Genomic DNA, 72,089 nt, shown 5'->3' on the forward strand with positions numbered 1-72,089 from the left:
GTTATAAACCTTAACCATACACCTAAAGTTTTTATTAAAGGAACTTAGTAAAGTGTTATAAAACACTAATCCATAAACAACAAAACCTCAAACCCTAAACAACAAAACATAAACCCTAAACCCCAAAACCCAAACCCTAAAACCTAAACCCCAAACCCCAAAACACTAACCCTAAACTGTAAATTGTAAACCCCTAACCATTTATAACATTTTAAAAATTCTTCTGTAACCTTTATTTAAGTGTTTATTAAAAGCATTTCCCAAAATTTTGTAGACCCTAAACACTAAACCCTAAACCCAAACCCAAACCCCATACCTTAAACACTAAAACCTGAACCCTAAATCCCAAACCCTAAACCCTAAACCCTTATCATTTTATTAGCATTTAAGAAAGTATTTTAAGACTTTTGTTTAAGTGTTATTAAAAGAATTTAATAAAGTCTTATAAACCCTAAACCTTAACCTCTAAACCCAAACACTAAACCCCTAAATCATAAACCCTAAACCCTAAACCTAAACCATAAACCCAATGAGTGAACATTAAACCCTAAACCCTAAGCATTTTATAACATTTTAAAAGCATTTTGTAATCTTTTTTAAGTGTTTATTAAAAGAAATTACTAAAGTGTTATAAACCCTAAACCCTAAATCTAAACACCAAACCCCAAACCATAACCCTAAACCCTAAACCCTAAGCATTTTATAACATCTTAAAAAAAATATAACGTTTATTTAAAGTCTTATATTAAGAGGAATTACTAAATTCTTATAAACCCTATACTCTTAACCTGAAACCCTAAGCAATTTATAACATTTTAAAAAAGTGTTTTTTAACTTTTATTTAAGTGACAACCCTAAACCCTAAGCATTTATAGCATTCTTAAAAGATTTTTGTAACTTTTACTAAAGTTCTTATCAAAATAGTTTACTAAGGTGTTATAAACCCTAAACCATAAAAACTAAACCCTAAACTATAAACCCTAAACTGAAAACCTAAACCCCTAAATGCTAAACCTAAGATTTTTAAAACATTTCAAAAAGAATTTTGTAACTTTATTTAAGTGTTTATTAAAAAACAAATAACTAAAGTGCTATAAACCCTAAACCCTAAACCATAAACCCTAAACCCTACACCTTATAACCCTAAACCTAAACCCTAATATTTCACAACATTTTTAAAAGTTTTTTGTAATTTTTTTTATGTGTTTACTAAAATAATTTACTAAAGTGTTATAAACTTTAAACCCTAATCCCTAAAACTTAAACCCTAATTAATTTATAACATTTTAAGAGTGTTTTGTAACTTTTATTTAAGTGTATATAAAAAACATTTAGTATTGCTATAAACCCTAAACCCTAAATTCTAAAGCCTAAGAATTTTATAACCATTTAAAAACTATTTGTAACTTTATTTAAGTGCTTATTAAAATAATTTACTAAAATTTTAAAAACCCCTAAATCCTAAACCCTAAACCGCAAACCATAAACCCTAAGAATTTTATGAGTATCTATAATAAGGTAAGACCACACCTAGATATGTGAGAGTAGGAGGGAGAAAATTGTGGTACATGATATACCCCGACCACTGTTTTTCCACCCTTCTTCATAAAACTTTATTGTTTTATTTATTTTTCTTCATAACTCCTAGAGACTCCACAGGATGAATGCATTATGTGTAATATGTAGTAGCCGATACCCCCTTAAGGTGGGGTGGTTCATCACTACACCCTATACCCTTAACCCTAAACCTTTAACCCTAAACCCCAAACCCTAAACCATAAACCATGAACCCCAAATCCTAAACATTAAACCCTAAGCATTCTATAACATTTTAAAAAGTGTTTTGTAACTTTTATTTAAGTGTTTATTAAAACAATTACTAAGGTGTTATAAACACGAAACCATGAACCTTAAACCCCAAACCCTAAACTCTAGACCCTAACCCCCAAACCCTAGACCCTAAACCCCAAACCCTAAACCCTAAGCATTATATAACAATTCTAAAAGCATTTTGTAACCTTTATTTAAGTGTTTAGTAAAAATTTTTACTAAAGTTCTATAAACCCTTAACCTTAAACTCTAAAACATAAACCCCTAACCCTAAACACTAAACTGTAAACCCTAAACGTAAGTATTTTATAACATTTGAAAAAGTGTTGAGTAAATTTTATTTAAATGCTTATTAAAAGAATTTACTAAAGTGTTATAATCTCTAAACCATAAACTCTAAACCCTAAACCCTAAAACACAAACCCTAAACCCTCAACATTTTATAGCATTTAAAAAATAGTTTTGTAACTAAACCCTAAGAATTTTATGAGTATCTATAATAAGGGAAGACCACACCTAGATATTTGAGAGTAGGAGGGAGAAAATTGTGGTACATGACATACCCCGACCTTTGTTTTTCCACCCTTCTTCATAAACCTTTATTGTTTTATTTATTTTTCTTCATAACTCCTAGAGACTCCACAGGACAAATGCATTATGTGTAATATGCAGTAGCCGATACCCCCTTAAGGTGGGGTGGTTCATCACTACACCCTAAACCCTTAACCCTAAACCTTTAACCCTAAACCCCAAACCCTAAACCCTAAACCATAAACCCCACCCCCTAAACATTAAACCCTAAGCATTCTATAACATTTTAAAAAGTGTTTTGTAACTTTTATTTAAGTGTTTATTAAAACAATTACTAAGGTGTTATAAACACGAAACCATGAACCCTAAACCCCAAACCCTAAACCCTAAACCCTAAATCAAAAATCTTAAAACTTAAATCTTAAACATGTTATAATGTGTTATAAACCCTAAACCCTAAACCATAATCCCTAAAGCCTAAACTACAAATTCTTAACCCTAAACCCTAGACCCTAAACCCCAAACCATAAATCCTAAAGCCTAAATTCTAAACCCTAAGAATTATATAACAATTCTAAAAACATTTTGTAACCTTTATTTAAGTGTTTACTAAAAACATTTACTAAAGTTCTATAAACCCTTAACCCTAAACTCTAAACCATAAACCCCTAACCCTAAACACTAAACTGTAGACCCTAAACTGTAAGTATTTTTTAACATTTGCAAAAGTGTTGAGTAAATTTTATTAAATGTTTTATTAAAAGCATTACTAAAGTGTTATAATCCCTATAAAACCCTAAACCCTAGATTTAAAACAATAAACCCTAAACCCTCAACATTTTATAGCATTTTAAAAAATGGTTTTGTAACTTAAATTTATTTAAGTGTTTATTAAAATAATTTACTAAAGTGTTATAAACCATAAACCCTAAACACTAAACCATAAACCCTAAACCCTAAACATTATAGCCTAAACACTATGCCCTAATCATTTTATAACATTTTAAAAATTGTTTCGTAACTTTTATTTAAGTGTTTATTAAAGAATTTACTAAAGTGTAATAAAGCTTAAACCCTAAACCCAAAACACAAACCCTAAACCTAAGCATTTTATAAACCTTAAACATTGTACCCTAAACCCTAAACCCTAAACCCTACACCCTAAACCCCAAACCCTAAACCCTAAACCCTAGACCATAAATGCTAAGCATTTCATAACATTTTAAAAAGTGTTTTGTAAATTTTATTTTAGTGTTTACTAAAAGATTTTACGAAAGTGTTATAAACCATAAATTCAAAACCCTAAATCCTAAACCTTAAACCCCAAACAATAAACCTCAAACCCTTAACACTAAACCATAAACACTAGGAATTTTATAACATTTCAAAAAGCAATCCATAAGTTTTATTTAAGTATTTATTAAAAGCATTTTCTCAAGTGTTATAAACCCTAAACCCTAAACTCTGAACCCGAAATGTGAAACCCTAAACCTTAAAGCCTAAACCCTAAATCCTAATCATTTATAAAATTTTGTTTTGTAACTTTTATTTAAGTGTTTATTAAAAGAATTTACTAAACTATTGTAAACACTAAAACTTAACCCTGAACCCTAAACCTAAAAGCCAAAATCAAAACTAAAAACCCTAAACCCTATGCATTGTATAACAGTTTAGAAAGCGTTTTGGAACTTTTATTGAATCCTTTAAGAAAGATTTACTATGGTGTTAAAACCCTAAACCCTAAATCCCAAAGGCCAAACCATAAACACTAAACCCTAAGCATTTATATAATTTTAAAAGAAATTTTCTAACTTTTATTTAAGCCTTGCTTAAAACCATTTACCATAAGTCTTATAAACCATAGACCCTAAACATTAAACTACCATAAACCCTAAACCCCAAACCCTAAATGATAAACCCTAAACCCTAATCATTTTATAACATTTTAAAAATCATTTTGTAACTTTTATTGCAACATTTATTAAAATAATTTACTAAAGTGTTATAAACCCTAAACACTAACCCGTAAAATCTAAACCACAAACCTGAAACTCTAATCCCTAAACCTTAAATCCTAAACTCTAAGCATTTTTTAACATTTTAAAAGTGTATTGTAACTTTTATTCAAGTGTTTATAAAATCATTTATTGAACCCTTATAAACCCTAAACCCTGAGCATTTTATAACATTTTAAAAAGAGTTTTTAACCTTTATTTAAGTGTTTATTAAAAGAATTTACTAAATACTTATAAACCCTAAATCCTAAACATGAACCCTAAACCCCAAACCCCAAACACTGAACACTAAATACTAATCATTTTATAACATTTAAAAAAACATTTTGTAACTTTCATTTAAGTGTTTATTAAAAGAATTTTCTAAAGTCTTATAAACCCTAAACCCTAAACCCTAAAACCTAAATCCAAACCCACAAACCTAAACCCTAAGTATTTTATAACATTTTGAAAAGTGTTTTGTAACATTTATTTAACTTTTTATTAAAATATTTACTAAATTTTTATAAACCCTAAAACCTAAGCACTAAACAGTAAAACCCAAACCCTAAACCCTATGCCCTAAAACTTAGTCATTTTATAACATTTTAAAAATCGCTTTGTACCTTTTATTTAAGTGTTTATTAAAATAATTTACTAAAGTGTTATAAAACCTAAACTTGATGTATTTTATAACATTTTAAAAAGCATTTTCTAAATTTTATTTATGTGTTTATTAAAAGCATTTACTAAAGTGGTGTAAACCCTAAAACCTAAACCCTAAGAATTTTACAACATTTTTAAAAGTGTTTTGAAACTTTTATTTAAGTGTTTATTAAGAGCATTTACTAAATTGTTATGAACCTTAAACCATAAACCCAAAATCCTAAATTGTAAACCCCCAAACCCTAAAACCTAATCCCTAATCATTTTATAACATTGTAAAAAGCATTTTCAGACTTTTATTTAAGTGTTTATTAAAATAATTTAAGTGTTATAAATCCTAAACCCTAAACCATAAACCATAAACCCTAAACCCTAAATGCTAATTTTCTTTTCTAATATTTTAAAAAGCATTTTGTAACTTTAGAATTATAAATCCTAAACCATAAACCCTGAACCATAAACCCTAAAACCTAAATCCTAAACCCGAAACCCTAAATCCCAAACCATAAACCCCAAACAGTAAACCCTAAACACTAAGAATATTATAACATTTTAGAAAGTGTTTTGTAATTTTTATTTAATGGTTTATTAAAAGAATTTACTAGAGTGTTAGAAAACCTAAACACTAAACCCCAAACACGAAATCCTATATCCTAATGCATAAAGCCTAAAGGATAAACCCTAAAATCATTTACTGAGGTCTTATAAACCCTAAACCCCAAAGCCTAAATCTTGAAAGTGTTTACTAAGGTCTTATAAACTCTAAACCCTAAACTCCAAAACCTAAACCCTAAACCTTAACCCCTAAACCCCAAACCCTAAAAAATAAATATTTTATAACATTTTAAGAAGTGTTTTGTAGGTTTTATATAAGTGTATACTAAAACCATTTACTAAAGTGCTATAAACCCTAAACCCTTAACCTTAATCCCCAAACCCTAAACCCTAAAAAAACGTAAACCCTAAAAGCCCTAAAAAAACCATCAACCATAAAAAACCCCTAAAGCCTAAAAAAACAGAAACCATAAACCCGAAATAGCCCTAAACCCTGAAAAGCCCAAAAAACCCTAAACCCTAAAAACCATTTTCAACTCGTTTAGAAGTGTTTATTAAAATAATTTATTAAAGCATTATAAACCATAAAACGTAAACACTAATACCAACACCCCCAACCTAAATGCTAAACCCTATACCAGAAGCACTTTATAACATTTTAATCCCCAAACCCTAAACCCTAAGTATTTTATAACATTTTAACAAGTGTTTGTAACTTTTTTAAGCGTATATTTAAAGAATTTAATAAATTTTTATAAACCCTAAACCCTAAGCATTTTAGGGTTTAATGCTTTTAATAAACCCCAAACCCTAAAACCTAAAACCTAAATCCCAAACCCTAAACCCTAAACCCTAATGATTTTATAACATTTTAAAAAGTATTTTGAAACTTTTATTTAAGTGTTTACTAAAAGAATTTACTAAAGTCATCTAAACCCTAAACCCTATCCTCTACACCCCAAACCCTAAATTCTAAATCATAAATCGTGAACCCTAAACCCCAAACCGTGAACATGAAATCGTAAACTGTAAGCATTTTATAACATTGTAAAAAGCGTTTTGTAAGTTTTATTTAAGTGTTTATTAGAAGAATTTACTAAAGTGTTATAAACACTCAACCCTAAACTGTAAACCACAAACCCTAAACCTTAAACCCTAAACCATAAATGCTAAACCAATATTTTTATAAAATTTTAAAAAACATATTGTAACTTCTATTTAAGTGTTTATTAGAATCATTTACTAAAGTGTTATAAACCATAAACCCTAAACTCTAAACACGAAACCCCAATCATAAACCCTAAACCCTAAACATTTTATAACATCCTAACAAAAATTCTAACTTTTATTTAACAATTTATTAAGAGGATTTGCTAAAGTCTTATAAACCCTAAAATCTTAACCATAAACCATAAGCAAATTATAACATTTTAAAATTTGTTTTTTAACTTTTATTTAAGTGTTTATTATAAGAATTTACTAAAGTCTTATAAATCCTAAACCCTAAGCATTTTATGGCATTCCAAAAAGAGTTTTGTAACTTTTACTTAAGTTTTTATCAAAATAATCTAGTAAGGTGTTATAAACCCTAAACCATAAAAACTAAACCCTAAACTATAAACCCTAAACTGAAAAACCTAAACCCTAGACGCTAAGCCCTAAGCCTTTTATAACATTTCAAAAAGCATTTTGTAACTTTTATTTAAGTGTTTATTAAAATAATTTACTAAAGTGTTATAAACCTTAAACCCTAAACCCTAAACCCAAAATCATAAACCCTATACCTTATACTCTAAAACCTAAACCCTAAGCATTTCATAACATTTTAAAAAGTGTTTTGTAACATTTTTTACGTGTTTATTAAAAGAATTTACTAAAGTATTATAAACTTTAAACCCTAATCCCCAAAACCTAAACCCTAATTAATTTATAACATTTTAAAGAGTGTTTTCTAACTTTTATTAAACTGTATATTAAAAAAATTTCCTAAAGTGTTATAAGCCCTAAACCCTAAACGCTAAAGCCTAGGAATTTTATAACATTTTAAAAACTCTTTGTAACTTTTATTTAAGTGCTTATTAAAAGAATTTACTAAAATGTTATAAACCCTAAATACTTAACCCTAAAAGCCAAACCCTAATCCCTAAACCATAAACCCTTGAGTATCAATAATAAGGGAAGACCACACTTCGGTATTTGAGTGTAGGAGGGAGAAATTGTGGTACATGAGATACCTCAACCTTTGTTTTTCTCTGCCCTTCTTCATAAAGTTGTTTCCTTTTATTTATTTTTCTTGATAACTCCTCGAGGCTCAATGGGATGAATGCATTATGTGTAATATGTAGTAGCAAATACCCTCTTAACGTGGGGTGGTTCATCTCTACACCCTAAACCCTAAACCCTAAACCCTTAACCCTAAACCTAAAACCCTAAGCCATAAACCCTAAACCCCAAATCCTAAACACTAAACCCTAAGCGTTTTATAACATTTTAGAAAGTGTTTTGTAACCTTTATTTAATTGTTTATTAAAACTATTACTAAGTTGTTATAAACCCAAAACCATGAACCCAAAACCCCAAAACCTAAACCCAAACTGAAAAATCTTAAAACTTAAACCCTAAGCATTTTATAAAGCGTTATAAAACCTGAACCATATACCCTAATCCATAATGCGTAAGCTTCAAATGCTTTACCTTAAACCCCAAACCTTAAAAATTTTATAGCAATTTAAAAAACATTTTGTAACTTTTATTTAGGTGTTTACTAAAAAACTTTAACTAAGTGCTATAAACCCTAAACCCTAAACTCTAAACCCTAAAATGTAAACCCTACATTCTAAGTATTTGATAACATTTTTGAAAGTGTTTTGTAACTTTTATTTAAATTCTTATTAAAATAATTTACTAAAGTGTTATAATCCCTAAACCCTAAACCCTATACTTAAAACCTTAAACCCTAAAACCCAAACCCTAAACCCTCAACATTTTATAGCATTTTAAAAATGGTTTTGTAACTTTTATTTAAGTGTTTATTAAAATAATTTAATAAAGTGTTATTAACCATAAACCCTAAACCCTAAACCCTATAGCCTAAACCCCATACCCTATTCATCTTAAAACATTTTAAAAAGTTTTATGAACCTTAAAACCAAAACCTTAAACCCTAAACCCTAAACCAAAAAACCTTAAACCCTAAGCATTATATAAACCTAAAAACTCTACCCTGAACCGTAATCCCCAAACCCTAAACCCTACACCCTAAACTGCAAACCCCAAACCCTAAACCCTAAACCCTAAGCCATAAATGCTAAGAATTTTATAACATTTTAAAAAGTGTTTTGTAAATTTTATTTAAGTGTTTATTAAAAGCCTTTACATAAGTGTTATAAACCCTAAATTCAACACCCTAAACCCTAAACCCTTAACCCCAAACAATAAACCTCAAACCCTTAACTCTAAGCCATAAACACTAAGCATTTTATAAGATTTTAGAGAGCAGTCCATAACTTATATTTAAGTATTTATTAAAATAATTTTTTCAAGTGTTATAAACCCTAAACCCTAAACTCTAAACCCAAAACCCTAAATCCTAAACCCTAGAGCCTAAACTCTAAATCCTAAGTGTTTTATAACATTTTAAAGACCGTTTGTAACGTTTATTTAATTGTTTATTGAAAGAATATACTAAAGTGTTATAAACCTTAAAACCTAAACCCTAAACGTAAAACCTAAAATCCAAATGCAAAACCCTAAACCCTAAGCATTTTATAACAGTTTAAAAAGTGTTTTGGAACTTTTATCTAAGTGTTTATTAGAAGCATTTACTAAGGTCTTCTAAGCCCCAAACCCTAAATCCCAAAGGCTAAACCGTAAAAACTAAACCCTATGAATTTATATCAATTTAAAAAGAATTTTATAACATTTATTTAAGCTTTGATTAAAACCATTTACTAAAGTCTTATAAACCATAAACCCTAAATGCTAAACCACCGCAAACCCTAAACCCCAAACCCTAAATGCTAAACCCTAAACCCTAATCATTTTATAACATTTTAAAAATGATTTTGTAACTTTTATTATGGTTTTTATTAAAATAATTTACTAAAACATTATAAACCATAGACACTAAACCCTAAACTCTAAACTCCAAACCTGAGACCCTAAAACCTAAACCTTAAATCCTAAACTCTAATAATTTTATAAAATTTTAAAAAGTGTTTTGTAACTTTTATCTAAGTGTTTGTTAAAATCATTTACTGAACCCTTATAAACCCTAAACCCCAAACCCTAAAACCTAAGCATTTTATAACATTTTAAAAAAAGTTTTCTAACTTTTATTTAAGCGTTTTTTAAAAAGATTTTACTAAATCCTTATAAACCCAAAATCCTAAAACATGAACCTAAACATGAAACCCCAACCCCCAAACCCCAAACCCTAAATACTAATCATTTTATAACATTTGAAAAATCATTTTGTAACTTTCATTTAAGTGTTTATTAAAATAATTTTCTAAACTCTTATAAACCCTAAACCCTAAACCCCAAAACCCTAAACCCTAAACACTAAGTATTTTATAACATTTTGAAAAGTGTTTTGTAACTTTTATTTAACTTTTTATTACAATAATTTACTAAATTTTTATAAACCCTAAAACCTAAGCCATGAACCGTAAACCCCAAACTCTAAACCCTAAACCCTAAACCTTAACCATTTTATACCATTTTAAAAATCGTTTTGTAGCTTTTATTTAAGTTTTTATTAAAATAATTTACTAAATTGTTATAAAACCTAAACCATAAGCCCCAAACACTACACCTTAAATCCTAAAACCGAAACCCTATGTATTTTATAACATTTTAAAAAGCGTTTTCTAAATTTTCTTTAGGTGTTGATTAAAAGCATTTACTAAAGTGTTATAAACCTTAAAACCTAAACCCTAAGAATTTTACAACATTTTAAAAAGTGTTTCGTAACTTTTATTTGAGTGTTTATTAAAAGAATTTACTAAAGTGTTATAAACCACAAACCATAAACCTGAAATTCTAATCCTAAACACCCAAACCCTAGAAACTAAACAGTAATTATTTTATAACATTTTAAAAAGAATTTTAAAATTTTATTTAAGTGTTTATTAAAATAATTTACTATAGTGTTATAAATCTTAAACCCTAAACCCTAAACTCTAAACCCTAATTTTTTTTTAATATTTAAAAAGGGTTTTTTAACTTTAGTGTTATAAATCCTAAACCATAAGCCCTAAAACCTAAACTGTAAACTCAAAACCCTAAATCCCAAACTGTAAACCCCAAATGGTAAATCCTAAACACTACAAAATTTTAAAACATTTTACAAAGTATTTTGTAACTTTTATTAAAGTATTTATTAAAAGAATTTAATGAAGTATTATAAAACCTAAACCCTAAACCCCAAACCCCAAAGCCTATATCCTAATGCTAAAAGCCTAAACGATAAACCCTAAAATTTTTTGCAAACATCTTATAAACACTAAACCCTAAAACCTAAAGCATGAAAGCCCTTACTAAGGTCTTATAAACTCTATACCCTAAACTCCAAAACGTAAACCCTAAACCCTAAACCCCAAACTCTAAAACCTAAGCATTTTGTAACATTTTAAAAAGTGTTTTGTAACTTTTATTTGAGTGTTTACTAAAACCATTTACTAAAGTGTTATAAACACTAAACTCCTAATCCCTAAACCCTTAACCTTAAACCTGAAGCCGTAAACCCTAAAAAACCTTAAAAAACCGTAAGCCCTAAAAAACCATAAACCATAAAAAACCTTAAACCCTAAAAAACCATAAAACCTAAACCCTAAGAACCCTAAACCTAAAAAAACCCTAATCGTGAAAACCCAAAAACCGCTAAACCCTAAAAACCATTTTTAACTTTTTTATATGTGTTTATTAACAGAATTTAATAATCATTATAAGCCATAACATAAATCAATAATAATAATAATAATTAATATCCACACCCCCAACCTAAAGCCTAAACCCTAATCTATAATCACTTTATAACATTTTAAACCCAAACCCTCAACCCTAAGAATTTACTAAATTGTTATAAACCTTAAACCCCAAGCATTCTACTACAATTTAGCAAGAATTTTGTAACATTTTAAAGCCTAAACCCTAAATATTTTATAATGTTTTAATAAGCTTTTTGTAACTTTTTTAAGTGTTTATTAAAAGAATTTACTAAGGTGTTATAAACCCTAAAGCATAAAACCTACACCCTAAGAATTTTATAAAATTTAACAAGAGTTTTGTAACTATTGTTAAAGTTTTTATTAAAAGAAACTACTAAAGTGTCCCCTCAAACCTAAACTCTAAGCATTTTATAACTTTTTAGAAAGTCTTTTGTAACATTTTCTAAGTGTTTATTAAAAGAATATACTAAAGTTTTATAAACCTAAACTCAAAATGCTAAGCATTTTATAACATTTTAAACCCTAAATCGTGAGCATTTTATAACATTTAAAAAGTGTTTTGTAACTTTTTTTAAGTTTTTATAAAAAAATTTACTAAATTCTTGTGAACCATAAACCCTAAACCTTAAGCATTTTATAACATTTTAAACCCTAAACCTAAACCCTAAGCATTCAATAACATTTTAACTGTCTTTTTGTAACTTTTCTTGAAGTGTTTATTAAAAGCATTTACTAAAATGATATAAACCCTAAATCCTAAGCTGTAAGCATTTTATAACATTCTAAACCCAAAACACTTAACCCTAAAGCCTAAACTCTAAAACCTAACAAGCGTTTTCTTATTTTTTTAAGTGTTTATTAAAATCATTTACAAAAGTGTTATAAACCCTAAAATGCTAAAGCATGACCATTTTATAGAATTTTAAATCCTAAACCCTCAAGCCTAAGCATATTATAACATTTTAACAAGTGTTTTGTAACTTTTTTTATTTTATTATTAAAAGAATTTATCAAAGTGTTATAAATCCCAAACCCTAAACCCCAAACCCTATCCCTAAACACTAAGAATTTTATAACATTTTAAAATACATTTTGGTAACTTTTTTAAGTGTTTATTTAAGAGCATTTAACAGTGTTATAACCCTAAACCCTAACCTTTTTATAACATTTAACAAGAGTTTTGTTTTTATTTAAGTTTTTTTTTAGTTTTTATTAAAATAATTTACTAAAGTGTTATAAACCCAAACGCTAAACCCTAAACACTAAACCCTAAACCCCAAACCCAAAACCCTAAACCCTATAACCTAAGCATTTTATGATCTATTAAAAATAATTTTGTAGCTTTTATTTAAGTGTTTATTAAAAGAATTTAAAAAGGTGCTATAAAACATAAACACTAAATTCTAAACCATAAACCCCAAACCAAACCATAACCCCTAAACCCTAAACAATAAACCCTAAACCCTATAAAGTAAATGCTAAACCCTAAGCATTTTATAACATTTTTAAAAGTGTTTGGTAACTTTTATTTAAGTTTTTATTAAAATAATTTACTAAATTGTTATAAACCTTAAACCATACACCTCGAAACCTAAACCCCAAGCCCTAAACGTAAACCATAAAACCTAAGAATTTTATAACAGTTTAAGAAGAATTTTGTAACTTTTATTTATGTGTTTATTAAAATAATTTACTAAAGCATTATAAAACCCTAACCATAAACACAAAACCCTAAACCGTAAACAGAAAACCATAAACCCTAAGCCCCAAAATGTAAACCCTAAACCCTAAACCCCAAACTCCAAACCCTAAACCCTAAACAGTAAACCCTAGACCCTTACCATTTTATGTCATTTTAAAAATTGTTTTGTAACTTTTATTTAAGTGCTTATTAAAATCATTTACCAAAACGTTGTAGAACCTAAACACTAAACCCTAAACCTGAACCCAAACCCCAAACCTTAAACCCTAAACCCTAAAGCCTAAAATTTAAATCCCAAACCCTAAACCCTAATCATTTTATAACATTTTAAAAAGTATTTTGAAACTTTTATTTTTAATTGTTTATTAAAATCATTTACTAAAGTCTTATAAACCTTAAACCCTAACCTCTAAACCCAAAACCCTAAACCCTAAATCATAAACCCTAAACCCTAAACCCTAAACATTTCACCCTAAACCCCAAACCGTGAACATTAAACCCTAGACCCTAAGTATTTTATAACATTTTAAAAAGTGTTTTATTATTCTTATTTAAGTGTTTATTAAAAGAATTTACTAAAGTGTTATAAACCCTCAACCCTAAACTATAAACCATAAACCATAAACCATAAACCCTAAACCCTAAACCCTCAATGCTAAACCCTAATTATTTTATAATATTTTAAAAATATATTGTAACTTATATTTAAGTGTTTATTAAAATCACTTACTAAGGTGTTATAAACCCTAAACCCTAAACTCTCAACACCAAACCCCAAACCATAAACCATAAACACTAAACCCTAAGAATTTTATAACATCTTAAAAAAAATTGTAACTTTTATTTAAGTGTTTATTAAGAGGATTTACTAAGGTCTTATGAACCCTAGAATCTCAACCAAAAACACTAAGCAATTTATAACATTAAAAAAATGTTTTTTAACTTTTATTTAAGTGTTTGTTATAAGAATTTACTAAAGTCTTATAAACCCTAAAACCTAAGCATTTTATAGCATTCTAAAAAGAGTTTTGTAACTTTTACTTAAGTTTTTATCAAATTAATTTACTAAGGTGTTATAAACCCTAAACCATAAAAATTAAACCCTAAACCGAAAAACCTAAACACTAAATGCTAAACCGTAAGCCTTTTATAACATTTCAAAAAGCGTTTTGTAACTTTTATTTGAGTTTTTATTAAAACAATTTACTAAAGTGTTATAAACCCTAAACCCTAAACCCCAAACTGTAAACCCTATACCTTATACCCTAAAACCTAAACGCTAAGCATTTCATAACATTTTAAAAAGTGTTTTGTAACTTTTTTTGCATGTTTACTAAAATAATTTACTAAAGTCTTATAAACTTTAAACCATAATCCCTAAAACCTAAACCCTAATTAATTTATAACATTTTAAAGAGTGTTTTTTAACTTTTATTTAAGTGTATATTAAAAACATTTGTTAAAGTGTTATAAACCCTAAACCCTAAACACTAAAGGCTAAGAATTTTATAACATTTTAAAAACTATTTGTAACTTTTTATTTAAGTGCTTATTTAAAGAAATTACTAAAAAGTTATAAACCCTAAATCTGAAACCCTAAACCCTAATCCCTAAACCATAAACCTTAAGAATTTTATCAGTATCTATAATAAGGGAAGAGCACACCTGGGTATGTGAGTGTAGGAGGGAGAAAATTGTGGTACATGAGATACCCCAACCTTTGTTTTTCCACCCTTCTTCATAAACCTTTTTCCTTTTATTTATTTCTCTTCATAACTCCTCGACACTCCATGGGATGAATGCATTATGTGTAATATGTAGCGGCGGACACATCCTTAATGTTGGGAGGTTCATCCCTAGACCCTAAACCCTAAACCCTTAACGCTAAACCCCAAACCCTAAACCCTTAACGCTAAACCCCAAACCCTAAACCATAAATTCTAAACCCCGAATCCTAAACACTAAACCCTACACATTTTATAACATTTTAAAAAGTGTTTTGTAACTTTTATTTAGGTGTTTATTACAACTATTCAAAAGGTGTTATAAACCTGAAACCATGAACCCTAAACCCCAAACCCTAAACACTAAACCAAAAATCTTAAAACTTAAACCCTAAGAATTTTACAAAGTGTTATAAACTCTAATCCCTAAACCGTAATCCTTAAAGCTTAAACCGCAAATACTTAACCCTCAACTCTAAACCCTATACCCCAAACCCTAAATCCTAAACCATAAATTACAAACCCTAAAACCTAAGAATTTTATAAAAAAATTTAAAATGTTTTGTAACTTTTATTTAAGTGTTTATTAAATTTTTTTACTAAAGTGCTATAAGCCCTAAATCCTAAACTCTAAACCATAAACACCTAACCGTAAACCGTAAAATGTAAACCTTAAACCCTAAACCCTAGAATTAAAACCCTAAATCCTAAACACTAAAACCTAAACCCTAGACCCTAAGCCCAAACCGTAAAGTGTTATAAACCGTAAAACCTAAAACCTAAACCTTAAACCCTAAACCACAAAACCTTAAACCCTAAACCCTAAGAACCTAATAAACGTTAAACACTCTACCCTAAACCCTAAACCCGAAACCCAAAACCCTAAACCCTAAACCCTATAGCCTAAACCCTAAACCCCAAACCCTAAACCCTAAACCGTAAATGCTAAGCATTTCATAACATTTTAAAAAGTGTTTTGTGAATTTTATTTAAGTATTTATTAAAAGATTTTATGAAAGTGTTACAAACCCTAAATTCAAAACCCTAAACCCTAAACCCTAAACCCCAAACAATAAACCTCAAACCCTTAACTCTAAACCATAAACACTAATATTTTTCTAACATTTTAAAAAGGAGTCTGTAACTTTTATTTAAGTGTTTATTAAAAGAATTTACTCAAATGTTGTAAACCCTAAACCTTAAACTCTAAACCTGAAACCCCAAACCCTAAACCCTAAAGCCTAAACTCTAAATCGTAAGAATTTTATATCTTTTTAAAAACTATTTTGTAACCTTTCTTTAAGTGTTTATTAAAGAATTTACTAGAGTGTTATAAACCCTAAAAAGTAAGCCCTAAACCCTAAACCTAAAACCCAAAATCAAAACCCAAAATCCTAAAACCTAAGAATTTTATAATAGTTTAAAAAGAATTTTGGAACTTTTATTTAAGTCTTTATTAAAGGCATTCACTAAGGCCTTATAAACCCTAAACCCTAAATACCAATGTCCAAACCATAAACACTAAAACCTAATCATTTTATATCATTTTAAAAAGAATTTTGTAACTTTTATTTAAGTCTAACCATTTACTAAAGTCTTATAAACCATAAACCCTAAACGCTAAACCACCCTAAACCCTAAACCTCAAACCTGAAATGGTAAACCCTAAACCGCAATCATTATATAACATTTTAAAAATCATTTTGCAACTTTTATTACAGTGCTTATAAAGATAATTTACTAAAGTGTTATAAACCCTAAACACTAAACCCTAAACTCGAAAATCTAAACCCCAAACTTGTATTTAAGTGTTTACTAAAACTTAAACACTAAACTTGTATTTAAGAGATTTTTAAATTTTATTTAAGTGTTTATTAAAATAATTTACTAATATAAACCCTAAACCCCAAACCCCAAACCCCAAACCCTAAATACTAATCATTTTACAACATTTTAAAAAGTGTTTTGTAACTTTAATTTAAGTGTTTATTAAAAGAATTTTCTAAAGTGTTATAAACCCTAAACCCTAAAACCTTAAACCTAAACTCAAAAACCTAAACGCTAAACCCTAAGTTTTTTATAACATTTTGAAAAGTGTTTTGTAACTTCTATTTAACTTTTTATTAAAGTAATTTACTAAATTATTATAAACCCTAAAACCCAAGCCCTGAACCGTAAACCCCAAACCCTAAACCCTATACCCTAAACCCTATACCATAAACCTTAATCATTTTATAATATTTTAAAAAACGTTTTGTAGCTTTTATTTAAGTTTTTATTAAAATAATTTAATGAAGTGTTATAAAACCTTAACCATAACCCCTGAACACTACACCTGAAAACCTAAAACCTAAACCCGATGTATTTTATAACATTTTAAAAAGTGTTTTCTAAATTTTCTTTAGGTGTTTATTAAAATCATTTACTAAAGCGTTATAAATCCTAGAACCTAAACCCTAAGCATTTTACAACATTTTCAAAAAGTGTTTTGTAACTTTTATTTAAGTGTTTATTAAAAGAATTTACTAATGTGTTATAAACCTTAAACCATAAACACAAAACCCTAAACCCTAAATGCCCAAACCATAAAAACTAAACCCTAATCATTTTATAGCATTTTAAAAAGAATTTTAAACATTTATTTTAGTGTTTATTAAAATAATTTACTAAAGCGTTATAAATCCTAAACCATAAACACTAAACCCTAAATTGTAAAACCTAAACCCTAAATCCCAAACCATAAACCCTAAACACTAAGAATTTTATAACAATTTAGAAAGTGTTCTGTAACTTTTATTTAAGTGTTTATTAAAAGAATTTACTAAAGTGTTAAAAGACCAACCCCAAACCCTAAACCCTAAGAAATTTATAACATTTTAAAAAGTCTTTTTTAACTTTTATTTAAGTGTTTATTATAAGAATTTACTAAAGTATTATAAGCCCTAAACCCTAAGCATTTTATAGAATTCTCAAAATAATTTTGTAACTTTTACTTAAGTTTTTATCAAAGTAATCTACTAAGGTGTTATAAACCCTAAACCATAAAAACTAAACCATAAACTATAAACCTTAAACTGAAAAACGTAAACCCTAAACGCTAAACCCTAAGCCTTTTATAACATTTCAATAAGTGTTTTGTATCTTTTATTTTAGTGATTATTAAAAAAATTTACTAAAGTGTTATAAACCCTAAACCCTAAACGCCAAACCCTAAATCCTATACCTTATACCTGAAAACCTAAACCCTAAGCATTTGATAACATTTTCAAAAGTGTTTTGTGCAGAATTCTCTACCATATCAAATTGATCGCACTTCTTGGTGAGAACTTTGCGAGCTCTTCTTCACCCCCTCGCGAAGGTGAAATCAAGGGGCTAGTTTCTAGTTCTGTATTGCCTTCATTTTTGTATATTCTCCCTCTTCACGTAGCCCAGAACATTATTTTATTTGCATAACTCATTTTTCACATAGTAGCATTTTAATCCAAGTGTTCAAAGTTTTAACGTACTTACCTCACGACACTTTGAGGAAACATCGTTCTTCCTAGCTATAGCTGATTGAAGTATTACCGTGAAATCAATGATGAATCCCCCTATGATTTGATCAAGCCAATGATCAACAACATATATGATTTTATCCTCTGATGCTTCCAATATGCGCACCAATTCTCGAGTCCATACAATAGGTCTGTCGAGCTTACACCTTCCTTGGTTGCATGCTATCTTCGCAATCCACTTGTATAACTCAGTAGGAAAGTATGTGAAGAAAATTTTAGGGATCTTTATATATAAGTAGTAGTCTAACCACTCTTCCTTTGAGAGTCACAGATTCCTATTTTCCTCCACCGCAAACTCGTGAATCTTTCTGTCCAACAAATCTTAAATTCCTTTCTTTGTCGGACTCGAGTGATACAACATCAGACATCTCTATGCAAAGCCTGGTCCCACTAATAGAACCATTTGTTGGCTTGTTGGGGCCTAATGGAACTTCAACGTTAATTAGCCAAGAAAATACCTATACTACTGGACCTTTTGATAACAGTCCGTGAAGCGCGAACTAAGGTCTCACGCAAAGTAGAATGGGAGCATGCTGGAACTAGGTTTCTGCACCATTGAGATGTCTGAGAGGTTGAGTTGGCCAACTATTTGTCCCTTCGTGCAGGTTTCTCTGTGCACTTCCTAGGCCTTCACACCCTGATCTACTTGCCTTCATGCAGCCCTAACCAGGGGCTATGCAGCTTTCGTGTTACTGGAGTAGCGCTCTGCGCTATTCCCCTAAGTCGCACCTAAGATCTCACTTATCTTCCTACACCTAGTCAATTATCTTTGCGTAACTAGATTTCTTATGTTATATTTATTTATACAATAGATTCATAAGAGTTCACGTAGAAAATAAACAATACACTTGTAATTTCTACCCAATCATAAATTAAAACATGAAAGATAAATAGAAATATGGTAAACTTCTCTTCATTAATTCTTCCAACGGTTACAGACTCGACCTGCCCTGTGCACTCAGCTGCAGGGGTCCGTGCACTCAGCTGCAGACTACTAGGCCTCTGCACACTCAGCTGCAAAGCCTTCTCCTACTCTACCACCCAAAGACACACTTTACACTTCGATTCAGTCTCTTAGAATCCTCATGCTTTCATTCTTTTAGATTTTTTTTGGCATATTCTACCCTTAGAGCCTTGCTTTATTTATACAATCCCATGGTTCGTGGACCATGGGTAGGTCTATCAAGCCAACATTACATTACAAAAAAAGGGCAGAGAACTTTGTGACTCTATTATGGCTTCGCGCTCCATGCCCACAATTCGTGGAGCCTTTACAAATGACTTGGTTAATGTTGGAAATAATACTGAGAGGGGGGGTGAATCAGTATTATCAAGCAATTTAATAAATCTTCCTTATTTGATCTTTGAATTATTTTTGCATATCAGTACCATAAAATAATGAGCATGAAAAATCAGATAGTCACACCAAAGAACACAAGATGTAAGGTGGAAACCCAATGTGGGTGAAAACCACCTGCTGCAATATGTCTCTATCTTCTTTCAAATTAGAAACTTCTTTTACAATGATTTTGTACTGGTGCAGTCCTTTACCAGTACGCAGGCTGCAACCTGCAGAGAGCTACAACTCTCTCTCTTTCTCGTTTTCCAGTCTACTCCTGGAAGGGAGCTACAACCCCCTACTTCTTTTCATAAAGCATCAGATGATCAACAAGTACATAACAGATATAGATCACTACAGATATCAGATCAGCAATAACAGAACTAACCCAGAACACCTTATCAACAGAGAAATTCAATCAACAGAACATCTTAAAACAGAGACGCAGTTTTCCTTTCTGTGGCCTGCGACCAGACGCTGTTAACCTTCTGCTACTCTGCGTCCACACGCAGATATCCTTCTGCTTTGCTGCGTGCCCACGCACTGTTCCTTTGACTGCACTGCGTTCTGTTGCTTCAGGGACGCACCCAAAGATACTATCGCGCCGCGTCTTTCGCTACAGAGACGCACCTGAAAACACTATCGCGCCGCGTCCTTCTGCTTCAGAGACGCACCTGAACCTTGATCGCCCTGCGTCCCCACGCAGGTCTCTCTCTACTGTACTGCGTCTCGGCGCACTTGCCCTTTACAGTACCTGCGTCCCGGCGCACTTTTCCTTCACTGAACCTGCGACCCTTCAGATATAAATGATATGAAGACTTCAGAACAAACCCAAACAGTCAGATCTACAGATCTGATCATGCGCCATAGAGATCACAGTCCATTAGAAGATTCGCCTTCTTAGATCTGGACTAGATCTCACCAAATAAGATATTCAACCCAAGACATTGCACAATCCAAATGAACTCCTTTGCTTTATATAGGCAAGCTCCTCCCCAAAACATGGAACAATACCACGAGCCGACACCATAGAAACACAAAACCGTCGGCTAGATACCACACAAGAAACCCCCACGTGCTTTTCTCTGCCTTGAAATGTGTGCACTGGGTGGACGCACCCCCTGAACGGCTGGCCGGCGTCCCTGGACGCGGGTTCTGCATGGTATACCTGCGGGGACGCACTTTCTGAACCGATTGCCTGCGTCCTTCTTAATTTTCAACAAACTGAGAGCCTTACCACTGGAGTTGCCATCAAGTACAACATCTGTAACATACAGTCATACCAAAAAACATAATGCCAACAATCTCCCCCTTTGGACTTGATGGCAACCTCACAAACTTCAGCTTCATTCTCCCCCTTTGACATCAAGGGCAAAGGGTATGCTCCCCCTAAGCTCATGCTCCCCCTGAATATGAACCAGATCTGCAGCAACGCACCACCATGAAAGAGATAGAGACATATTGCAGCTATTTCCAAGATCTCCTTCTCCATAATGCCAACAATGCATTATGTGCTCCCCCTGAGCCTGTACCACCAATAAGAAGAGGTTCAACAAGATGATGCATCAACAACCCCCAGCTTTTGCCTGAGGTATTCAAACGTGTCCCTGGGCAATGGTTTGGTAAGAATATCAGCAACTTGTTCCTTGGAAGGAACATACTCCAACTTGACTTTCTGTTCAAGCACTTGTTCCCGGAGAAAATGGTACTTGATTGGTATGTGCTTGGTTTTTGAATGCATAACCGGATTCTTTGAGATGCTGATTGCACTTGTGTTATCACATAAGATGGGGATAGGTGGTGTACAAGTGATTTGAAAATCCTGCAAAGTCTGCATCATCCAAAGGAGTTGAGTGCAACAAGATGCAGCAGCAACATATTCCGCTTCAGCTGTAGACAAGGCAATCGAACTCTGTTTCTTGCTGAACCAAGATACCAGTCTGGAACCCATAAAGAACGCACCACCACTTGTGCTTTTCCTGTCATCCACGCTTCCGGCCCAATCTGCATCTGTATAAGCATGAAGAGTAAGATCTGTATCTCTAGGATACCATAAGCCATAATTTTGAGTCCCTTGAAGATATTTGAAAATTCTCTTTACTGCCTGAAGATGAGTCTCCTTCGGATTTGCCTGAAATCTTCCAACTATTCCAACTGCATGCATGATGTCCGGTCGGGTACCTGTCAAATATAGTAAACTTCCAATCATAGATCTGTAGGTTGGTTGATGTACTGCTGCAGATTCATCATTTGCACTGAGACTACATCCTGTGACCATGGGTGTACATACTGGTTTTGCATCTTCCATGCCATATTTCTTCAAAATCTGCTTGAGATACTTGGTTTGAGATAAAAAGATTCCTCCTTCTTTTTGTTGGATTTGCAAACCAAGGAAATATGTCAGTTCTCCTAGCAAGGACATTTCAAATTCTTTCTGCATGACCGAGGCAAAGCTTTGACTCATAGCTTCTTCATTGCTGCCAAAAATAATGTCATCTACATACACAACAAGTATTAGCAATTTGTCATTTTCAACTTTTATATACAGATTGCTATCTGCTGAACCTTTTGAGAAACCTTGTTGATGAAGATATTTGTCCAACCGGTAGTACCAAGCCCTTGGAGCTTGTTTGAGACCATAGAGAGCCTTTTTCAATCGGCATACAAGATTTGGATCATTTCCAAGAATGAACCCATCTGGCTGTTCAATGTACACTTCTTCTTCCAAGTCTCCATTCAGAAAGGCTGATTTCACGTCCATTTGAAATACTTTGAAGTTTTGAAAACTTGAGAGAGCAAGGAACATTCGGATGGCCTCAAGTCTTGCAACAGGAGCAAAAGTTTCTTCAAAGTCTATTCCTTCTTGCTGCGCATACCCTTTACAAACAAGTCTGGCTTTGTTTCTAATTACTTCTCCATTTTCATTCAATTTATTTTTGAAGACCCATTTTGTTCCGATAACATTCTTATCCTTTGGTCTAGGAACCAGCTCCCAAGTGTTGTTCTTTTCGATTTGCTCAAGTTCTTCATCCATTGCTTTCACCCAACATTCATCTTTGCATGCTTCTTTCACATTTTGTGGTTCAGTAGAGGAGAGTAATGCCAAATAGCTTGAGGCTTCTGCAACTGTTCTTCTTGTTTGTACACCTGCTTCTTTCTGCCCCACAATCTGAGATTCTGGATGATTCTTCTGAACATATCTGGATGGAGTTTTCTCTTCTATTCTTGTCTGCTCTTCTGGTTCTTCTTGAGGTTCTCCTTGGGGTTCTTCTTCTTCATCATTCTGTCTTTGAGGGTAGCCTTCATCTTCTTCTATATCTTCATGATGTACTTGCCTAGGAATATATCCCTTCTCATCAACCACTACATCAATGCTGTCAACAATTCTGCCAAGTCTTTTATTGTAGCATTTGTATGCTTTGCTATGTGGAGAATAGCCAAGAAGAATGCCTTCATCTGCTCTAGGTTCAAGTTTGCCAAGCTGCTCATCAGTATTCTTGATATAGCATTTGCTCCCAAAGATTTTGAAGTGCTTTACCGAAGGAGTTTTACCACTCCAGAGCTCATGAGGAGTTTGAGTGCTGTTCACCCGGACATTTGTCTTGTTGAGAATAATAACCGCAGCATGTGCAGCTTCACCCCAGAAAGTTGCGGGAGTTCCTGATTCATCAAGCATAGCACGAGCCATTTGTTGGATTGTTCTGTTCATTCTTTCAACAACTCCATTTTGCTGAGGAGTTCTAGCTGTAGAGAATTCTCTCCTTATCCCATGTTCATCACAGAAATCGAAAAATTCATTTGAAGTAAATTCCCCACCTCTGTCGGATCTGAGGCACTTAATTTTGTGACCTGATTCATTTTCAACCAAGGCTTTGAAGGTTTGAATTTTTCGAATGCTTCATCTTTGTGCTTCATAAGTCCTAACCAGACAAACCTGGAGAAATCGTCAATAAATAATATCAAGTATTCCTCTCCTCTAGGTGTTCTTTTCCTGAATGGGCCACATGTATCTGTATGTACTAGCTCAAGAGGCATGCTAGCTGATCCCTCTTTCTCTGGAAAGTTAGTCCTGGTTTGTTTTCCAAACTGACATGATCTGCATATGGTGTTGTCAGGAATTTTGATATCTGGAAGATCGCGAACTGCCTGATATTTGCATGCTTTCCTTATTTGTGAGAAGCTTAGATGTCCCAACCTTCGATGCCATAACCAGTGCTCTTCATCCTTGCTAAGATAGCATTGTTGTTGTCCTTCTTCAAATATGTACAGATTATTTGGAGTTCTTTTGCCTTTGAGTACTGTTTTACCTGTATCAAGATCACGAACAAGACATCCATTCGATCTGAAAATAACCTCGGTTTTTTGATCACACATCTGGCTGACACTTAGTAGATTATGCTTCAATCCATCAACATACAAAACATTTCCAGCCTTGACCTTTTCTTTTAAAGGAGCAATACCTTTTCCTTTTATAGTTGCAGGAGTATCATTTCCAAAAGAAACTTTCTTTCCCTTTTCTAAAGTAGAATAAGATTCAAGTTTTTCTTTATCACCTGTCATATGTTTCGAACATCCACTGTCAATGTACCATAGATTTTCCTGTCCTTCTGCATAAAATGCTATCCCACATCTTTCTGTTTGAGGTTCCTTTATTCTCCATGTTTTGGTGCTTGTGGCTTGTTCCTTTTTCTCCTGAAACCTGCTCCTGCATTCAGAGTCTTCATGACCAAAATTATTGCAAATAGAACATTCAACTTCATTTTCAAGAACCGAAAAGTTGTTATAGGTCCTTTTTGTAATCCCTGTCATACTTCTTTGTTTTTGAGCTTCCCTAGTCATGATTGTTTTATATGCAACACATTGAGCTGCTTTGTGACCAAAGTTATGGCAAGAAAAGCATTGTCCATTGAAGAAGCTTCTGCGGTTATTGAATCTACCAGCCAACTGATTGTAATTTCTATTTTCATCTATTCTTGAACCAAACTGAGAAGATTTTACCTGTGGCTGGTTGTAGCTTTTGTTCACCCTTAAGATGGATTGTCCCTGATAGTTTCTGTTTGTAATTCGTCCCTGCTTTACCTGATTATCTTCATTGTTCTTCTGCTCATTTCTTCTTGCTGCATCAAGATAACTTTTTGAGGTGGATGCTTGAGAGGTTTCTCCATTATAGCCCAAACCTGTCTTGTTTAGAGGAGACCGCTGCACATTGATAATCTCATCCAAAGTTTCAGATCCTTTGACAAACTTAAGATTAATAGCTTTTGTTTTCTCAATTTCTTTTCTGAGACCAACAATTTCACCTTCTAGTTTTTCAAGATGTTTTTCCTTTTCATCAATTTGAAATTGCAAAGTATCAATGATCACATTCTTTTCTTCTATGCATCTCTTGAGTCTAGTAATTTCATCATAGAGATTATCCACATCTACAGCATCCTCATAATCATCATCTTCAAATGCCATTAACAGCTTATATTTATTACCTTGTTCATCTTCATCACTGTTTGATAAGCCATCACTATCTTCATGGGTGTAGTAGCTTTTCTTATTTGCACTTTGTTTCTTGTTCCATCTAGCAGGTTCTTTTCCTTTATCCTTATAAGGACATTTTGCAGCATAATGACCTACTCTTCCACAAGCAAAGCATTTGAAAGGTAGCTTACCTCTGAACCTTCCAGAACCCCTTTGAAGATTTCTGACAAAATTTGATTCTTCTTCCTCTTCTTCTGGAACATGGCTTGCTTCATAGTAATCTTCTTTGCCTGATGCCTTAAAAGCAGCTTCCCTTCTGTCTGATGGACCTCCCTTTCTCATTTCATAAGCAGTTAGAATTCCATGTAGCTGAGACATAGTGAGAACACGGAGATTTTCCTTTTCTTCTATTGCAGATACTTTAGATTCAAACTTGGGGGATAATGATCTTAGAATCTTTTGAACTACTATAGTCTCTTTTATTTCTTCACCCAAATTTTTCATACAATTAACAATCTCATCTACCCGAAGAAAATAATTAGCCACACTTTCATCATTATACATCTTGAGAGTCTCATATTGAATCCTGAGAGTTTGAAGTTTAGCTTGTTTTACCTGTTCATCTCCTTCATAGCTAGTGATCATTTTGTCCCATATCTCTTTTGCTGATTTGAAGTGCATGACCTTCATGAATTCTGTTTGGGATATACTTCCTAATAGAGTACTGACTGCTTTTGCATTTGTTTCATACTGCTTTTTCTCAGCTGGATCTGTAGGAGTAGCTGAAGGAAAAGCATAGCCTGTTTCTACAATGTTCCAAACTTCTGTACCAAGAGATTGAAGATATGCAGTAACTCTTACCTTCCAATAATTGAAATTTGTCCCATCAAAAATAGGTGGCCTGATTGATGCTTCTTTCTCGTAGTTGCTCATGATGAACGATCTACCTTCAAGCGATCAAGCTTCTCTGAAGGACCTGCTCTGATACCAATTGTTGGAAATAATACTGAGAGGGGGGGTGAATCAGTATTATCAAGCAATTTAATAAATCTTCCTTATTTGATCTTTGAATTATTTTTTCATATCAGTACCATAAAATAATGAGCATGAAAAACAGATAGTCACACCAAAGAACACAAGATGTAAGGTGGAAACCCAATGTGGGTGAAAACCACCTGCTGCAATATGTCTCTATCTTCTTTCAAATTAGAAACTTCTTTTACAATGATTTTGTACTGGTGCAGTCCTTTACCAGTACGCAGGCTGCAACCTGCAGAGAGCTACAACTCTCTCTCTTTCTCGTTTTCCAGTCTACTCCTGGAAGGGAGCTACAACCCCCTACTTTTTTCATAAAGCATCAGATGATCAACAAGTACATAACAGATATAGATCACTACAGATATCAGATCAGCAATAACAGAACTAACCCAGAACACCTTATCAACAGAGAAATTCAATCAACAGAACATTTTAAAACAGAGACGCAGTTTTCCTTTCTGTGGCCTGCGACCAGACGCTGTTGACCTTCTGTTACTCTGCGTCCACACGCAGATGTCCTTCTGCTTTGCTGCGTGCCCACACACTGTTCCTTTGTCTGCTCTGCGTTCTGTTGCTTCAGGGACGCACCCAAGGATACTATCGCGCCGCGTCTTTCGCTACAGAGACGCACTTGAAAACACTATCGCGCCGCGTCCTTCTGCTTCAGAGACGCACCTGAACCTTGATCTCCCTGCGTCCCCACGCAGGTCTCTCTCTACTGTACTGTGTCTCGGTGCACTTGCCCTTTACAGTACCTGCGTCCCGGCGCACTTTTCCTTCACTGAACCTGCGACCCTTCAGATATAAAAGATATGAAGACTTCAGAACAAACCCAAACAGTCAGATCTACCAGATCTGATCATGCGCCATAGAGATCACAGTCCATTAGAAGATTCGCCTTCTTAGATCTGAACTAGATCTCACCAAATAAGATATTCAACCCAAGACCATTGCACAATCCAAATGAACTCCTTTGCTTTATATAGGCAAGCTCCTCCCCAAAACATGGAACAATACCACGAGCCGACACCATAGAAACACAAAACCGTCGGCTAGATACCACACAAGAAACCCCTACGTGCTTTTCTCTGCCTTGAAATGTGTGCACTGGGTGGACGCACCCCCTGAACGGCTGGCCGGCGTCCCTGGACGCGGGTTCTGCATGGTATACCTGCGGGGACGCACTTTCTGAACCGATTGCCTGCGTCCTTCTTAAATTTCAACAAACTGAGAGCCTTACCACTGGAGTTGCCATCAAGTACAACATCTGTAACATACAGTCATATCAGAAAACATAATGTCAACAGTTAAAACTTAGGCTTTAAGGTCCAAAACATGCCTTGGGGGGATTCCATGCCCAGCAATAGAAGGCCAGAAATAACCAAAACAAAGGATCTTCTTAGTGGTGGCATATCCAAACATATGACCACCATAGGAACCAGAGTGGCAATCATTTAGGACAAGATCAACCTCTTCAAGTGTGAGACATATAAGAAGTACAAAGTCCACACCAACTTGATACAATGTATCACCAATGATTTGATAAGGTTGGGACTGATTCCAGATGCGACATCGGTCAGTTCAGAGCAACTCAGACCAGAAATTCTAGGTTTGGATATAAACTCAGACTGAAAGTTCTGCATTTTGTAACTTTTATTTAAGTGTTTATTAAAACAATTTACTAAAGTGTTATAAACCCTAAACCATAAACGATATACCTTATATCCTAAAACCTAAACCATAAGAATTTCATAACATTTTAAAAAGTTATTTGTAACATTTTTTACTTGTTTATTAAAACAATTTACTAAAGTGTTATAGACTTTAAACTGTAATCCCTAAAACCTAAACACTAAAACCTAAGCCTTAATTCATTTATAACATTTTAAAGAGGTTTTTGTAACTTTTATTTAAGTGTATATTAGAAATATTTACTAAAGTGTTATAAACCCTAAACCCTAAACGCTAAGGCCTAAGAATTTTATAACATTTTAAAAACTATTACTAATTTTCATTTAAGTGCTTATTAAAATAATTTACTAAAATCTTATAAACCCTAAATCCTAAACCCTAAACGCTAAACCCTAATCACTAAACTATAAAACCTAAGAGTTTTATGAGTATCTATAATAAGGGAAGACCACAACCAGGCATGTAAGTGTAGGAGGGAGAAAATTGTGGTACATGAGATACCCCGAACATTGTTTTTCCACCCTTCTCCATAAACCTTTTTTCTTTTATTTCATTTTCTTCATAACTCATCGAGGCTCCATGGAAGAATGCATTATGTGTAATATGTAGTAGCGGATACCCCCTTAAGGTGGGGTGGTTCATCCCTGCACCCTAAGCCCAAAACCCTTAACCCTAAACCCCGAAACATAAACCATAAACCCTAAATGCCAAATCCTAAACACTAAACCCTAAGCATTTTATAAAATTTTAAAAATTGTTTTGTAACTTTTAGTTAAGTGTTTATTAAAAGAATTACTTAGGTGTTATAAACTCGAAACCATGAACTCTAAACCCCAAACCCTAAACCCTAAACCAAAAATCATAAAACTTAAATCCTAAGAATTATATAAAGTGTTATAAGCCCTAAACCATAAACCTTAATACCTACAACCTAAACTACAAAAGCTTAACCCTAAACCCTAGACCCTAAACCCCAAACCATAAATCCTAATACATAAATTTCAATCCCTAAATTCTAAACGCTCAACATTTTATAACAATTTTAAAAATGCTTTGTAAACCCCTAACCCTGAACCTTAAAGTGTAAACCCTAAACCCTAAACTCTAAACAGTAAACCCTAGACTTAAAACCCTAAACCCTAAACCATGAACCCCTAACCCTTAGCCCTATAGCCCAAACCCTATACCCTAATCATTTTATAACATTTTAAAAAGTGTTTTGTAACTTTTATTTAAGTGTTTATTAAAAACATTTACTAAAGTGTGATAAACCTTAAAAACTAAACCTTAAACCCTAAAGCCTAAACCAAAAAACCCTAAACCCTAAACCCTAAACACTCAACCCTAAACCCTAAGCCCTACACCTAAAACCCTAAACCCTAAACCCTAAACCCCAAACACTAGACCCCAAAGTCCAAACCCTAAACCCTAAACCCTAAATGCTAAGAATTTTATAACATTTGAAAAACATTTTGTAAATTTTATTTAAGTGTTTATTAAAACCTTTTACAAAAGTGTTATAAACCCTAAATTCAAAACCCTAAACCCTAAACAATAAAACCCAAACAATAAACCTCAAACCCTTAACTCTAAACCATAAACATTAAAATTTGTATAACATTTTAAAAAGCAATGTGTAACTTTTATTTAAGTGTTTGTTAAAATCATTTACTCAAGTGTTATAAACCCTAAACCCTAAACCGTAAACCCAAAACCTGAAACCCTAAACCCTAAACCCTAAGAATTTTATAACAGTTTAAAAAGTGTTTTGGAACTTTTATTTAAGTATTTATTAAAATCATTTACTAAGGTCTTATAAACCCTAAACCCTAAATCCCAAAGGCCAAACCGTAAACACTAAACCCTAAGAATTTTATATCATTTTAAAAAGAATTTTGTAACTTTTATTTAAGCCTTGATTAAAACCATTTACTAAAGTCTTATAAACCATAAACCCTAAACACTATACCACCCTAAACCCTAAACCCCTAAAATTAAAAGCTAAATCCTAAACCCTAATCATTTTATAACATTTTAAAAATCATTTTTTAACTTTTATTACACTGTTTACTAAAATAATTTAGTAAAGCGTTATAAACCCTAAACACTAAACCCTAAACCTGAAACCATAAACCCTAAACCTTAAATCCTAAACTCTAAGCATTTTATAAAATTTTAAAAAGTCTTTTGTAACTTTTATTTAAGTGTCTATTAAAATAATTTACTTAACCCTTATAAACCATGAACCTTAAACCCTAAACCCTAAGGATTTTATAACATTTTAAAAAGAGTTTTTTAACTTTTATTTAAGTGTTTATTAAAAGAATTTATTAGGTCCTTATAAACCCTAATTCCTAAAAAATGAATCATAAACCCTAAACCCCTAACCCTAAATACTAATCATTTTATAACATTTTAAAAGGTGTTTTGTAATTTTCATTTAATTGTTTATTAATAGCATTTTCTAAAGTGTTATAAAACCTAAAACCTAAGCCCTAAACCGTAAACCCCAAACCGTAAACCCCAAACCGTAAACCCTATACCCTGAACCTTAATCATTTTATAACATTTTAAGAATCATTTTGTAACTTTTATTTAAGTGTTTGTTAAAATAGTTTACTAAAGCGTTATAAAACCTAAACCCTAATCCCCAAACACTTCACCTAAAACCCTAAAACCTAAACCCTATGTATTATAAAACATTTTAAAAAGAATTTTCTATATTTTTTTTAGGTGTTTATTCAAAGCATTTACTAAAGTGTTATAAACCCTAAAACCTAAACCCTAAGCATTTTACCACATTTTAGAAAGTGTTTTGTAACTTTTATTTCAGTGTTTATTAAAAGAACTTACTAAAGTGCTATAAACCTTAAACCATAAACCCATAACCCTAAAACCTAAACCCCAAAACCCTAACGCCTAAACCCTAATCATTTTATGACATTCTAGAAAGAATTTTAAGCTTTAATTTAAGTGTCTATTAAAAGAATTTACTAAAGTGTTATAAATACGAAACTCTAAACCCTAAACACTATTTTTTTAATATTTTAAAAGGTGTTTTGTAACTTTAGTGTTCTTGATCCTAAACCATAAACCCTAACCACAAACCCTAAACCTGAAACCCTAAATCCGAAACCGTAAACCCCAAACGGTAAACCGTAAACACTAAAAATTTTATAGCATTTTAGAAAGATTTATGTAACTTTTATTTATGTTTTTATTGAAAGAGTTAACTAAAGTGTTATAAATCTTAAACTCTAAACCCCAAACCCTGAACCCTATATCCTAATGCTTAAAGCCTAAAGGATAAACTCTAAAATCACTTACTAAGGTCTTAAAAACCATAAAGCCTAAAGCTTGAAAGCATTTGCTAAGGTCTTATAAACTCTAAACCCTAAACTCCAAAACCTAAACCCTAAACCCTAAGCCCTAAACCCCAAACCCTAAAACCTAAGGATTTTATAACATTTTAAAAAGTGTTTTGTAACTTTTATTTAAGTGTTTACTAAAACCATTTACTAAAGTGCTATAAACCCTAAACCCCTATTCCCTAAACCCTTAACCTTAAACACCAAACCCTAAACCCTAAAAAACCCTAAACCCTAAAAACCCTAAAAAACCATAAACCATAAAAAACCCTAAACCCTAAAAACCCCAAAAAACCCTAAACCCTAAACCAAAAGCACTTTATAACATTTTAAACCCCAAACCCTAAACCCTAAGTATTTTATAACATTTTAACTAACGTTTGTAACTTTTTTTTAAAGTGTTTATTTAAAGAATGTACTAAATTGTTATAAACCGTAAAAACTAAGAATTTTATTACAATTTAGCAAGCGTTTTGTAACATCTTAAAACCCTAAACCCTAAACATTTATAACATTTTAATAAGAATTTTGTAAATTTCTTTAAGTGTTTATTAAAATCATTTACAAAAGTGTTATAAACCCTAAACCCTAAAACCTACACCCTAAGAATTTTATAAAATTTTAACAAGAGTTTTATAAAAAAATTTATAGTGTTTATTAGAAGAATTTACTAAAGTGTCCCTCAAACCTAATCCCTAAGCATTTTATAACTTCTTAGCAAGTGTTCTGCAACCTTTTTCTAAGTGTTTATTAGAAGGATTTACTAAAGTTTTATAAAATCTAAACCCTAAAGTCTAAACCCTAAGCATTTTATAACATTTTAACCCTAACCCCTCAGCATTTTAAAACATTTTAAAAAGTGTTTTGTAACCCTTTTTTTAATGTTTATTAAAATAATTTATTGAAGTGTTATAAGACCTAAACCCTAAACCCTAAACACTAAGCATTTTATAATGTTTTAAAAAGCGTTTTGTAACTTTTTTTAAGTGTTTATAAAAAGAATTTACTAAAGTCTTGTGAACCTTAAACCCTAAACCTTAAGCATTTTATAACATTTTAAACCCTAAACCTAATCCCTAACCATTCAATGACATTTTAACAAGATTTTTGTAACTTTTTTTGAAGTGTTTATTAAAATCATTTACTAAAATGTTATAAACCCTAAATACTAAACCGTAAGCATTTTATAACATTTTAAACCCAAAACCCAAAACCCTAAAGCCTAAACTCTAAACCTTAAGTATTTTATAACATTTTAAAAAATGTTTTCTTACTATTTTTATGTGTTTATTAAAATAATTTACTAAAGTGTTATAAACCCTAAACTCTAAACCATGAGCATTTTATAGAATTTTAAATCCTAAACTCTAAATCCTAAGCATTTAATAACATTTTAACAGGTGTCTTGTAACTTTTTTTTATATTCTTATTAAAAGAATTTATCGAAGTGTTATAAATCTCAAACTTAAAACCATAAACCCTATCCTTAAACACTAAGAATTTTATAACATCTTTAAAAGCATTTAATCAAGTTTTATAACTATAAACTGTAAACCCTAAGCATTTTATAACATTTTAACAAGTGTTTTGTAACTTTTATTTAAGTGTTTATTAAAATAATTTAGTAAAGTGTTATAAACCCTAAACCCTAAACCCTAAAACCTAAGCATTTTATGATCTATTAAAAATAATTTTGTAAATTTTATTTAAGTGTTTATTAAAAGAATTTACTAAGGTGTTATAAAACGTAAACCCTAAAATATAAACCCTAAAACCTAAACAATAAACCCTAAACCCTAAACCCTATAAACTAAACCCTAAACCATAGGCATTTTATAACATTTTTTAAAGTGTTCCGTAACTTTTATTTAAGTGTTTATTAAAAGAATCTACTAAATTGATATAAATCTTAAACCATACACCCTAAAACCTAAACCCCAAAACCTAAACCCTAAACCCTAAATCCCAAGCACTAAACCCTAAACCATAAAGCCTAAGAATTTTATAACAGTTTAAATAGAATTTTGTAATTTTTGTTTAAGTGTTTATTAAAAGAATTTACTAAAGTGTTATAAACCTTAAACCATTAACACAAACCTTAAACCCTAAACACAAAATCTAAACCCTAAACCCCAAAACCTAAACCCCAAAACCCAAACCCTAAACCCTAAATCATAAACCCTAAACCCTAAACATTTTATAACATTTTAAAAATTGTTTTGTAACTTTTATCTATGTTTTTATTAAAAGAATTTACTAAAATATTGTATACCCTAAAGACTAAACCCTAAAACTAAACCAAAAACCCCAAACCTTAAACCCTAAACCATAAACCCTAAATCCCAAACCCTAATCATTTTATAACATTTTAAAAAATATTTGGAAACTTTTATTTAAGTGTTTATTAAAAGCATTTACTAAAGTCTTATAAACCCTAAACCATAATCTTTAAACCCAAAACCCAAAACCCTAAATCATAAACTCTAAACCCTAAACCTTAAACCCTAAACTCCAAAAGTGAACATTAAACCCTAAACCCTAAGCATTTTATAACATTTTAAAAAATGTTTTGTAATTTTTATTTAAGTGTTTATTAAAAGAATTTACTAAAGTGTTAAACCCTTAACCCTAAACTTTAAACCCTAAACCCTAAACCCTAAACCCAAAACTCTAAACCTGAAACTCTATACCTTAAATGCTAAACCCTAATAATTTTATAACATTTTAAAAAGCATATTATAACATCTATTTAAGTGTTTATTAAAATCATTTACTAAAGTGTTATAAACCCTAAACCTAAACTCTAAACCCCAAACCCCAAACCATAAACCCTAAACCCTAAACTCTAAGCATTTTATAACATCTTAAAAAAATTCTAACTTCTAGTTAAGTGCTTATTAAGATGATTTACTAAAGTGTTATAAACCCTAGACTCTTAACCATAAACCCTAAGAAATTTTTAACATTTTAAAAAGTGTTTTTTAACTTTTATTTAAGTGTTTATTATAAGAATTTACTAAAGTCTTATAAACCCTAAACCATAAGCATTTTATAGCATTCTAAAAAGAGTTTTGTAAATTTTACTTAAGTTTTTATCAAAATAATTTACGAGGATGTTATAAACCCTAAACCATAAAAACTAAACCCTAAACTCAAAAACCTAAACCCTAAACGCCAAACCCTAAGCCTTTCATAACATTTCAAAAAGTGTTTTGTAACTTTTATTTAGGTGTTTATTAAAACAATTTAGTAAAGTGTTATAAACCTTAAACCACAAGCCCCAAACCCTATACCTTATACCCTAAAACCTAAACCCTAAGAATTTCATAACATTTTAAAAAGTGTTTTGTAAATTTTTTTACATGTTTATTAAAAGAATTTACTAAAGTGTTATAAACTTTAAACCCTAATCCCTAAAACGTAGACCCTAATTAATTTATAAAATTCTAAATAGTGTTTGTAACTTTTATTTAAGTGTATATTAAAAAGATTTACTAAAGTGTTATAAACCCTAAACCGTAAACGCTAAAGCCTAAGAATTTTATAACATTTTTAAAACTATTTGTAACTTTTATTTAATTTCTTATTAAAATAACTTAAAACCCCTAACCCTAAACCATAAACTCTAAACCCCAAAACCTAAACACTAACCCCTAAGCATTTTATAACATTTTAAAAAGTGTTTTGTAACTTTTATTTAAGTGTTCATTAAAATAATTACTAAGGTGTTATAAGCACGAAACCATGAACCCTAAACCCCAAACACTAAACCCTAAACAGAAAATCTGAAAACTTAAACCCTAAGCATTTTATAATGTGTTATAAACCCTAAACCATAAACCATTATCTCTAATGCCTAAACCGCAAACGCTTAACCCTAAACCCTAAACCCAAACCCTAAATCCTAAACACTAAATTCTAAACCCTAAACCCTAAACTCTAAGAATTTTATAACAATTTTAAAAGTGTTTTGTAACTTTTATTTAAGTGTTTACTAAAAACATTTACTAAAGTGCTATAAACCCTAAACCCTAAACTCTAAACCTTAAACCCCTAACCCTAAACCATAAACTCTAAACCCTCAACCCTAAGTATTTTATGACAATTGAAACACTTTTTTGTAACTTTTATTTAAATTTTTATTAAAAGAATTTACTAAAGTGTTATAATCCCTAAACCCTAGACCCTAGACTTAAAACCTTAAATTCTAAACCGTAAAACCAAAACCTTAAACCTTCAACATTTTATAGCATTTTAAAAATGGTTGTGTAACTTTTATTGAAATGTTTATTAAAAGAATTTATTAAAGTGTTATAAGCCATAAACCCTAAACCCTAAACCTTGAACCCTAAACGCTATAGCCTAAACCCTATACCCTAATCATTTTATAACATTTTAAAAAGTGTTTTGTAACTTTTAGTTAAGTGTTTATTGAATGCATTTAATAAAGTGTTATAAACCTTAAAACCTAAACCTTAAGCCCTAAACCCTAAACCACAAAACCCTAAACCCTAAACCCTACACCCTAAACCCCAATCCATAAACCCTAAACCCAAAACCCAAAACCCAAAACCGTAAATGCTAAACATTTTATAACACTTTAAAAAGCGTCTTGTAAATTTTATTTAAGTATTTATTGAAAGCTTTAATGTAAGTGTTATAATCCCTAAATTCAAAACCATAAACCCCAAACAATAAACCTCAAACCCTTAACTCTAAACCATAAACTCTAAGCATTTTATAAAATTTTAAAAAGTAGTTTGTAACTTTTATTTAAGTGTTTATTAAAAGAATTTACTAAAGTGTTATAAACCCTAAACCCTAAAATCTAAACCAGAAACCCGAAACACTAAACCCTAAAGCCTAAACCCTAAATCCTCAGCATTTATAGCATTTTAAAAACAATTTTGTAACTTTTATTTAAGTGTTTATTAATCATTTACTAAAGTGTTATAAACCCTAAAACCTAAACCCTAAACGTTAAACCTAAAACCTAAAATCAAAACCCAAAACCCTAAACCCTAAGCATTTTATAATAGTTTAAAAAGAATTTTGGAACTTTTATTTAAGTCTTTATTAAAATCATTTACTAAGGTCTTACAAACACTAAACCCTAAATCCCAAAGGCCAAACAATAAACATTAAACCCTAAGCATTTTATATCATTTTAAAAAGAATTTTGTAACTTTTATTTAAGACTTGATTAAAACGATTTACTAAATTCTTATAAACCATAAAACCTAAACGCTAAACCACCCTAAACCATAAATGCTAAAACCTAAACCCTAATCATTTTATAACATTTTAAAAATCATTTTGTAACTTTTATTATAGTGTTTATTAAAATAATTTACTGAATCGTTATAAACCCTAAACGCTAAACCCTAAACTCTAACCCCCAAACCTGAAACCCTAAACCCTAAACCTTAAATCCTAAACCCTAAGAATTTTATAACATTTTAAAATGTTCTTTGTAACTTTTATTTAAGTGTTTATCAAAATAATTTAATGAACCCTTAAAAACACTAAACCTTAAACCCTAAATGCAAAATACTAAACCCTATGCATTTTATAAAATTTTAAAAAGTGTTTTTAAACATTTATTTAAGTGTTTATTAAAAGAATTTACTAAATCCTTATAAACCTAAATTGTAAAAAATGAACCCTAAACCCTAAAACCCAAATCCTAAATACTAACCATTTTATAACATTTTAAAAAGTTTTTTGTAACCTTCATTTAGGTCTTTATTAAAAGCATTTTCTAAAGTGTTATAAAACCTAAACCCTAAAACTTAAAACCTAAACCCAAGACCCAAAAACCTAAACCCTAAAAAATAAACCCAAGACCCAAAACCTTAAACCATAAGTATTTTATAACATTTTGAAAAGTATTCTGTAACTTTTATTTAACATTTTATTAAAATAATTTACTAAATTGTTATAAACCCTAAAACTTACGCCTTGAACCGTAAACCCAAAACCTTAAACCATCCTCTGCGTCCTACCACCACTCTAGCTCCTCTTCCACCTATTACCCCTCCACCTCTTCTGCCTCCTAACTCTTCAACCTCCTTCACCACCCCCACCTCCGCCTCCTCTTCATCCTCCTTTTCTTCCACTTGTTGCCCCCTCCACCCACTCCTCCACCTCACACCTCCTCCACCTTAATCTACCCCACCTCCTCCTACCTAGCCTCATTCACCTCTTCCCCCTTCATCGCTTCCTCCCGTTAGCCCTCCTTCAAACGCCCTGCCCCCCCCAACCCCCACCTCTTCCCCCTCACCACCTCCCCCCCCCGCCTTCTCACCCTTCCCCTTCACCGCCCTCCTTCAAACGACCATGACATCATGAATGAAAATGTATATTTTGTCGTAACCACCACTATTCAATGTGTGTATTTTAAAGTCACAATTAATTTTAATTAATATATTCTTATAATTAATTACAATTTTATGTTTTACGATAGAATTTCAAATTTTTGTGATTATAGTTTATTTTGAGTCTATGCTTGTGTTTGTGCATATGTAATGGTTTTACCCATACATAAAGATCGTATATAACAATTACACTTTAAACGAGTTGAATTTGGGTATTAACTTATTTTATGTGCAAATTGATATTCAATCTAATAACATCCCACTTATTCCTACAAATGATCATAACATCTATTAATTAACATATATTTCAATAATAAAAATAACTATAATATCACAAATGATTATGATGATAAAAGTGTCCTCCTCCTCTACCACACTTCTTCTCCTATTCCTCTTCACCTTCAACTCTGCATCCTCCCCCTCCCTTCCCATATTCCCATTTCCCCATTCCTCTTCATCTTCACGTCCACCTCCTCCCCCTCTTCCTCTTATGCTTTCTCTTCTTACATTTCGCTTCAGCCTCTAATTCCACCTCCTCCTCCTCCTTCTCCTCAACCCCCATTACACTTCCCCCTCTACCTATGCCTCCTCCCTCTCCTCCATGTCCATCCCATCCCCCTTTCCCTCCACCTCCCTCTTCTCTCCCTATGCCTCCTCACCGACCCTATCACGCTGCCTCTCACTCCTCCCCCTCCCCCTCACCCTCTTCCCCCTCCTCCCACTTCTTTTCTTCCCCCTCTTCCTCTGCTTCCCAGACCCCCCACCTCCCCATCTTTCACCTCCTCCCACTCCCCCTGCTCCCCCTCTGCCTCTTCCCCTTCATCTCTTCCCCATGTACCCATCGTCCTCATCCCCCATCCTGCCCCTCCTCACTCTCCTCATCCGCCTCCTCCTCCTCCTCTCCCTCCACCATTGACGCTGCCCCCCTGCCCCTCCACCCATCATCCTCTGGTGCCTCTCTCCTCCCTCACCTTCTCCTCCACCTCTACCTCTTCCCCCTCAACCTCCTCCCGTGCCTTCTCCACTTCCTCCCCGTCCTCCACCACATCCTCCTTCTCCTCCTCCTCCTCCTCTTCTACCACCACTTTCCCCCTCCTCCCACTCCTCTACCCCCAAACTCCTCTCCCTTCACCTTCCCTGCATCCACCTACCCCTCCTTATTCGCCTCTTCCCCCTTTACCACTCCCCCCCCCTTATCCCTTCCCCAAATGCCCTACCACACCAACCCCCACCTCCTCCCCCTCCTCACCACGTCGCCCCGCATATTTCCCCTCCCTGTCCCCCTTCGACCCCTTCTTCATCTCCCCTAATGGCTTGTCTACCCCCCCTCCTCTGCCTCCCAACCCCACTCTACCCTCTCCTCACCTCTTGTCCCTTGACCTCTTCCGCCTCTTAGCCCTCCTCCCCCTCCTCCCCCTTCAAGTCCCCACCTCCTCCTTTTCCTCTTCATACCTCCTCCAACTCCTCCCTCTTCGCCCTGCCCTCCAACTCTGCCTTGCGCTCCTCTCCTCCTCCTCCATCTATTCCCCCTCCGTCCCTTCTGTCTCTACCCCTCCTTCTCCTCCACCTATTCCCTATACAACCCTTTTGTCTCTACCCGTCCTCCACCTCCCCCATCCTCTGCCTCGCGCATCCTCCCCCTCCTCCACTTCCTCCACCTCCTCTCTCCCTCATCCCTCCTCCTCTCACTCCACCAGCCCCATGTCCTCTTCTTCCTCCTACTCTCCATCCTCTCCCTCCAGTTTTCCTCTTCCGGCACCTCTCCTACCCCGCTCTACTTCCTTCCCCTCCTTGCCCTCTGCTCTACCTCTTCTGGTGCCTCCCCCGTCCCCATGTCCTCCTCCTCCTCCTACCCCTCCCCCACCTCCTCTCCCCTCCTCCAGCACCCCCCCTCTCTGCACCACCACTCTACCTCCCCATCCTCCCCCACCTCCTCCTCCCCCTTTTTGTCCTCCTCTGCCTCTTCCCCCTCCTCCTCCTCACCCCTCTTCCCACTCCTCCCCCATCACCCTCTCTCCCCCCATCTCCTCCCTGTCCCCTGCCTCACCATCCTCACTCGCCACCACCTCCTCTTCCACCTCTTCCTCCCTATCCTCCTCCTCCTCCTCCCCCTTCCCGCAACCCCCTCTGCATCCTGCCCATACCGCTCGCCCCCCTACCCACTGCATGCCCATCCTCCCCCACCTTCTCATTCTCCTACTCTTGGTCCCTCCTCAAACTCCTCCCTATCCTTTCCACCCTACACCCAACCCCCTATGCCTCCTCCGACTCTGCCTTCTTGTCCTCCTCTTTCCACCACCCCAAAACCCCTGCCTCCTCCTCCACCTCTTCCCCCTCTTCCCACCATCCTAGAACCACTGCCACCTCCCCCTTCGCCTAACCCTCCTCCGTTTCTTCCACCTCATCAACCCCCCTTCCTTTGCCTCCTCCCCACACCGCTTCCTCCACCACCTCCTCCCTCCCACCTCCTTCATCTCCTCCTCCTCCCCTACTGCTCCCCCTACCTCCCCTACCTCCACTACTCCTCTACCTTCTCCTCCTCCTCCTCCCTACCCCTACCTCCTCCCACTTGACTCCTCTTCCTCCGCCTAATCCCCCTCCTCTGACCTGCTGCCCCTTGCCACGTCCCCCATCCTCCACCTCCTACCTCCCCTCCCCCTTCTCCTCTACCTCCTCCCCTTCTCCTACCCCACCTCCTCTGCCAACCCGCTCCCTCCGCCTCCTCGCCCGCACTCTCACCATTCCTACACTCGCCTCCTCCTCTTCCTCCTCCTCAGCCACCCTTCCCCCAGCCACCTCCATCCTCCCCCTCTCCACCTTCTTCCACCCACCTGCTCTGCCCACCCTAAGCTCCTAAGCATCCTCCTAAACCTCTGCATATTTCCTCCTCCTCCACCTCATCCTTTCCTCCTCCACCTGCTCCCTCTTCCCCACCTACTCCCCCTCCCCAACACCCTACACTTCCTCCTCAATTTCTTCATATTTCTTCCTCCATCTCATGCTCTCTTCCTCCTCCTCCTCATCCTAACAAAAACATAAAAAGAAAAACTAATTACATATCATTTCATTCTCTTTATTTATAGTACTTAAAATTTTTCATATTTTCTCCTTTTCCTCCCAATCCTCTCCTCCTCATCCTTCTAAAAAACACATAAAAAAAAAACTTACATATTACGTCATTCTCTTTATTTATAGTACTTACAGATTTTCATATTTCTTTACAATAATAATTTACATATCAATACATATATGAAAATCCAACCAACACTCTACATTAAAAAAAATGCAATATAAATTATTACTTATGCAAACAACCATTTAAATAATAAAATTTATATAAGTAGTATCAAAGGTTGTAGAGCCGTGCGTAAAGAACTCAATGTTTATTCGTAATATCCATAACTATCTAAAATCATTAACAATAATATTATAATCTCGCATATTCTCATGTTTGATGTAGACGTAACCTTCAGAAAACCTCCAATGGTCATAGACGTAGATTCTAGACCCCAAATCTAATTAACATACAAACACAAGGGAACTTCAAAAAAACCTCCACTGATGGTAGACGTAGATTCTAGAGACCCCAAATCTAATTAACATGCAAACACAAGGAAACTTCAGAAACCCTCCAGTGGTCATAGACGTAGATTTCAGAAACCCCAAATCTAATTAACATACAAACAGAACGAAACTTGACAGAACCTCCACTGGTCATAGACGTAAGTAGGATGGAACACCACGAAAGGCTGGCCCGTCAATAGTCCAAATCAGGTTTGGAAAAAACAAATCAGGTTTGGAAAAAACTGTGTACGTATTGGAGCAAATCAGGTTAGGTCGTCCGAAACAGAAAATTACAAAAAGCACACAATACCTTCATTGTTAAGATGTATTTCTAATCTAATGGTGCATTAAGACAATGTACGGACCTGTAGTCCTCTGTTTCAACTAATTGATCACCATTATACGGACCTGCAGTCCGCTGTAGTGCTTTGTTTCGAAATTGTAATCATATAGCTTTTGTTGTGAGGACTAACTGTGATTGGGTGTGAGCAGAGACGGATATTGATAAAAAATTGCTTAGAATTTCAAATGTATGAACAAAAGTATACATAAATAAATGTTATCCATAGCTGCATATCTGCAGAAAAATAATTATAAACAATACTTTCAAAGAAGTGATCAGCCTTTCAATTGTGCGAACAAAATTATCTATAAATGCTATCCATAGTTGCAGAAAAAAATTATAAAGAAAACTTTAAAATAAGGATTGAAGGACAAGCTTTTATTAAGAATGTTAAAATAATTCAAATGGACAGAAGTGACTTGCTTACCTCTGGAAACGCGATCATCCTGAGCATGGGAAAGATTGCGCCTGCAGCAAAATGTAGACATATTATCTGCGTCGAACAATTTAGGAAATTTATCTTCACAACACTGCAGGTGGGAATCTGACAGAATTAAACAATTTTTTACTCCTCCCCTCTCTATAATTCTCATGACCCTGAGGAATAGATTTTATAATTCTCTTGAACCTGACCATAATCTACCAGAAATTTGTAAGCCATGAAGTGTTGTGTTTCTTGAATTCCCACGCACATCAATAACATAATAATCAATATAGTTTGGATTGAAAATATTATGTAAACATTGTGTCCTCACATTAAGACGAGCAATTATTTATTAATTTTTTTTGTTTTGTTTTATATTCATATTGTTTTGGTTATCTTATAATCTACTTAGTTAAAATTTTGGAAAGCTTATGCATAAACTTTCTTTCAAATTTTTAAATACAGTGAAACAAATTGTCATAACTAGAAGTTACGAGTTATTCACTTAGGTAAAATTTAGAATAACTTTAGCTTTTCACCCCAAAAAAGAATTATACAAATTAAACATCATGAATCCATGAATTTGGAAATATAGAATAGTCCAGCATGTGTGCATTTATTTATTTCCAAATATTCAAAATCTCTTAATCAAATTAAATATCATATAACTATAAGAAAATGCAAAAATAAGGAAATATTGAGATGTTTTAATGTACCTTTAGTATGTGCCTCCATAACGGTATCCATTCTATCTTTCGCTCAGCTCTTTCCAGTCTTTATCTCTTTTTATCTCAGCATGGAAAATAGAAAACAACATTAATTGAGAAAATCTAGAAATACTTAATAAATTAATAGAAGTAAAACCACACCACAAAAATTAGAGATTAAAGAATTCACATCAAAACAAAAACCACATCTCTCTCAGCTGATGGCTTGATCCAAAAGAGGAATGGAGATTATGTTTGGCCAGTTTTCTTTAAAGATCAAAGGACATGCAGTTCATGAATGATACTCTCTACTGTGCTCTAAGGCGTAATGATCGGCTCTGCTTTGCCCTTAAGCAAAATGAAATGATATCACTAAAACTATGCCACATAACCTGATCCAAAAGAGGGATGGAGATTGTGTTTGGCCAGTTTACTGTAAGGATCTAATGACATGGAATTCAGGAATGATCTTCTCTGCTCTGCTCCTCTCTCTCTCACGCGTAGTAATCCTCTCTACTCTAATCTTAAGTAAGTTAAGAAAACATTAAACAACGTTAATATAGAGATTGTTATTTGAAAATTGAACGACATGGAATTGAGGAATAATCCTCTTTGCTCTGTTCTTTCTCACTCTGAGGCGTAGTAATCCTCTCTACTCTGATCTTAATTAAATTAAGAAAACATTAAACAATATTAATCCATAGATTATTACTTTAAAGATCGAACGACATGGAATTCAGCAATGATCCTGTCTCTTGTGTTCTTTCTCGCTCTCAGGCATAGTAATCCTCTCTACTTCGATCTTAAGCAAATTAAGCTAACATTAAACAACATTAATCCAGAGATTATTACTTTAAAGATTGAACGACATTGGATTCAGGAATGATCCTCTTTGCTCTGTTCTTTCTCAGCTCTCAGGCATAGTAATCCTCTCTAGTCTGATCTTAAGGAAATTAAGCAAACAATAAACAACATTAATTCAGAGATTATTACTTTAAATATCGTACCACATGGAATTCAAGAGTGATCCTCTCTGGTCTGTTCTTTCTTGTTCTCAGGCTTAGTAATCCTCTGTACTCTGATCTTAAGCAAATTAAGGAAACATTAAACAACATTAATCCAGAGATTATTACTTTAAAGATCAAACGACATTGGATTTAGGAATGGTCCTCTGTGCTCTGTTCTTTCTAGCTACTCTGATATCTAGCAAATTAAGCAAACATTAAACAACATTAATCCAGATATTGTTATTTTAAAGATCGACATGGAATTCTCTGTTCTTTCTTGTTCTCAGGCTTAGTAATCCTCTGTACTCTGATCTTAAGCAAATTAAGAAACCATTAAACAACATTAAGCCAGAGATTATTACTTTAAAGATCAATCGACATTGGATTCAGGAATGGTCCTCTGTGCTCTGTTCTTTCTAGCTACTCTGATATCAAGCAAATTAACAAAACATTAAACAACATTAATCCAGATATTGTTATTTTAAAGATCGACATGGAATTCATGAATGATCGTCTCTGCTCTGTTCTTTCTCACTCTGAGGCGTAGTAATCCTCTCTACTCTGATCTTAATCAAATTAAGCAAACATTAAACGCCATTAATCCAGAGATTACTCCACGAAGAAGTAAATATAGAGAAGTACTAAGTTGTTGTAAGGTACCTTAATCCTTTCGCTTCATAGCGGTATTCGCTTGGCCTTTAGTTCAGCCCTTTGCACTCTTTCTCTCAGCAAGGTGATCGTAAAAGAAAACAAACATAGCAATATTAATCGAAAAAATCTAAAATCAAAACAATAAATTGGTTATTAAAGACTTCAAATCAAAATAAAGACCACATCTCTCTCACCTGATTTATTGATTCAAAATAGGAAGGGAGGTTGTGTTTAACGAGTTCCCTTTAAATATCAAACTACGTGGAATTCAGGAAGAATCCTCTCTGCTATGCTCTTTCTCACTCTGGCATTAAATTCGAAAATAAAAAAAAAATGACATACACAACTCAGGCACAGGTTAAGCCACACACAACTCAAGAAAGCATAAACAAAAAACAAAGGAAGCGCTCCACTTAAATGACCATAGCACACCAGACAACCAGTGCCAGAGAAGAGAAGGGAGAAAAGTGCAATATAGGTTTAGGAAATATATAGAGTGAGGCATCCGTCTTTCCCGCTCCTATTCTCCATGTCAATTTTGAAATCTTATATCTATACAAGCTAGATAAACTCCAACAAAAGCGTGACGAACAACTAAGGAATTGATTTAGATTCATGAGTTTAAAATGTTAAAAAAAGTTAAGGTTACTATTTGATATGATGTGTTACTTTAATTGAAATTTTAGAGAGCAAAATCTGGAAAGCAAAAAAACTAAAACCCAAAAAAACAAAATCTTTAAAGCAAAAAAACTAAAAACCCAAAAAAAACAATAAAAATAAAAAAAAATCAAGAAAGCATAAAGCAGATGAGCGCGTCCTTATAATAAAGCTTTAGAATAAGAAGAAACACCAAAAAAATCAAGAACACACAAACGCTCAGAAAACGCAAAGTGAAAAGATTCTAGAAACGAAACCGTAAGCACAAAATCAAAAAGCACAAACGCTCATAGAGCCATTACATATCTCATTACGCTCAGGATGGTCTTTGTCTATTCTGCGCGGCGGTGCGTGGATCGAAGTCGTTGTTGCTCAAGCGGAAATTGGCTAAAGCGAATTCAAAAACAAGGCTAAGCGATTTCGATGGATTTTCAAATTGTGAGTCAATTCCTTACACCATCTTTTTAACGCGCAAATATGAGTTAAATTATTTTTACAAATTCATTGCAGTTTTAATTTTTTAGTTTCATTGTAGTTTTGTTTAACCCTATCTAATTTTATTATATTGAAACTTTAGGTCGCCTACAAACATTTTTTTGACTTCAATTCGTTTTTATTTATCACGATTATATTTCATACCATCATTATTGATTTCAGTTCAGCGTTTATCTATGTTACTATATTTCAACACGCCTTGTTCACCATGAAAACCATTTAGTTCGAAGTACATTTTGTTTCAACACGCCTTGTTCACCATGAAAACCATTTAGTTGGAAGTACATTTTGTTATTCCTCACTTGTATTCATTGTTCTACTCCACTCTCTCAATCCATCAAAACCCTAGTCTTTTCATTTATACAATGTTGTTCATTAATGTTAATTTCTTCAGGATTTCGTTTTGTTACCTAGAATGACGTAGTTTTGTTAATCTCGTTTTTTAATACGAAATGTTTTATCGAAAAAATCTAAAATTCTCTTATGGACTTTTTTATTTATATAAAAAATGCATTTAATTGTGATTATGATTAAATTTTTATTTGTTAATACTATATATCTATTTATTTTTTCTTTCTAAAACCCCACTCAATCGCATTCAATTGTGTTTATGAACAAATATATATTTTTGGTGTAATGTAATATTAATTTATTATTGTATTTAGTATGGAAATGTATATTTATTTCATCTCTATTTAATTATTGCATAGTGATTATTTTATAAAAAATACTCATGTTACAATGTATCATTTATAAAAATTGTTAGAATGTATATTTTTATTTTTGGTTTTCTAAATTGCACTTTAAATAGCATAATGGCATGTAATTCCTTTATTAATATTGTAAAATGAATTTGAAGTTTACAATGCCTATAAAATTGTATGTTATGACCATATATGTTTGTTAAAAGAACTAGTTTCAATTAACGCTAAGGAATGTTAAGTGAAGTCAAGTTTATAAATTAGATTTAAGATTTAAGTTTTAGGCTTAGGATTATGCGACGGAGGGAGGAAAGGAGGGAGGGAGTGATGGTGACATGGAGAGAGATAAAGGGAGACGTGGACAAATGTTAAGAGAGGGAGAGAGGAGAGGGAGAGAGTCAAGGGGGAGAGAATGAGAAAGAGGATGAGAAATGAAAAGAGAGAGGCGAGGAGAGAGAGAAAGGAATAAAAGGAAAGAGGGAAGGAGTATTTACAGGTAAAATGGGAGAGAGAGGATGGGGAGATATTGAGAGAGGGGGGGATAGAGAGAGAGAGAGACTCAGAGAGACAAAGGGAGAGGGTAGGAGAGAGACGGAGAGTGAGCGAGGAGGAGGGGGAAAGAGAGGGAAATAAATACTAAAAGTGGGAGAGGGGGGAGGAGAGGTAGTGAGAGTGAGACAAGGAGAGAGAAAGAGAGAAAGGGAGAGAGAATGAGAGAGAGAGTGAGGTAGAGAGATAGAGGGAGAGAGGGAGAGCAAGAGAGAGAAGGAGAGAGGGAGGGAGAGAGACAGAATAAGAGATGAGGGGGAGGGGGAATGAGAGAGGGAGTGAGCAAGAGAGAGTGGGAAAATTGAAGTGGGGGAGAGAGGGGAAGAATTTTACTATTGATATGATGCGTTACTTTAATTGAAATTTAAAAAATTAAAATATTTATATATGTTTATTTTTTTAAATTAAAAAGTTAAAAAAAGTAAAATAAAAGAAATTAAATTAAATATATATTTTTTATAATATTATATTTATATTTAAATATGATTGGAAGAAATATCAAAATTACTATAATGAAATGGGAAAAAAATAATTAAAGATAAAATCATATTAAAAAATTTGTAAAGAATAATTAAATCATAAAACTGAATAAAATTATATTTATATTTTTAAAAATATAACATATTAAATAGCAATAATGCTTATTTTCAATTTTTTTTTTTAATTAAAGATTTTACAATAGTTTATGAGTAATACTTATTTGTTTCCATGTTTGTAATCTTTTTCTAATTAAAATGTTTTGCATCAAAATATCTTTATAACATGTGATAAGAAGTATGACTAAAAAGCATATCCATATCCCTGCTCTTAAACCCATGAGAACTAAATTTAAAAAGTTCAAAAAAGAAAAAAGATAACAGTTGTCACTTTTTAAACACATCCAACTGTTAAATTTAAAAAATATTAATTACATTCTCAAAAGCTCAGAAAAGCAAAAAGATAACATCTATATTTAAAAATAAGAATATGATTTGAATGCTTGAATCCTTTTATCCACTCTAAACCAAATCCAATTGTTGAAATAAAGAAATATTAATTAAATTCTTGAAACTTGAAAAAAAACAAAAAAATAACAGCTAAATTTAGAAAGCAAAATCCTAATTATATTCTACTTAATAAAAACAATTAAATTTAAAAAAGCAAAAAAATTCTGGCAAAAAAAAAACAAGCCAGAATTTCAAACTTAGAAAGTGCATAGAAAATAAAAAAAAAACTTAACGAGTATCCCTATCCCAAATCATCGGATGAACCACATTAGCTAGTATGATGCGATTATACAAAAAAAAATCTCATTATGAATAAAAATTTACAATATAAAAATTAAAACTACTAATATAGTAATAACATAAATTAAATAATAATAATAATAATAATTATAATACTAAAACATAAAACATAATATTTTAAACATATATTTTGTTTATTTTCCAAAATAAAGAATAAACTGAAATTAAAACTAGTTTTAAAATATATAAAATATAAAGTAAAAAAATATCTAATTAATAAATAAAATCTATATCTATTATATTTATATTTAAAATAAATATATATTTAATTATATATATATATATATATATATATATAACAAACCTAACAACCGTCCAAAAAATCTGCAAAGCAAAAAAACTACGAACCCAACAAAGAAACAATAAAAATAAAAAAAATAAAGAAAGCATAAAGCAGAAGAGCGCGTCCTTATAATAAAGCTTTAGAATAAGAAGAAACACCAGAAAATCAAGAACGCACACAAGCTCAGAAAACACAACGTGAAAAGATTCTAGAAAGCTCAGAAAGCACAAAAGCTGATGAGCTTGACCTTATAACCTTAAAAAAACCGTAAACGCGTCTTTGGCCATTCTCCGCGGCGGTGTGTGCATCGAAGTCGTTGTTGCTCAAGCGGAAATTGACACAAAATCAAGAAAGCACAAAAGCTGATAATCTTGTCGTTATAATAAGAGATGAGCTTGCCCTTATAACGTTAAAAAGCAAAGAGATGTTGAAAACCGTAAACGCTCAAGAGCCATTACATCTCTCTCAGGATGGTCTTTGTCTATTCTGCGCGGCGGTGTGTGGATCGAAGTCGTTGTTGCTCAACCGGAAATTGGCTAAAGCGAATTCAAAAACACGCCTAAGCGATTTCGATGGATTTTCAAATTGTGAGTCAATTCTTTACACCATCTTTTCAACGCGCAAATATGAGTTAAATTATTTTTACAAATTCAATACAGTTTTACATTTTTTTGTTTCATTGTAGTTTTGTTTAACCCTATCTAATTTTATTATATTGAAACTTTAGGTCGCCTACAAACATTTTTTTGACTTCAATTCGTTTTTATTTATGCCGATTATATTTCATATGGTCATTATTGATTTCAGTTCAGCGTTTATCTATGTTACTATATTTCAACACGCCTTGTTCACCATGAAAACCATTTAGTTCGAAATACATTTTGTTATTACTCACTCGTATTCATTGTTCTGCTCCACTCTCTCAATTCGTAGTCTTTTCATTAATACAATGTTGTTCATTAATGTTAATTTCTTCCGATTTCGTCTTGTTACCTAGAATGAGGTTGTTTTGTTAATCTCGTTTTTTTAATACGAAATGTTTTATCGAAAAAATCTAAAATTCTCTTATGGACTCTTTTATTTATATAAAAAATGCATTTAATTGTGATTATGATTAAATTTTTATTTGTTATAATTATATATCTATTTATTTCTTCCTTCTAAAACCCCACTCAATCGCATTCAATTGTGTTTATGATCAAATATATATTTTTGGTAACGTAATATTAATTTATTAATGTATTTAGTATGGAAATGTATATTTATTTCATCTCTATTTAATTATTGCATAGTTATTATTTTATAAAAAATACTCATGTTACAATGTATCATTTATAAAAATTGTTAGAATGTATATTTTTATTTTTAGTTTTTTTAAATTGCACTTTAAATAGCATAATGGCATGTAATTCCTTTATTAATATTGTAAAATGGATTTGAAGTTTACAATGCCTGTAAAATTGTATATTATGACCATATATGTTTGTTAAAAGAACTAGTTTCACTTAACGCTAAGTAATGTGAAGTGAAGGAAAGGAGGGAGGGAGTGATGGTGACATGGAGAGAGATAAAGGGAGACGTGGACAGATGTTAAGAGAGGGAGAGAGGAGAGGGAGAGATTCAAGGGGGAGAGAGAGTGAGAAAGAGGATGAGAAATGAAAAGAGAGAGGGGAGGAAAGAGAGAAAGCAATAAAAGGAAAGAGGGAAGGAGTATTTAGAGGTAAAACAAGAGAGAGAGAGAGACTCAAAGAGACAAAGGGAAGAGTAGGAGAGAGATAGAGAGTGAGCAAGGAGGAGGGGGAAAGAGAGGGAAATAAATACTAAAAGTGGGAGAGGGGGGAAGGAGAGGTAGTGAGAGTGAGACAAGGAGAGAGAAAGGGAGAGAGAATGAGAGAGAGAGTGAGGTAGAGAGATAGAGGGAGAGTGGGAGAGCAAGAGAGAGAAGGAGAGAGGGAGGGAGAGAGAGGGAATAAGAGATGAGGGGGAGGGGGAATGAGAGAGGGAGTGAGCAAGAGAGAGGTGGAAAATTGAAGTGGGGGAGAGAGGGGAAGAGTTTTACAGGGGGAGAGTGAGGAGGATATAATGTGAGAGAGAGTATGCGAAAGAGACATTTTGATAGTGAGAGCGAGGGAGATAAAGTAAGGGAAAGAGAGAGGGGGAGGAGGGACAGATGGCAAGAAATAGGAGACAGGGATGAAGGGAGGAGGAAGTAGAAAGGGAGTGAGCAGGAGATAGAGAGAGATAGACAGGGAGGGAGACAAAGAGAGAGGGGGAGAGACAGAGAGTATGAGAGAATGAGAGGGTGATATATTGATAGAGAGAGATAGAGAAGGATAAAATGTCAGAGAGAGAGTCAGAGAGAGACATAGTAAGAGTCAGAGAGAATGACTGAGAAACAGTGTAAGAGAGAGATAGCAGGAGTGAGAGCTGAGAGCAAGGGTTATAGTGAGTGGGAGAGATAAAGAGAGAGGGACAAAGCATTGGAATGAGGGAGGGCCTATTTTGACCCTTCAACATTTTTCACAATATATTCATACACATTTTTCATTTATTTATCATCTGAAGTGATATTCTCATTGCCATTTATTGCAAAATGGATTTTTTGAACTAGCGCCTCTCATCTTTGCTCATGAATCTCTATGGCCTAACTCCCATGGAGAGAACCATGAATTTATGCTAAAACCTTGAGTGTTGAATTCTAAACTTTTTGTTGTTTTCCACATAGAATTTTCATAGATAAGAAAGAGGAAAAGGGGGTTGTACTTTGTTTGAGTCAATCATTGAAAATTTTAAACCAAAAGAAAAGAAATTATGGGGTTTCATCTTATTCATTTGATGTTAAGTCGAGTATTTGTAGATTTTATTTTCATTGAGAATTACTTCCCATGATTTTATTTTCATATCATGTATGAGTATCATAGGAAGTGTTTATATATATATATATATATATATATATATATATATATATATATATATATATATATATATATATATATATATATATATATATATATATATATTTATATATATATATATATATACATGTGGTTCACAAGTGGTCAGTGAGTGATCGCTACGTCCACAGAAAAATCTGGGCGATAGCTAGGCTAAATCGCCCCTCGGCCTACTGCAAGACCTGACCCCAAGGGCTTCGGGTGGATTCGACCCTGTGACCTCCCGATGGCGAGGCACCGTTTTTGACCAACTGAGCTAACCCTTGGGGCTGTTTCTATATATTATATTATTGTTTTACATTGTAAAGAAAAGCAAATATGGGGTTTCATTTTATTCATTCATTTGATATTAAGTCGAGAATTTGCAGATTTTATTTTCATTGATAATTATTTTCGATGATTTTATTTTCATATCATGTATGAGTACGATAGTAAATGTTTCTTATATTATATTAGTGTTCTACATTGTTTAAATAGATCATTAATGATTTTAAATTAGAAATGGGAAAATTAGGGTTTTATTTAATTTATTAGTTTATAAATAATGGTGGTTTTAATTTCACTGTCTAGGAAACATGATCCTTTTGGTATATATATATATATATATATATATATATATATATATATATATATATAATGAAAAAATTACTTTGGGTCAATTTCAATTCATCTATTTTACCTAAATTTATCTGACTAAAAAATTGTCTACTTGGTTAATGATTCTCTAGATAATATATATGATTATACACCATGAAATACCTATTGTGGTGATATTTTCTTAGAAATTTATTTATTTTAAATCAGGTTTTCATTTGGTTTATTGTCTATAAATTTATCTCATTGAACATGTGTGACTCTATGGAGGAATAATTTTCTGGTTATATATTTTACCCTCAATGATATTTGTGTTGTGTAAAAATATTTAGGGCATTTTTATAAAGAACACTCTAAGATTTGAGGTTGAGTAATATTTATTTAAATATTTTAAAATGAATATATTAGAAATATTTCGTAATGATATCAATTCCCTTTCAATGAAGAGTTCATTGATGGCATTTTAAATTTGTTTTGGAATTTGTCTTTTTTTAACAACTTTGTTTTTTTTTGTCCTTTCGACCAAAACTTTATAAGCAACACAAGATAATTTATTGTGTAGGTGAACAAACCTAGATCTATCTTTAATACAAATCAAATATTTCAAAGCGCAAGCCTCTTTTGTGGATGCAAAATGTGAGGAAAGTTTTGCAACTCAAAATATGTAATCAATATATTAGCTTAATATATTCAGATTTAAGATGTGTCTAGGGTTTTTTTTATACTAGATGTATTATAAGGAATGTATAGATGTTTATAAAGAATGAATTGTTTTCTCCCAACATTTAATATTAATTTATATAACTATGATAACGTTAACGGTTTTGAATATAATTGTGTTTATTAGATAAAATCATATAAATAATATGATTAATACTAGTACATAGAAAGAAATATTCCTCGTGTTTGTTTTCCCCACATGATTAAATGGTGACCAAAATGCAAAAACTATTACGAAATTTTAGATAATATTGTTTAGTTTTAAATAACATTGATAAATGCTTAAATTTATATTTTATTATTTTAAAATTATAATTTCTAAGATACTCATGACTTTTGGATTGAAGTAAATGATCAAAATTATAGTTCAAGGAACAACATAAATAACTAAGAAGATATTTTCTTTACCTAATCTTCATCAAAAAAATTGGAAATGTAGATGTTAATTGTTTTAGAGAAGAGGCATACAATAAAAGGTTTTGTTTTGTATTATATTTTTTTTTACTAATATAAATATAATTCAACACAAAATTCATCCACTAAAGAAGGGTATCAATATAATTTTTATGTCAACATTTCAACTAAACTAGATTTATGACTAGTTTAAAAGAAGAGAGCGACAATTAACTTTAATTACCTCAAACAATCCCTACATTGCATAATCTAGGCCAAGATGCACGTTTACCTCTCTATTCATCCCTCTACAGTTTTATCCATTACATATAGATATATGATTGATACACTTTCTCCCTCTCCAAATTTTATTGCTAGCGGGTGGATATTTGCTGACAACACATAATTAGTGACGATTGATTTCAAAGACCCAGAGTTTCCTAGGAGTTTGAAACCACTCATAAATTTGTGATTTTTTTTAGTCTCGGTGGAATCAAGCATAGTAGTATACATTTAAGCACTAGTTAATAAGTTACTAGCTCGCCAAACAATTTTTAAGAAGTTCTCTATATCTCAACAAGGGTCTTCTATATTTTCAATGATGGTATATCTTCTTTCTATTAATAGCTCTATGAATATGAAACTATGCACATTAGTGTTACAATTCATGGATTGAAATCATCACATATGTATCTAAAGTTTAAAAAAAACATGTTTCAGACAGAGAGAAAAACAATACCCTTGAGAGAATACTTAAATCTAGCATCTAGTACTTACACATCTCCTTTGTACATGGATGTAGAGCGCCAATCATGTAATAAATCGAGTTAAATATTTAATTCCATTTATTGATACTAGCTTTTGGGATTTTTTTATAAAAATGAAATAAATGAAACTAGAAATTGGTGAGTTCCTATATATGATAGATGCTTCTTAGTCTATATCTTGGTTTCATAAGAGTGCAAGGGAATTTTTTATATTTTAGTGCCATATTTTTATAAGCTTCCAACAAAACATGTCTAGTCTACAACATTATTTAAATAAAAAATTCTTAAAAACATAAATTAAATTATAAATTTTATGAGAATGTGAATGTGATTGGAGCAATTGTTTTTAAATTATCTTGCTTTCATTATAATTTATTTAAAATTTTGAATAAAATTGTATGTATTAATATTATAAAGTATATATATGAATCCAAAAATTGTTTGAAAATATAAATTATATATTGGTATGCATCCTTCTTTAATTATGTTATACCAATCTAACTCACAGTTGCCTGTAATGAGTCAATCCATATATGTATATTATTTTTTGAAATACTTATGATTTGTTCTAATACTTTTGAAAATTTCAAGTAAAATATAATAGAAAATGTTTCAGCATTTATTTTCTTATCATTCTCTAATCCAATCATTATTTGTGAAAAATTTAGCCCCTATTTATGTCATTACATTCAGTTGTTTGGTCATTAAATTTTTTCACATGTATCATTCTTTATAAACCAGTGATCTCTCTTGCATGGCTATAGATGTTTTTTTTCTTTTTTTGTTAATTTAAAAACTTTCATTATATCAAAATATTACATCGGTTTATACAATTTTCTAGGATCATATTGTCCTCACCCATACCATATTTGTTGGCGAGTAGGTAATTACCAAAAAATATAGGCAATTACCACAAATAAATTTTTAACTAGAACCAAAATGACATATTATATTAGAAGACCTTCAAGATCAAGCCATAACTAGCTACCTTTACAAGTCATATGAATTCACAAGGGTGGGATGCTCCAGTCTAGATCTTGGTGATGGAGGAGGACTAATGTCACAGTGGACATGCTTCTCCATATAAGTAGTATCCCTTTAAAGTGATCCGATTTATGTTATAATAGTCATTGTCCCCTTTTCATGCTAGCCAAACAATTAAGCATATGTGAATGGTTTCTTTCCAGATCATTCATGCAACTAATGGGTTGAAGAGAAAATCAAAGTGTAGGCTGAAAAAGAAAGGTAAATATGCTCGAAGTGCCCAAGCCCTTGCAATCTAAAGATTCCGACTATATGAAAAAACGGTAGTAGTTCCCACCCACGCCACTTTTTATTCTTGTCTTCATGTGTGTCTTTGTTGAGTTTCTCCATAGGTTGGGTGATATGTCTCAATTGACTAATAAGGTTGTATTTGGAAGAACTAAGTCCTCGATTCCAAGGGTATGGGCTAGAATGGCGTCCAGATATTAAGAGAGAAATATGGAGAAAGAGAGAGAGGGAAGGTGTGCAAGAGGCATAGAGAAAGGGGGAGAGAGAGAGAAGGCAACACAAGGAGAGGGAGAGGGGGAGAGAGGGGAAGAAAGAGAGGGAGAGGGAGGAAGAGAGAGAGTAAGACAAGGAATAAGAGGGTGAGATATTGACAGAGAGATAGATAGAGAATGATACAATATTAGAGAGAGTGAGAGAGAGACATAGTAAGATTCATAGAGAGAGAGATTGAGAGACATTGTGAGAGAGAGGTAGCGTGAGCGAGAGAGAGTAAGAGTTATAGAGAGAGAGAGAGAGAGACAGAGACAGAGACAGAGACAGAGACAGAGACAGTGAGAGAGAGAGAGGGAGGGACAAAGGGATGGAATGAGGGAGGGCCTATTTGCGACCTTCAACTTTCTTTCACAATATATTCATACATATTTTGTATTTATTATCTTAAGTAATATTATCATTCTCATTTATTGTAAATTGGATTTTTGAGCTAGCATATCTCATCTTTGTTCATGAATTTCTATGGCTAACTCCCATGGAGAGAACCATGAATTTATCCTCAAAGCATTTCAGTGTAAGGTTAAAGTTTGGGTTTTTTGAAGCTTTAAATCTTTTTTTCTTTTCCACATATAAGTTTTACGAATAAGGAAGAGGAAAAGTGGGTTCTACTTTGTTTCAATCGATTATTGAAAAATTTATTCGAGAAGAAAAAAAATATGGGGTTTCAGTTGATTCATTTTCTTTAAGTCTAGAGTTTGTGGAATTTATTTTTATTGTGAATTACTTTATATGATTTTATTTTCATAGAATGTATGAGTATGATAGGAATTTTTTCTATATATTATAGTCTCCTTTTACTTTGTTTAAATTGATCGTTAATAATTGAAAATTAGAAAGTGAAAAAATAGGGTTTTATTTAATTTTTGTTTATAAATGATGTTTTTTTTATTTTATTTCACTTTTTGTAGGAAACATAGTCCTATTGGGACGCATATATATCTTTTAATTTTAAAAAAATTACTTTCTTATAGTGTCATTTGATCTATTTTATGTAAATTTATATGGTTGAATATGTATGAGTCTTCGACAAAGGAATTGTCTAACTTGGTTAATGACTTTGTCGGTCATATATATGCTTATACACCATGAAATGAATATTGTGTGAATATTTTCCTAGAAACTTATTTATTTTAAATGAGTTTTTCATTTGGTTTATTTTTAGTAAAATTATCTCATTGAACATGTGTGAGTCCGTGGAGGAATATTTGAATGAATTATTTTCTAGTTATTTTGATATTGGGAAACATATTTAGGCTATTTTTCTAAAGAACCCTTGAATATTTGATGTTGAGTGATATTTATTTAAATATTTTTAATTAATATATTACAAATATTTGTTACTGATATCGATTCCCTTTCCATGAAGAGTTTGTTGTTGAAATTTGACATTGGTTTAGGAATTTGGTTTTTTGAACAACTTTGTTGTATTTTCTTTCCACCAAAACTTTATAGATAACATTGTGGAGGTGAACCAACCTGGATCTATCAAGTACTAAGAGGGATCAAATATTTCAAGATGCAAACATCTTTTGTGGTTGCAAAAATTGAAGAAATGTTTGCAACTTGAAAGATATTATCACTCTATTCGCTTAATAGGTTTGAATTTAAGAGGGATGCATGATAGTTTTTATAGCACAAGTATTATAAGGAAAGTATGGATGTTTATGAAGAATGAATTGATGTCTTCTAACATTTATAACCAATTTTTATAACATGATATGTTAAGGGTTTTGAATATAATTGTAAATCACACAAAGTCATATAAATAATATAAATAATCCTGATACATAGAAATTAATGTTCCTCATATTTCTTTCCTGCATTAAATGGTGATCAAAATGCAAAAACTATTACAAAATTTTAGATAATATTGTTTAGTTTTTAGTAACCTTGATAAAATTTTAAATATATATTTTATTATTTTAAAGTTATAATTCCTTCAATTTTAATGACCTTTGGATTGGATTAAATGATCAAAATTATAGTTCAAATAACAACATAATTAACTAATAAAATATTTTCTTTGCCTAAGATTCATCAAAATCATTGAAAATGTAGATGTTGATTGTCTTAGAGAAGAGGCATAAAATAAAATATTTTTTTTGGTATTATATTATTTTGTACTAATATAAATATATTCGAACATAAAATTCATCCTTTATAAAGAGGAGTTCAATTTAATTTTTATGTCGATATTTCGACTACACTAGATTTATGGCTAGTTTAAAACAACAAAGTAACAATTAAATTTTATTACCTCATAGAATCCCTTCATTGCACAATCTAGACTAAGATGCATGTTTCCTCTCCAGTCATCCCTCTATAGTTTTATCTGATATATATATATATATATATATATATATATATATATATATATATGGTTGGTATACTCTCTCCCCCTAAAACGTTTGTTGCTATTTGGTGGATATCTTGTGACAATAAATAATTAGTGGCCATTGAATTCAAAGATCTACAGTTTCCAGAAGTTCAACACCACTCATAAAAATGTCTTTTTCATTATTCTTCTTAATTGGAGGATAGTAGTAGAAATGAAAGAACCAGTTAACAAGTTACTAGCTCACCAAATAATTTTTAATAACTTCTCTATAACTCAACAAGGATCTTCTACATTTTCAGTGATGGTATATCTTCTTTTTGTCCATAGCTATATAAATATGAAATTGTAAATATTAGTGTTACAATTCATGGAGTGAAATAATATCATATGTAGCTAAAGACTAGACAAAATATGTTTCATGTAGAGACTTAAACGGTCATAATACCTACACATATCCTTTATATAGGGATTTAGAGCACCATTCATTCAAACAATACAATTTAATATGTAATTCCATTTATTGATATTATCTTTTGGGATGCTTTTATAATAAACAATTGAAAGGTTGTTAATATCCTCTCCTCTTATTGTTGCATTTATCCATACTTCAGTGATTAATAACTTCATAAATGTAACTAGAAATTGGTTGGTTCTTATATATGATAGATGTTTGTTAGTCGATATCATGGTTTCTTAAAAAGCCAAGGGCAAATTTCTTTCTTTTTCAGTGCCTTATTTTTATAAGCTTACAAAAAAACATGTTTAGTCGCAAGCATTATTTAAATAATTTTTTTTAAAAGCCTAAATTTATTTTATAAATTTTATTGAAAATTTAATGTAATTGTAGAAATTGTGTTTAAATTATCGTGTATTCATAAAAATTTATTTAAAAATTTTAATCCAATTGTATCCATTACCTTTATAAATATATATATATATATATATATATATATTTTTTTTTCGCAAATATAGATTATATATTGAGAATGCATCTTTCTTCATATATGTTTTACCAATCTAACTCTCAGTTACATATAATCAGTCAATCCACACACACACATACACATAATAAACAAAAAATACTTATGATTTTTTCTTTATACTAACACAAATTCCAAGTAAAATATGATAAAAATCTTCCATCATTTATTTTCTTGTCATTCTCTAATCTGATGAATGTTTGTAACAAATTTAGCCCCCTATTTCTATCATTCCATTCACTTGTTTAGTCATTCAAATTTTCCATATATATCATTCTTTATAAACTAGTGATCTCTCTTGCATGGCTATAGATGCTTTTTTTTTTTTTTGAATCTAAGAACTTCCATTATATCATAGCTTAAATCAATTTATAGAATTTTCCAAAATCCTACCCTCCTCACTCATACCATATCCATTGGCCACTAGGTAATTACAGAAAAATATAGCCAATTTCCTTCTGAGGAACTAATATTCGTTGAGAGGAACTAAGCCCTTGATTCCAAGTGTGTGGTCTAGATTGGCATCTAGGGCCTTGCCATGGCCAGAATCTCCCACAAGGTGCCTTTCCTGTTGACCCCTCCCTAGAATTCCACTTCTAGCTCTACCTCGTTGATGAGGCATTTCACTCCAAGAGATATATGACAATATTTCCTACAAACCAAAAAACTATTTCAATAACAATAAGAATCAATATACCCAGATAGAATACCCCCAGAACCCAAATATGTACCTCGTATACCTATACATGGGATGAGGGCTAACATTCACAAGCTAAGAGGTTAATCATGCCCTCTCTCTCTACATAGGCACACCCAACCCTCTATCAAACCACCAAAAAATTGAGGTCCTTTCAAGACAAGGAGAACCCAATGTTGCTAGACCAACCTATGAATTCTAGTCCACCATCTAACAAAATTGGCCCCATCACCATAAAATATATTGAGGACTAAACCAAAACTTTGTAAAAAACCAGAATGTTGATCAAGGAAATGAAATAGCCAATGTCTATGGTTAATTAATAATAAGGAAAAGGATGGTGAAATATTGTAGTTCCTAGTCCCCATAAAGAATATCACATAGTTGATGACAACAATACGTAAATAGTGAACCTATCTTAGTGATGTATAAATAATTGGCATACTGCTCTATGCAGAAGTCAGCCTAACACATCTCATTGTTTGTCTAGTGTGTTGCAAGTGACCAAGAGCATTACTTTTTCTACCACCTAGTGTTGTAAATCCACAAGGAAAATTCTTGTAAAAGTGTTAAATGTGTTATTTTATTGGACAAACTTGGAATCATTCTAGACTTACCCTATACCAGGGAAACTTAACCATCATAAAACCTCCTTGAATTTGTTACAGTAGGTAATATTTCCCATATTATTACTTAGTTGATACCTGGTTCGAGCACGTAAAGCCACAAGTGCCATGTTTGACCGAACGTCGCTACTACATCCCCCATCATCATGTTGCAAGTAATATGAAATCATCTCATTAATTAGCATAAATTCACATGTGCTTGCATGGTTGGGGGGTGTCATGCCGCCCAGCCTTAATTATAATTAAGGTCGAATGGGTGGCATGAACCTCCCTAAGCCTCACATCATGACATTTTCTGAACCCCAATGGGAGCTTATAGATGCTTATTACTTGAATGTATATTTGTATCTTAATTAGTGATTTAAATATACACCATCTTAAGGGTAGGCTTATTAGGGAAAGGTAGAATGAGGAAAGTGGAATGTAAGTAGATGGTGGAAATTTATAACACATTTGACATTTTTTTTATCTACACCGTACTTATTGAATTTTTTGTCTTCCAACATAATCCTTTATTATGAAGGTATTCTTTAGTAACTAACTACATGTTAATTTTTATTTTAATATATTTCGATGAGAGTGTGATGCATTACATTTACACATTGTAAACAACATGGATGATGGTCTCGACTGAAAGATGGAAAAATTCAATTGATGGTAACTTATCATGGCATAGTGTGGCTACATTGGTCAATGAAGCTGAAGGTGAGAGAGATACCAATAAAACAAAGAGGGAAATTGATTCATAAAATGGTTTAAAGATAATCAAGTAAGCATATCCCCCAATACTATTTAGTTTTTTTTAACATTATATTGATTTATATGGTGTGTTTTTTTTTAATTTGAATAATTTCTATGTATAAATATTATTACCAATTGAGAAGGCATATTTTACGTGTGTGACATTAGACAATTGAAACACTACAAGGCTATGTGGTTTAATGGCCACAAATTTCACATCAAAGATATGGATGAAAAGATGGAAACTTTTAATAGTGAGATTTTCAAAGTATTTCGAGTTACAAATGTTTCCTCTAGAAGTGTCTAAAAATTGATACTGGTATTTGGATGATATAATTGACTGTGACTGTAGATCCTTCAAAACAATTTTTTTGGATGTCAAATGGTAAAAGCTACAAATGAATGAACATGATCTTGAAAGAACATTTATTGAACATGCTAATTTACTTACCATGGTTAATATAAGGGATATTGAGATTCCATGTGATTTTGGAAGCTCAAATGGAGGCTTCAACCGACAACCCCCCCCCCCCCCCCCTGGTGTCACTCTAAATTCTTAAATACCTAATTTGTTTACTATAAATTGGAACGTAGATGCAATCCTTAGAAATACAACACATAATTTTAGACAACAAGGGTATACTTCATATTAATACATAAATGAAGATAAAATGCAATTCCTTAGACATTCTATGTTATACAACATTTCTTTCTAGTGTGCCCTAGCAAAGACAATATAGCTCCTTCCAAATCCTACATAGAGAATTTACCATCTTTAGTTGACTCTTCCAGATCTTTCTTCATTGGCATCATTGTTACTTTATGTGACCAATAAGCCACGTGGGCTGAAATGTCCAATTGTTCCCTAGTATTTTTGTTGAGTGAGTTTAATGTTTAACCTATAGCTTACTCTATTCTTCAAGAATACAAATGAATGATGGCAGTGAAATCTTTAGGGAAGATTCAGTTTTTATGTTATATTAAAGAGAGTTAAAACTTAAACTTAAGTAGATTTGAATATTTTCATAATTTAACAGATAGTGCAAAATTACTATTTTGGGAGATTTCTTGGTTAAAAGAGACACATGAAGCTCCATATCTAATGCTAAGAAATGTTTTGCTATGTTGAATTATATTAATCACTATCAATGTGTGCATAGAGAGAGAAAAATATCCATACTCATTTGAGAATTGTGATACTCTTTCAGGTTTAGTGTGGCTCAATAAGTTGAAATCTAAATCAAGGTTGAACTAGGTAACCACAAGAGAATTGCACGATATTAATCACTATCAATGTGTGCATAGAGAGAGAAAAATATCCATACTCATTTTTTAATTGTGATAGCCTTTCAACTTAAGTGCAGCTGAAATCTAAATCAAGGTTGCACGAGGTAACCACAAGAGAACTGCAGACAAGTAGAATCAAATTGAACAATTCTCCATATTTTCAATATTTATACTTGTGCAGTGGCTCACAATATGGTCATCTGTGTTATACTTTATTTGAAGGCGTTTGTTACCAGTTTTTGGTTGTAGAAGTTGAATTTGAGATCTTGATAACTTTGAGAAAATAGCTCCATAAATTAATACTAATTTGTTATTAAAGTGAGGGCCTTAATAAGTTAAGAACTCCTTTGTGACTATGGTTGTCAGTAAGTTTTAGTAGAATGCAATGTTCATATTCAATGATTATTTATATGTCAAAATGATAATTTATGCCTTACTGTGTTTCTTCATATACAATGATTCTTTATATGTCAAAATGATTCCCAAATTTTTGCGTTACGGTGTTTCCTTCACAACAATTGGTGCAATTTATAGTGGGTAACAATGGACTAAATGGACTATGATGCATCTCTTCTATTTAAACATTTGGGAAGATTGATTTATTCACCTTTGTGGTGAGGGTGAACCACATTAGATGGTTCCTAATGATGAACCACATTTGATGGTTCTTGATGAACCACATTAGCTCGTTCAAAACATCTTCCAAATCTCAATGATGCAATTATACCAAAAGGGAATTTCATTATCAATAAAAAATTACAATACAAAAATTAAAACTATTAATATAGTAATAACATGAATTAAATAATAATAATGATTATCATAATAATAAAACATAAAACATAATATTTCAAACATATATTTTATTTATTTTCTAAAATTAATAATAAATTAAAATCAAAACTAATTTTAAAATATATATAAAAAACAATGAAAAAAATTTTAAAAAAATATCTAATTAATAAATCAAATTTATATTTGTTATATATATATATATATATATATATATATATATATATATAAAGAATATATATAAAGAAACAAAAAAATAAAATAGGTAAAATAAATAAGACAATCCAAAAAATCAGGAAACCAAAAAAGATAATGGTAAACAAAATCCCTAGAAAGCAAGAAAAAACTACGAACCTAGCAAAAAAAAACAACAACAACAATAAAAAAAAAGAAGCAAAAAAGCATAAAAACAAATCAAGAAAGCATAAAGGTAGATGATCCTGGCCTTATAATAAAGCAATTTAGAATAAGAGGAAACACCAAAAAATCAAGAAATACAAAAGTTGATAATCTTGTCCTTCCAAAAAAACTCAACCCTCAACCCTAAAAACACTAAACCCTCAACATTTTATCTTATTTTAAAAACAATCTTGTAACTTTTATTTAAGGCTTGATTAAAACCATTTACTAAAGTCTTATAAAGCATAAACCCTAAATGTTAAACCACCCTAAACCCTAAATCCAAAACCCTAATCATTTTGTAACATTTTAAAAATCATTATGTAACTTTTATTACACTGTTTATTAAAATAATTTACTAAAGCGTTATAAACCCTACACACTAAACGCTAAACTCTAAACCCCAAACTTGAAACCATAAACCCTAAACCTTAAATCCTAAACTCTAAGACATTTTATAAAATTTTAAAAAGTGTTTTGTAACTTGTATTTAAGTGTTTATTAAAATCATTTATTGAACCCTTATAAACCCTAAACCCTAAGCATTTTATAACATTTTAAAAAGAGTTTATTTTAACTTTTATTTAAGTGTCTATTAAAATAATTTACTAAATCCTTATAAACCATAATTCCTAAAACATGAACCTAAACCCTAAACCCTAAAACCTAAGCCCTGGACTATAAACCCTAAACCCTAAACCTTAATCATTTTATAACATTTTAAAAATTGTTTTGTAGCTTTTATTTAAGTGTTTATTAAAATAATTTACTAAAGTTCTATAAAACCTAAACCTAAGCCTCGAACACTACACCTGAAACCTCAAATCCTAAACCCTATGCATTTTATAACATTTTAAAAAGTGTCCTAAACCCTAAGCATTTTACCTCATTTTAAAAAGTGTTTTGTAACTTTTATTTAAGTGTTGATTAAAAGCATTTGCTAGAGTGTTATAAACCTTAAACCATAGACCTGAAACCCTAAACTCTAAACTCCCAAGCCATAAAACCTAAACCCTAATCATTTTATAACATTTTAAAGATCATTTTAAACTTTTATTTAAGTGTTTATTAAAATAATTTACTAGTGCGTTATAAATCCTAAACCCTAAACCATAAACACTAATTTTTTTAATATTTTAAAAAGTGTTTTGTCAATTTAGTGTTATAAATCCTAAACCTTAAACCATAAACCATAAACCCTAAAACCTAAACCCTAAACCCTGAATCCAAAACCGTAAACACCAAATGGTAAACCCTAAACACTAAGAACTTTATCACATTTTTGAAAGAATTTTGTACCTTTTCTTTAAGTGTTTAATAAAATAATTTACTAAAGTGTTATAAATCCTAAACCCCAAACTCCAAACCCTATATCCTAATGCTTAAATCCTAAAGGATAAACCCTAAAATAATTTACCAAGGTCTTATAAACCCTAAACCCTAAAGCCTAAGTCTTGAAAGCATTTACTAAGGCCTTATAAACTCTAAACCCTAAACTCAAAAGCCTAAACCCTAGAAAGACATAAACCCTAAAAAACCCTAAACCCTAAGGAAACCCTAAACCCCAAAACCCCAAAAACCCAAAACCCTAAAAACTATTTTTAACTATTTTTATAAGTGTTTATTAAAATAATTTATTAAAGCATTATAAACCATAAACCCTAAACCCTAAGCCCTAAACCAAAAGCACTTTATAACGTTTTAAACCCCAAACCTTAAACCCTAAGTATTTTATAACATTTTACCAAGCCTTTGTAACTTTTTTTTAAGTGTTTATTTAAAAAATTTACTAAATTGTTATAAACCCTAAACCCTAAGCATCTTATTTCAATTTGGCAAGTATTTTGTAACATTTTAAAACCCTAAACCCTAAACATTTTATAACATTTTAATAAGTGTTTTGTAACTTTTTTTAAGTGTTTATTAAAAGCATTTACTAAAGTGTTATAAACCCTAAACCCTAATACCTACACCCTAAGAATTTTATAAAATTTCAAGAAGAGTTTTTAAACTTTTTTTAAAGTGTTTATTAAAATAATTACTAAAGTGTCCCTCAAAGCTAATCCCTAAGCATTTTATAACCTTTTAGAAAGTGTTTCGTAGCTTTTTTCTAAGTGTTTATTAAAAGGATTTGCTAAAGTTTTATAAAGCCTAAACCCTAAACTATAAACCCTAAGCATGTTATAGCATTTCAAACCCTAAATCGTGAGCATTTTATAACATCTTAAAAAGTGTTTTGTAAGTTTTTTTAAGCATTTATTAAAAGAATTTATTAAAGTGTTATAAGACCTAAACCCTAAACCCTAAACCCTAAACACTAAGCATTTTGTAACATTTTAGAAAGTGTTTTTGTAACCTTTTTTAAGTGTTTATAAAGAGAATTTACTAAAGTCTTACGAACCCTAAACCCTAAACCTAAAGCATTTTATAACATTTTAAATCCTAAACCTCAACCCTAAGCATTCAATGACATTTTAACAAGATTTTTGTAACTTTTTTTAAGTGTTTATTAAAAGCATTTACTAAAATGTTACAAACTCTAAATCCTAAACTGTAAGCATTTTATAACATTTTAAACCCTAAACCCTAAACCATGAGCATTTTATAGAATTTTAATTCAAAAACCCTAAAGCCTAAGCATTTTATAACATTTTAACAAGTATTTTGTAACTTTTTGTATGTTCTTGTTAAAAGAATTTATCAAAGTGTTATAAATCCAAAACCCTAAACCATAAACCCTATCCCTAAGCACTAAGAATTTTATAACATTTAAAAATACATTTTTGTAAAATTTTTAAGTGTTTATTAAAAGCATTAAATAAAGTGTTATAACCCTAAACCCTAAAACCTAAGCATTTTATTATCTATTAAAAATAATTTTGTAACTTTTATATAAGTGTTTATTAAAATAATTTACTAAGGTGTTATAAACCTTAAACCATACGCCCTAAAGTGTTTATTAAAGGAATTTAGTAAAGTGTTATAAACCCTAATCCATAAACACAAAACCTTAAACCCTAAACACAAAAACATAAATCCTAAACCCTAAAACCTAAACCCCAAACCCTAAACCCTAAACCGTAAATTGTAAACCCTAACCATTTAATAACATTTTAAAATTTCTTTTGTAACTTTTATTTAAGTGTTTCTTAAAAGCATTTCCCAAACCTTTGTAGACCCTAAACACTAAACCCTAAACGCAAACCTAAAACCCCATACCTTAAACCCTAAACCTGAACCCTGAATCCCAAACCCTAAACCCTAAACCCTAATCATTTTATAGCATTTAAAAAGTATTTTAAGACTTTTGTTTAAGTGTTTATTAAAAGAATTTAATAAAGTCTTATAAACCCTAAACCCTAAACCTTAAACAATAAACCCCAAACCGTGAACATTAAACCCTAAACCCTAAGCATTTTATAACATTTTAAAAAGCATTTTGTAATATTTTTTTAAGTGTTTATTAAAAGAAATTAATAAAGTGTTATAAACCCTAAACCCTAAACCATAAACTCTAAATGCTAAACCCTAAACCCTAAATGCTAAACCCTAATAATTATATAACATTTTAAAAAATATATTGTAACTTATAGTTAAGTGTTTTTTAAAATCATTTATTAAGTGTTATAAACCCTAAACCCTAAACTCTAAACACCAAACCCCAAACCATAAACCCTAAACCCTAAACCATAAACATTTTATAACATCTTAAAAAAAACCTAACGTTTATTTAAGTGTTTATTAAGAGGATTTACTAAAGTCTTATAAACCCTATACTCTTAACTCGAATCCCTAAGAAATTTATAACATTTTAAAAAGTGTTTTTTAACTTTTATTTAAGTGTTTATTATAAGAATTTACTAAAGTACTATATACCCTAAACCCTAAGCATTTTATAGCATTCTAAAAATATTTTTGTAACTTTTACTAAAGTTTTTATCAAAATAGTTTACTAAGGTATTATAAACCCTAAACCATAAAAACTAAACCCTAAACTATAAACCCTAAACCGAAAAACCTAAACCCTAAATGCTAAACCCTAAGCTTTTTAAAACATTTCAAAAAGCATTTTGTAACATTTATTTAAGTGTTTATTAAAACAAATTACTAAAGTGTTATAAACCCTAAACCCTAAACCCTAAACCCCAAACCCTAAACCCTACACCTTATACCCTAAAACCTAATGCCTAAGCATTTCACAACATTTTAAAAAGTCTTTTGTAAATTTTTTTATGTGTTTACTAAAATAATTTACTAAAGTGTTATAAACTTTAAACCCTAATCCCTAAAACCTAAACCCTAATTAATTTATAACATTTTAATCAATGTTTTGTAACTTTTATTTAAGTGTATATTAAAAACATTTAGTATAGTGCTATAAACCCTAAACCCTAAATGCTAAAGCCTAAGAATTTTATAATCATTTAAAACTATTTGTAACTTTTATTTAAGTGCTTATTAAAAGAATTTACTAAAATTTTAAAAACCCTAAATCCTAAACCCTAAACCGCAAACCCTAATCCCTAAACCATAAACCCTATGAATTTTATGGGTATCTATAATAAGGGAAGACCAAACCTATATATGTGAGAGTAGGAGGGAGAAAATTGTGGTACATGACATATCCCGACCATTTTTTTTCCACCCTTCTTCATAAACCTTTATTGTTTTATTTATTTTTCTTGATAACTACTAGAGACTCCACAGGATGAATGTACTATGTGTAATATGCAGTAGCCGATACCCCTTAAGGTGGGGTGGTTCATCACTACACCCTAAACCCTTAACCCTAAACCTTTAACCTTAAACCCCAAACCCTAAACCATAAACCATAAACCCCAAATCCTAAACATTAAACCCTGAGCATTCTATAACATTTTAAAAAGTGTTTTGCAACTTTTATTTGAGTGTTTATTAAAACAATTACTAAGGTGTTATAAACACAAAACCATGAACCCTAAACCCCAAACCCTAAACCCTAAACCCTAAACCCTAAACCCTAAATCAAAAATCTTAAAACTTAAACCTTAAACATGTTATAATGTGTTATAAACCCTAAACCATAAACCCTAATCCCTAAAGCCTAAACTACAAATGCTTAACCCTAAACCCCAAACCCTAAATCCTAAACCCTAAATTCTAAACCCTAAACCCTAAGAATTATATAACAATTCTAAAAACATTTTGTAACCTTTATTTAAGTGTTTACTAAAAACATTTACTAAATTTCTATAAACCCTTAACCCTAAACTCTAAACCGTAAACCCCTAACCCTAAACACTAAACTTTAAACCCTAAACCGTAAGTATTTTATAATATTTGAAAACCCTAAACTATAAACCGTAAGTATTTTATAACCCTAAACCATAAGTATTTTATAACCCTAAACCATAAGTATTTTATAACCCTAAACCCTAAACTGTAATCCCTAAATCCTAAACTCTAAACCCTAAACCCTAAAACAGAAACCCTAAATCCTCAACATTTTATAGCATTTTAAAAACGGTTTTGTAACTTAAATTTATTTAAGTGTTTATTAAAATAATTTACTAAAGTGTTATAAACCATAAACACTGAACACCAAACCAAAAACCCTAAACACTAAGCACTATAGCCTAAACACTATGCCCTAATGATTTTATAACATTTTAAAAAGTGTTTCGTAACTTTTATTTAAGTGTTTATTAAAAGAATTTACTAAAGTGTAATAAACCTTAAACCCTAAACCGTAAACCACAAATCCCTAAACCCTAAGCATTTTATAAACCTTAAACACTGTACCCTAAACCCTAAACCCTATACCCTACACCCTAAACCCTAAACCCTAAACCCTAAACCATAAATGCTAAGCATTTTATAACATTTTAAAAAGTGTTTTGTAAATTTTATTTCAGTGTTTATCTAAAAGATTTTACGAAAGTGTTATAAATCCTAAATTCAAAACCCTAAATCCTGAACCCTAAACCCCAAACAATAAACCTCAATCCCTCACACTAAACCATAAACACTAGGAATTTTATAACATTTTAGAAAGGATTCCATAACTTTTATTTAAGTATTTATTAAAAGCATTTTCAAAAGTGTTCTAAACCCTAAACCCTAAACTCTGAACCCGAAACCTGAAACCCTAAACCTTAAAGCCTAAACCCTAAATCCTAAGCATTTATAAAATTTTAAAAATTGTTTTGTAACTATTATTTAAGTGTTTATTAAAAGAATTTACTAAACTGTTGTAAACCCTAAAACGTAAACCCTAAACCCTAAACCTAAAACCAAAACTAAAAGCCCTAAACCCTATGCATTTTATAACAGTTTAGAAAGCGTTTTGGAACTTTTATTGAAGCCTTTAAGAAAAGCATTTACTAAGGTGTTATAAACCATAAACAGTAAACCCTAAGCATTTATACCATTTTAAAAAGAATTTTGTAACTTTTATTTAAGCCCTGATTAAAACCATTTATTAAGTCTTATAAACAATAAACCCTAAACACTATACCACCCTAAACCCTAAACCCCAAACCCTAAATGCTAAACCCTAAACCCTAATCATTTTATAACATTTTAAAAATCATTTTATAACTTTTATTACAATGTTTATTAAAATAATTTAATAAAGTGTTATAAACCCTAAACTCTAAACCCCAAAGCTAAAACCCTAAACCCTAAACCTTAAAGCCTAAACTCTAAACCCCAAACCTAAAACCCTAAACCCTAAACCTTAAATCCTAAACTCTAAGCATTTTATAACATTTTAAAAGTGTATTGTAACTTTTATTTAAGTGTTTATTAAAATCATTTATTGAACCCTTATAAACCTTAAACCTTAAACCCTAAACCCTAAGCATTTTATAACATTTTAAAAAGAGTTTTTTAACTTTTATTTAAGTGTTTATTAAAAGAATTTACTAAATCCTTATAAACCCTAAATCCTAAAACATGAACCCTAAACCCCAAACCCCAAACCCTAAATACTAATCATTTTATAACATTTTAAAAAGCATTTTGTAACTTTCATTTAAGTGTTTATTAAAAGAATTTTCTAAAGTGTTATAAACCCTAAACCCTAAACCCTAAAACCTAAACCCAAAACCCAAAACCCTAAACCCTAAGTATTTTGTAACATTTTGAAAAGTGTTTTGTAACATTTATTTAACTTTTTATTAAAATAATTTACTAAATTTTTACAAACCCTAAAACCTAAGATGAACAGTAAACCCCAAACCCTATACCCTAAACCTTAATCATTTTATAACATTTTAAAAATCGCTTTGTACCTTTTGTTTAAGTGTTTATTAAAATAATTTACTGAAGTGTTATAAAACCTAAACCTTATGTATTTTATAACATTTTAAAAGAATTTTCTAAATTTTATTTACGTGTTTATTAAAGGCATTTACTAAAGTGTTATAAACCCTAAAACCTAAACCCTAAGCATTTTACAACATTTTTAAAAGTGTTTTGAAACTTTTATTTAAGTGTTTATTAAAAGCATTTACTAAATTGTTATGAACCTTAAACCATAAACCCAAAATCCTAAATTGTAAACCCCCAAACCCTAAGACCTAATCCCTAATCATTTTATAACATTGTAAAAAGCATTTTAAACTTTTATTTAAGTGTTTATTAAAATAATTTAAGTGTTATAAATCCTAAACCCTAAACCATAAACCATAAACCCTAAACCCTAAATGCTAATTTTTTTTCTAATATTTTAAAAAGCATTTTGTAACTTTAGTGTTATAAATCCTAAACCATAAACCCTGAACCATAAACCCTACAACCTAAATCGTAAACCCGAAACCCTAAATCCCAAACCATAAACCCAAAATAGTAAACCCTAAACACTAAGAATTTTATAACGTTTAGAAAGTGTTCTGTAATTTTTATTAAAGGGTTTATTAAAAGAATTTACTAGAGTGTTAGAAAACCTAAACCCTAAACCCCAAACCCCAAATCCTATATCCTAATGCCTAAAGCCTAAAGGATAAACCCTAAAATCATTTACTAAGGTCTTACAAACCCTAAACCCAAAGACTAAATCTTGAAAGCATTTACTAAGGTCTTATAAACTCTAAACCCTAAACTCCAAAACCTAAACCCTAAACCTTAACCCCTAAACCCCAAACCCTAAAAAGTAAATATTTTATAACATTTTAAGAAGTGTTTTGTAGGTTTTAAATAAGTGTATACTAAAACCATTTACTAAAGTGCTATAAACCCTAAACATCTAATCCCTAAACCCTTAACCTTAATCCCCAAACCCTAAACCCTAAAAACCCTAAAAAAACCGTAAACCATAAAAACCCCTAAAGCCTAAAAAACCATAAACCGTAAACCCTAAATAACCCTAAACTCTAAAAACCCCAAAAAACCCTAAAACCTAAAAACCATTTTCAACTTTTTTATAAGTGTTTATTAAAATAATTTATTAAAGCATTATAAACCATAAACCGTAAACACTAATACCAACACCCCCAACCTAAACCCTAAACCCTAAACCAGAAGCACTTTATAACATTTTAAACCCCAAACCCTAAACCCTAAGTATTTTATAACATTTTAACAAGCGTTTGTAACTTTTTTAAGTGTATATTTAAAGAATTTACTAAATTTTTATAAACCCTAAACCCTAAGCATTTTGAGGTTTAATGCTTTTAATAAACCCCAAACCCTAAAACCTAAACCCTAAATCCCAAACCCTAAACCCTAAACCCTAACGATTTTATAACATTTTAAAAAGTATTTTGAAACTTTTATTTAAGTGTTTACTAAAAGAATTTACTAAAGTCATATAAACCC

Source organism: Pinus tabuliformis, chromosome 5_2, assembly GCF_031772625.1.
Source record: "Pinus tabuliformis cultivar Carrire ecotype Pingquan chromosome 5_2, CPIR1, whole genome shotgun sequence".
Taxonomy (NCBI): domain Eukaryota; kingdom Viridiplantae; phylum Streptophyta; class Pinopsida; order Pinales; family Pinaceae; genus Pinus; species Pinus tabuliformis.